The sequence below is a fragment of the Hibiscus syriacus genome, unplaced genomic scaffold (assembly GCF_006381635.1).
Source record: "Hibiscus syriacus cultivar Baekdansim isolate YM2019G1 unplaced genomic scaffold, ASM638163v2 tig00113272_pilon, whole genome shotgun sequence".
In the NCBI taxonomy this organism is placed as follows: Eukaryota; Viridiplantae; Streptophyta; class Magnoliopsida; order Malvales; family Malvaceae; genus Hibiscus; species Hibiscus syriacus.
This window is the reverse complement of record NW_024063449.1, coordinates 1-65,481: the sequence shown is the minus strand read 5'-3', so window position 1 is coordinate 65,481 and position 65,481 is coordinate 1. Positions and strand designations below refer to the sequence as shown.

The following is a 65,481-nucleotide window of genomic DNA, read 5'->3' as shown; positions in this document are numbered from 1 at the left end:
AAAAAAGCATACGTCTGACAATGGAGTTTGAATAAACCTCTGATCCATTAAGATGACCATTATTGATGCCTCTGAACCCACACTTGAGCATTGAACTCTTAAAAAACAAAGCAAGCCTAATCCATATTTTAAGGAGAGAAAAAACTAATTAGAAAAAAGGTAAAATTAATTAAGTGTAATAGGGCTGAAAGACCATCTCCTTTCCCCCCCCCCCCCTTCAAGGAACAAAAAATACTAACTGAATGGAGGATAAAACAGAATTTCGGGTTAACAGGACAATCAAATATAATTGAGGTATTTAAACATATTAGGCTAACCAAACCTAATTTATAATGCAAGATCTTGAAGTCATGATCCCTTCAAAGCCCACTCTAAATTAGAGTAAATACCATAACAGAATGTCACCTTAAAGAAGAAAACAGACATGATATAGGATAAGGTTGTGAGAATGTTCATACTGGACGTAAAGGAAGTCCCAATGGGCTGAGGATCAATTTGTTTGTGGCACAATCCTGTCTCTAGGATGAGATACCTACAAGATGATCCAAATTTACAGTTGCCTGTCCTCAATAGTATTGACATTCAGGTTCACCAGGTCTCTCTGGAAATGTAATTTCCTTCTGGTTACTGCTTGAAAAGCCAGTAGAAGAGGGGAATGAGGGATAAGACCTGCAAGCAAGGTGCTGAAGAAGATACTTGCGTTAGTCCATAGACAGAAGTGGCTCCAACAGCAGATTGTGCACCAGGAGAGAGAACTGGGCTTACAGGCGCCTGCACCAAGTAAGCCGAAAACATATTCAGGAATCTCATATAGCCTTGACATTTCTTTAAATGCAACTGTGCTGATCATCCTACCGAGTAGTGACTCCAACCCTGAATAGGAACCACTCCTGGGAAAAAAGTACAGGACCATAAGCCCTTGAACATATGAACCAGGTAAAGGTGGTGGCCTTGCCACTCTCACATTGGTGGATGCCCCACCATATTGTTCAGGTATCGGGACAGAAGGAGACTGCACAGGCTGATAAAATTGAGGTGCAGGTGATGAAATTGATGTGCCAGCTGGTTGAGGATGGTGGAATTTACAAGTAATACCAAATTTGCACTGCCCCGTTTTCAAATAGTAGGAGCATTCTTTCTCACCCTGTTAATGGATACACATCGAATTGATGTCTAGATTTTAAGAATCCTCAAAACAGACATTAAAATTGAGAAAAAAAACAAGAAAGTGGTCATCCAAACCGGTCGTAATGGGTGTCCATATATTCAATGAAACATGGCTTAAGGATCCACCTCCATGTTTTGGATGGTTGAACTTGCAGGATACACCGAATTTACAGGTTCCTTTTTTAAATAAAACTACATAGATGCAATAGAAAGGGAACAAGTTGAAAACAGAAGGAAAGGTATTCACAGCATTAATTAGCAAAGGAGTTGACCCATGATAAAACAACTGTGTATTTTTTCAATAAATTATACCTGACATACGGGTTCCCCTGGTCGTTCAGGGTACTCCCTGTGGCTCTTACAGCAGCCTCAACCTAAACGGCATGGCAACCAATAGAAAATAAGGGACTCAACTCTCAGAAAAGACTTAAAGCTGAAAATCAGATAAACCCTGCCTCAGTTTAAAACCACAGGCTAATAAGTAAACCAAAGTAAATTCTCTTATATAATCCAATTCTATCAAGAACTATCCTCCATTCATTTTAAAGAATAAAGAAGCAGGCAAATACCTTATTTGAATAATGTAATCTATATCCTGAGCAACAGATAAAGAAGACCTGAAGTTTAGTTTTAAGTTGAGGTAGGCCCAATGGAAGCACAATCCCATGGAATTCAGTCCTCTTTGCTCGCTTCACTTACTACAGACTAAACAAAATCTTTTGGTACAAATATACGAATAAACATCTACCAACATACACATGTATCTGATAGTTTGGTATGAAATATACGAATAAAACATCTACCAAACATTGCATACAAAACCAAATAAAGTAATGGGAAAAAACTCCATATATAATCAAAATGATAGAGAAATTTACGCAGCTCGGTTGCGGGATGATTGTAACGGCAGGTTTTACCGTATCCACAGAACCCAGTTCGCATGTATAAACACAGTCAGTTACCCCGGGCCGTTCCGGGTACGATTCGATGCCCCTCACCGACAATTGCCACATCGACTCTATATTACAAAACAGAAACAGAATGAAACCCTATCCACTCTCCACGCTATTAAAAACCCTAAAATACAGCTCAACCGAAGAAGCATTGTCAAGATGCGAGTAGGAAAACGGAAACTCTGTTCACATTGAAATGAACGAAAAATACCTTCCAAGCCGGTTTCCGCCCCAGCGGGGTTCCATTCGGATAGATAACCAGATTGAGACCCGTTATGAATCGGGTTCCGACCGTACAACTCCATCGGAACAGGGTTTTGTGTAGGTAGGGGGTACGGGTCTGTAGTACAGTGATACCTTACCGAGTTCACTTAAAAAAATGTAAGGCTCCACGAGAGATGCTTGAAATGTTCTAGAAAGATCACAAAGAGCTCAATCTATAGAGAAGTTTGCTAAGAAGAAGAGATCCTTCACTGTAAGCTTTTGTTCTCTCGCTCTCTCAAATACCGTACGATTTGGTTTTCGGAGGCATTTTCTTACACAGCATCTATGATTATATTGGATTAATTACACTTAATACTCAAAATGTCTTATATTCTAAATTAGTCCTAAAACATTTAATTAAAATCTCAAAATATTAGGATATTGTCATTTAGGTTCTTTTTGGAACTCTATTAATTAGATTAAGCATTAAATATTATTATATTTTCTATTGAAAAATAATTTATATTTTTTTATACATAAAATTTATACTAATATTTAATCCTAAATTGATTGTTCAGTACCTAATTAAAAATATTACTCTGCTACTTTTAAAACTAATTAAAAACGCATCTGCAAAATTGGTAAAACTATAGGACTTGTGAAGCAATTAGCTTAATACTCTATTATTTATTATGTACCGCCAAATAAAGCGCGCCTGCAAATTGGTACGGAGTTTGGACATTGAAAAGGAACAGGTAACCGACACTTATCGTAACCAAAACTACCGTTCTAACCCTCAGTGTTTGTTCAAGTGCTTTATGGTTGTCGGTGACGTCAGCACGCTTCTTCGCGTTTAATAATTTCTTACGTCGTTTAGATTAAATTCTTTTAATAGTTCTATTATTTGCAAGTTGTGGATCTTTTAATAGGCTTAATACAAAATTTAGTTTATAAAAAATATCTCGAAAAATGTTTTAACGTCAAAATTTTTTTGTTTTTGTTAAAAATAAGTATTTAAAGTTTTTTTCGTATTTTTAAGTGTCTACCGTTAAAAAATTTGTTAAGTGACACGTATCACGTCTATTTTTTTTAAATATAATATTATTCAATTATTTTTTTTAAAAACCGTCAATGACACATGTCACTTAACGAATTCTTTTAACGGTTGACATCTAAAAGTGTAGCGGATAAAATTTTATACACGTATTTTTAACGAAATTTCTTTAGGCACTAAAGTTTAATTTTAAGTATTAATTTATACAATATTTTATATTAAATCTTTTTAACAGTATGAAATGATTATAAAGTATTATTTATTTAGATGTTTTTAATCAATTAGTAGTGTATACGTAGCCTGTAAATAATTGCTCGATCCAAATATTTAGAAAAATATTTATTATTATTATTGAAGCCAGTGACGGATCCATAAATATTTTTTAGAGTGAGCGTACACATATTAATTATTGAAAATTTTAGTATGAGGTGTGTACAAATAAAATTTCGGAGTAGACACCAATACTAAAATGAATAATTAATAAAAAGAAATTTGAATTTCAAGATAAACACGTAACCACTCTGAATATGTTTTGTATCCCACTAACTGAGACCACTTAATAAATTCGGTCAATTCTAAATTTTATATTTTAGTTTGGTTATCGTAATTTTTATTATAAGGCGTGCCTTAATAATGTCATCGTTAAACACTTATAACTAAAAGTTGGATTTTATAATTGGTCATTAGCTACAAGTATACGGAAAATGTGATTAATTGGTCATTAACTAAAAAAACCAGTCCTCATACTTAATAAACTTATATAATGGGCAAGAATGCTGGAAATTCAGCCACGCATTCAATCATGGGTTTTGATGATGATATACGAATGGGTTCTGAAGATGGTACTCTTGATCGCTTTCTCAGATCGAGGTAAACGAGTTAATAGATGACTATTAAGAAGACCTATAAGATATACCGCACTGTCAGATAAAATTAAGACGCTATGGAATTCAAGTGGAGAAATGGTATTGATCAATCTATTTAGTTGACTTTATTTTAGCAGAGGATTGCTCTCGTGTCCCAACGGGAGCCCATGGTTGATACTGTAGAGCCGCTATTTCTCGGCCGAAGATCTCCCGGCGAAGATTGTTGTATGGATAAGAATCCCGGCTTACCGTATAGGTATTACTCTAAAAGTATGCTCCGGTTCATTGCCGGAATTGTGGGAAAGTCTTTCGGATTGATTACAATACAACTGAGGGGAAGTGAGGGAAGTCTGCTAGATTGACTGTGGTGTGATATGAATAAACAGTTTATCTCTGGATTCTTATCGACGGCATTCGATGGAAACTCGAATATGAAGGGGTTCCAACGATTTTTCTAGTCGTGTGAAAAGAATGGACATACTGTGAATGTGTGCAAACCAATATGGAACACTATCAACTGACCAATACCTTGAAAGCGTTGATATGCTAGTGGAGAAACCGGAAGAGACATTGACCATGGATGCAAGTTGAGAATAGGAAACATAGAAGAAATGCTAATGTAAGCTTTTGAGATCGGACCTGTTCATATGGATTCAACCATAAGGACACATGTTCTCGAGGAGAGAGCTTCTATTTGTAATAATATTTTAACCAGGTGACCTATTTATAACTTTCAAAGAAAGTGACGTATTTGTTACTAAATCCATTAATGACTTTGGATATAGTTACCCTAAAAAAAATAAAAGGCGGCTGCAACTTATACCAAAGCCAGAGAGAGTCGCTCTTCTTTCTCTCATTCTCCATTCTATGTGCCAATCCATTCCAGCTAAAGAGATCGCGTCGAAATAAATAAATAAACAAAAAATGAAACTTCTCTTAAAAACATTATAATTATTAATCTGGAGATGCTTGTGTTTAAATGCTTTATTCCTTTTGGAAATTGAACCGTTCTAAAATTTTGATTAGGTGTTTGGATTCGTGATCGAGTTTTGTTTTTCACCCCTTCCAATCAATGGGAATTAGGGTAAAAGAGCTCATTTCCTCATTGTGGGTTTTAGGGAGTGTTCAAATGGTCTGGAAAGGACTCGTGGGATTTGAATAATAGAAAATTATGTTTGACCATTTGATAATTAGGGTGAGATTTTTTGCTTTATCATCTTGTCGTTAAATGATTTCCTTAGGGTGTGATGAAAGAGAAATGGGAGAGTCTGAGCTTGAAGGAGAGGCGTGCACTTACAACGATGAACATGATACCACAACCGGCCCCGAGAATGACCTATCTTCTCTCTCTTACATTGTAAGCAAACTTGGGGTCTTTCTATTTCTTCTTAGCTGCAAAAAGCTGTCTCTCTTTTTATTTTACTTAATTAATGTTTAATTATGTTGTTTCGACTTGTTTTTGTTTTGGGTTGGGTTTTAGATCCAAATAAGTCAACACATGACTAATCTTACTGAAGAGTATATGACAGCAGCAAATAGAATTCTCAAGTACTTGAAGAAAACTCCAGGACACGGTTTAATGTTTAAAAAGACACAAGACATAACAGTTAAGATCTTTACAGATTCTAGTTGGGCTGGAGACGTTACTGAAAGGACCACTAGTGGTTACTGCACCTTTGTTTGGGGAAACCTTATAACTTGGAGAAGTAAGAAAACAATCTGTCGTTTCAAGAAGTAGTGCTGAAGCTGAATTCAAAGCATTAGCATTGGGAATATGCGAAGGAATTTGGCTACTTAAACTACTGAAAGAACTTGTCACTAATCAAGAGGATCACTTTGAAGTTTTGTGTGATAATCAATGCTATTCAAATTGCTAAGAACTCATTTCAACATGATCGGACAAAGCATGTTGAGATTGATAGGCATTTTATTGCTGACCAAGTTAACAAAAAGACAACCACACTTTCATACATTCCTTCAAAAGAACAAGTTGCAAACATTCTTACTAAAGCTTTGCTAAAACCTGTTTTCAAGAAATCCTATTCAAGCTGGGATTATACAATGTATATTCTCCAGTTTGAAGAGGAGTGTAGGAATTATAGAAATATATGATTATGTAAATATCCTTAATTAAGGGATTCTGTAAATATTTTATAATCCCTTATTTTAAGGGATCATATCTCCTAGGATTAGTATTTTTCCTTTCTTAGAGTTTCATACTTTAGAGAGATGATTTGTATATAAATATGTAATCTGTACTATTGAAAAGAATAAGAAATTACAGAGAAGTACTCTGTTTTCTTAATTCCCGCTTTTGCTTAATTCACACTCGGCTGTTGAGAAGGTAAAAGATAAGAGCATAGCAGGAAATAAAGATGTCCATTATGTAGCTATGGAAGAGTCAGTGGAGCTATACTTGCACAAAATATTCGCGGGGATAATCTAAGGCAAATTCAGACAAAAGGTTTTGAATGATAATTCAGGCTGTGCGAGAAAAGATGAGTATATTAAAGCAGAAAACACTTGTGATTTTGTCAAAGCCGAGTCTAATACTCTAAAAAGTAGCAAAGCTCTAGAGAGTGAATCAGTAGATCCTCTTAGGAAGAAGAGCAATCAGATAGCTACCTTGCATGAGCAAGAAATATGAAGTTGCCTCCTGCCAAGGATCATACCTCTTCTGGTGGAAAAAATAAATCAAAAGGCAATCATGGTGAAGGCAGTCTAGCCGCTGAGGTACCAAAAGAAAGCTTGAGGGTTGGTTCTTTGATGCCGAAAGTTAAGCAGACTGCTCATGTGAACAATAATACAAACAAAAGGGATTTAGGAGATCAGAAATTAGATATAGTTTTACAAAAGGCTGAAGATTGGTATAGAATTTTTTGGAGATGTTGGAGGAGTGGAACAGGAAGAGTACCTAACAAGGACATTAGAAATTCATTCTAAAGATCAGATGATGGAAGATGACAAGATTGGAAAAAAAATCATTAGCCATTAACAGTGCACATAATGACAGACAAGTGGTAACAAAATGAGGATTTTATGGTAAGCCAATCATACCCTGGAGCAACTGTGAATGGTGCTTCTGACTCTGGTAATGTGATTTCTGCTGGAGCTTGCCTTGGAACTGCAGCTCCTGTATTCATAAAAGAAAACTGGGTTTCTTGTGATCAGTGCATGAAGTGGCGCCTTCTTCCAATAAGCATAAAGCCTACTGATTTACCCGAGAAGTGGTCATGCAGCATGCTTAACTGGCTGTAAGTTTTTTTATCATCCTTCTGAAATTTCGTAACTGTAATTTATTGGTAAAGAGTTCAGACTCCTAAGTTTTTCATACATATTTATTGTTAAAATGGTGTTTAGAGTGAACATGAAATGGTTTAGGTGGTTAACTTTGTGATGGATTGCTGAGAAATACCTCTCTTCTCTGTCTCTAATATTGTTTGTCTTGTAAATATTTAGGCCTGCAATGAACCACGCAGCGTTGATGAGGAGGAAACTACAAAAGCTGCTTTTGCATTGTATCAAGTTCCTGCTGTAGCAAGTCAAAATAATCTTCAAAATAATCCTGGCAGTACTATGTCCAGATTACAATCAGCTGATACCCTGAAACCTGAAGAAAACCAACAATGTTTGGTTCCATGCCATGCCTCCTGGAAGAAAGAACAGGTTCAAAAGAAATATCAAATGCAATAGATAAAGGGGCCAGTTACTCTGAAGAACATGCAGGCGTCATGTCTCATCTGGGAGTTTAACTGATATAACTAAATCTGCTGTGATAAGTGAACTTGGTTGCATGATCCTAGAAAATGTGATTTTCCTGCCAAGAAACACAAAAGTAAGAAGAAAGAGAAGCATAAAGTGTCAGAACACATATCTGGTGAGGTACTCTTTTTAAACATGTATTTATCGTACATCTAGAGTTTCTTTTGAAATTATATAATATGTTGCTTTCATAAAACACATGCAATTAGGTGATTCCAAAACTTCAAAGATGAAAAGAAAAAGGACCTCTGATCAAGAATCTTTAAGGGTGTCCAAGAAAATTAAGTTTGAATTTTGCATCTTGCTGGTGAAGATCGTGTGTCTGAGCATGGTAAGGAGGTTCCTAGCACAATAATGATCTGCCAACCAATTATTAGAAAGGATCAACCTAAACACTGTGAGCGTTCTTCTGATAATGATCAAAAGTTGGATAAGAAGGACAACATCAGGACTCTGGTAAAAGGCCAAAGGAAAAAGTTCAGGTTTCCTTGGCTGATGGTCAGTCGATCTGGGAATTTTGATGGTGGGGAAGTTTCAAGAAAGAGGAAAGTTGATGATGACAGTGTGTTTGTGAAAGGAGAGTTCAGGAAAAATGACTACAAGCAGGAAAAGAAGGCCAGGGCATCTATGTCTGGGGGAAAGATTCCTCCTCTGCAAGTAAAAGTAGTAAGATGGAGAAAGAAAATATACATTCAAAGAATCACCGTAACTTGGGTGGTAAAGATTCACTGAAAAGGGATTTTGCATCTTCCCAACCTTCTTTGGCTGCAACCACAAGCTCATCTAATCTTTCTTATTCACATAAATCAAAGACTGGCTTCCATGAAACAAAGGACTCGCCTGAAAAATCAGTTTCTCATCTTTAGTGAGATTTGCTAATCCAGATAAGCTTCCATTGTCAACGAGGAATGATACAGGGAAAGATGAGTCTCATGATGCTGGTCTCTTTTGTTGCAGGTAGTCCGAGTGGGTATCAGATGGTGAAGATAAGGGTCAGATGTGAAAGTCTGGTATAAGGAAGGGAAAAACTTCTCTTGCAGCTCAACATTGGTCCCTTGACTCTTCTATACTTGATGTTCAGGATAAGGATGATGGTCAATCAGGTGGCGTAGAGCTAAGGCTTCGATTGAATCTTCTCCTAATATTAGAAAAGGTCAATTATGAATGATACTGTTGACCATTTAGGTCAAGAGGCTAAATCTTCCGGTGAATTAACAACAGTGGATAGACACCATGGTGAGAAAATCTGAATGAAAAACTGGGATGGCAATCTCTCTCAGCCAGAAAGTCGTTAAGGGTTCCTCACAGTCTAAGGATAGGGGTCATAAACTTAAATCTGATTCTGTTGATGAACTGGAAGATCGTGTGCTTTCACGCAACATAAAACCTAGGGATAAAAGAATAATTTCCAGGAGAGCTTGGAGTTCAGTCTAATGAAAGTGAGAATAGATTTGTTGATGATAATAAAGCATCTCAGGAAAACTGTCTGGTGAGAGTAAAAGAGAAAGCCAATCAAATGTTGGTTGTTCAAATGCTAAACGAGAAGCCATTGGAGGTCAAGATGTAATGTCTTCTTTGAAGCAAAATATTATGCAGGATGGCAATGCTAGCAAGTATTTGAAGAGATCACACTTTGACAAATCTGATCATGCTGATATTGCTGGGGGAGGGAACTCACTATCATTACCACCCTCTGGAGGAACTCCAAATGAGATGCTGATGATCATTGCCCCCGCCTACTGGGTCCCAAAAGGGAAATGGAGCTGATGGATCTCAAGGTGATGATGCATTGAAGAAGGTACAAATAAAAATAAAGAAGGCTGGTCATCAAAATGGGACTCAACATGGTAGTTCTAGACATGGTACATCAGGTGGACATAGGGTAAGGGACATTGATGCAAGCATATGGCTGATCGTGTCAAGGTTTTCACCTTTTGTTTTCTTATTGCAATTTTATTTTGGCCTAGCCTCTATCAAGCTTGATTTTATCCTTTTTCAATTTTTGAAAATTTCTATTAGAACTCTGGATCAATAAGGAGAGCACTGCACTTATTTCCAGTAAGCATTGAAGTTTCTACATAGTGCTTCTCTATAAATCGTGCAATAGTGAGGGTACTAAACAGGAGAGATTATTCAGTCTCTGCAAATATAGTAGCACTGCAAAACTCTGCGAGTAAGTTAAATATTAGTTGCTATAGTACTTTTTTAACACTTTGTTGGAATTAATCTGTACTAGCTAAATGATCTCTTGCAATATGGAATATTCTGTTACTGCATTTTGTTTTGTGATAGTTTTTTTTTCCACTTATTTTATTTTAATTTTGTGTCTGTGGCTACTAATTGATATTTCAGGTTTTGTGCTCATGAATACGAGAGATTTAAACAACATGGCTGCTGCTTCTTTGGCCTACAAGTGTGCAGAGGTGTCATATATGAGAGTCATCAATACCTCTCATGCCAATGCAAGTAGAGATCGACTTGAGTTGCAGACAGCTTTACAAATGGTTCCTCCTGGTAATTCAAGAACCTAGTGCTTTTTACTGGCTGTATTCATTGATGCTTGTTTGTCTAGCCCATAAACTTGTAATGTTGTCATCGGCTTTCTGCACTTAGTGATCAAGGAGGAGGAGCTCTCATATTATTATGTAATCTTGTTGCTTAATTTGTGAAGATACCTCTGCATGAGAAGGTTACATTTTAGAAGCATAACAGAAATTGATAGCTTTGCTTAAATGAGTAGTTTACTTCCTTACACACCATTAATATGTTTTTTGGGTTTCTTTGTTTTCCACTGATAGAGATACATATCCATTCATTTGTAGGAAGAGGAGATGAATTTAGTGTTGTAGTTGCTATTTAGCATTTAAGATTTTACAAATTTGCCTTTGGAATTAAGTTTAGGCTTACACGCATATGAAAAGATATTTTCAAGCCTGCTCGTCTTTCTTTCCACAGTCCCTATTATCACCCCCTTTTCCTTTCTTTTTTCTTTCTTGTGTGCTAGTATATGGCCATTAAAATATTTTTAATCTGCTGAATGAGAAGAATTGACAGCTTATTTAACTTCTTTTCTTGATATTGATGGATGTTTCCATATCAGGCGAATCTCCTTTTTCTTCTGCCTCTGATGTTGATAATTTAAACCACCCAATGACAGCAGACAAGATTGCTTTTCCAAAAGGTGTTAGCTCCCCAGGTTGCTGGAAATCATGTTATTCTGCTAGAAACCGCCCTAACTTTGTGCGGTTCCTCAATTTTGTAAGTGCAGTTCGGTGATTTTGAATGTGCAATTCATGTATTTTTAATGTTATGAGCGCTAAAGCATTACTGAACATTCCCCCATCCCCAACATCCAACCTTTTACACTGTAACAGTGATTTTTTGGGTCTAATGCCCAAAAGCTTTTCACGTTCTCACAAACCTTCTACCCTTATACCTACTGGTTTCTGTATGCTAAATTTTTTTTTTTTGGATAATTTTCTGTATGCTAAAATTGAGCATATGGTTTTGAAACTTTTTGCTTGTAAAGCACAAGAGGTTCTTAGTCTTGCTAATGAACCACGTCTTTTGGCTCTCTCTTATTCATAGATTATGTCATTTTATTCCCTATTGGCTTGTATATCCTATATAAGTTTAGTGATCCATGTCCATGATGACCAAAACAAAATGTGATACATTTTGCAGGCACAGGATGTAAATCATGCCATGGAAGCTTCAAGGAAATCACAAATTGCTTTTACACGTGCTAAATCAAGTTTGTCTGGGGATGATAATGGGGAAGTTATATATTCTTTGAAAAAGGCTCTTGATTTTAACTTCCTAGACATAGAGGGATTGCTACGTTTAATACGCGTTGCGATGGAAGCCATTGGCTATTAAGAAAAGAAGTAGCAGTTGATAAGCAGGATTTTATACTAGGAGGGATTTTTCCTTTTGATTGGTTAATCCATGGTTATGCAATTCTTAAGAAGAAAATGCAAGTGGATGGCCAGTTTTCTATGTTGCAATGCATAACAACTATATTGCAGAACTGACAAGTGCCTGCTTTCCGACACTCATTGTACATGTGTGTACAAGATAAATCTGGGATTTTCTGTATTTTCTTTCGTGAGCTTCAACTGTGTTCTGACATGTCCTTCTCAAGATGGTATTGAGGACATGCTATCTTAGGGTTTCTATTACAATTGTTCCAAGTCGTATAAATAGGTGATTACACCCCATAGAATTTGGTTGAAGAAATAGCTTTATAGAGAAATCCCACCATCGATCAAAGCACAGATTGGTAGAATTCTAACAGTAGAGTTCGCCAAATGATGTGGCATCACTGTTCCTCTGGGAGTTTTGGTTCACCTGACTAATTAGTTTGTTAGTACCGTTTTAGTTAGATATCTCTTTTAGGAAAATATTGGAATATGCAGCAGCAACTGCTTGTCCATTTGCCACAGTAACTGCTGTTTTATCAGTCAAGCACCTAGAAGCAGAGTACTATAGTTGGCAGTCTCAGGTTTTCTTAATTCTCTTGCCCTCCATGTTAGTTGAACTTGGTTGCGAGTGTCGGATATAAGTATTTTTCCTGCACGGATACGTTTATCTTTTTGAAACTTTCTCTATGTATTTGGAGTGTCATGTTCCTGTACCTATGTCTGAATATTCTTTACATGGTGATGGACATGGTTTCTTCAGAAAGGATGAAGAGTTGGAGGAACATAACTTGCACTTAACCGTTCTTGTTTAGTAATCATTCAGTTTGACATTTGTTATTTGTATTGGTGCAGGTCAGCCTCCGTAGTACCTGTCATGTATACACTTATGATTAATCAAGATGAGTTGAAAGAACATAGGAAAAAGATATTTGGTGCAAAATTCTATCGGTAGAGATACTAACAAGGTTGCTGAAATAAAGTTCTGTTTTTCCTTTTTTCCCCTCCAAAGGTTGGCACGCACTTCGTTGCCCATTTGATTGCTTCATTTTCTGCTCTGTGATACCTTGCCTCTAATGATTCTTCTTTTCTGTGGCAGTTGACTTTTATTTACCCTAAACATGTCTTTCTGCGTCTTTGTAAATTTCGGAAATTCGAAATGTGGCAATTGCTGTTGATTGTGGGAGAGATTCCTATCTTCAAGTCGGCCATCTTGATGCTGATAGGTAAAATCACTTTCACCGGCCATTGTTCTTTTATTGAATGACAATTTTCTTCCAAGTGCCTCTCCGGCTGTGGCCAAACAATGTAGTTGGACTTGGGAGAGCTTATAGTTTTAGTCATTCTTAGGGTGAGCATGTATTGGTTTAAATTGATTTAACCAACTGACCCGATTAAACTATCTGGGCTTGGTTTTGTCGGTTTTGAAAATCAGTGATTCGGTTATTTGGTTGTGTTGAGGCAATTTGATTTCAGGTTGAATAAGTCCTGAAGTTGCTTGAATTGGGGAGCTGCCTATGGATCGATTGGTACGTTGCTCGTAAATTTTCCGCATCTGGCACTCTTACCAAACAAATCCAGACATGTTGTCCCGAATTCTAGAGTCTTGGCCGGGACTTATAGATCGATCACTATGTCGCAAGTGGTCGTCTTCCCGGTATTCTGGTGGTGGTTAATCTCCAGGTGACATTTTACAGCACAAAATTGATTGTTTTAAATGTCAGTAGCGGCATAGGTGACATTTTCATCCAAGCGTCGAGTAAAATTGGAGTTTCATGTTTGATTGTTAAAAGGTGAAAACATTTTGATCATTTTCTTCAAGAGGGATCCGAGTGCGTGTATGTATTGCTGTTTTCTTAAAAAATATTATTATCTCTAAAATTTTTATTTAGTTATTATTACTTATTGATTAAAAATATAAAAAGTAATATTTTTAGTCATTACATTTATAATCTTTAAAAGCAAGTTAATAAAAATTACAAATATCTAAGACTATTTTTTCTACCTTTTTAAGGTGCCTATTTTACAATACAATGGCGTTCTTAGGGACATTTAATAAAAATTATGTATTCAGTTAATTTTTTTTTTTATCGAGATAAATTATGTATTAAATATCATATTAATAAAGAAATTTTATAAATACTTAAAATTCATTAAACTTAATAAAAGAAAATCCTTTAATAATAATATTGTTTAGAATAGTGTCTAGATTTTTATTTTTAGAGATAAACTTATGAACTTACATAATAAATATATATGAAATAAAATCATAAATATAAATTAAATTGAAAAATATCTAAAAAAATTATCTCCTACTAAAATGAAATTAAAAGTTAAATATTTGATAACTTGATTGAAGTCTTTTCCTCACAAAAAAGATGAATAACTCAATAAATAAAGAAATATTAGGCAAAAAGACACCCAAGGTCCCTGAACTTTCAGAAAAAAACCAATGTGGCCCTCATCCTATTTTTTGGATCAATGTGACCCTCCAACTCAAACCCCCCCAATTTAGCCCATTGACCAACATTTTCTATCATTGACCAACGGTTTTGTTAATTATGCTGTTATAAATTGGGTAAATTATACCATTTATCACTCAACTATTTTCTTTTCTTCTATTTTAGTCATTAAACTCTAAAAATTTTAAATTTTAAAACTCTAGAGACTTCAAGGACTAAGACTATATTTAACCCATTTTATTTAAACACAAAACCCACCTCCCTCCCCTGTGACTAAGAGAGACTAAAGTTCAAAAATCAATTTCCATGGCTGAAATTAGCAGCTTAAGAATCGATCCTAAAGATAGATTTTATTCTTCCAATTTTATTTTCTATAGCAAACGCACCGTAACACCTTTAATCCGTATATGAGTTAAAGATGTCACATAACATTTGCAAACATGCTATAGTTGAAAACCAGTACCAATTTGATTTTCTTTTTAAAAACTTATTTAATTTAACTCTTCGAATAGAAATATAATCACGTAAAATCATTTTATAATATTTAAATATCCAAATCAATATCAGTTTCAGACATAACTAGACAATTATATTGTTCCTATCATAAAGTAAATTGCCTAATAACTGTCTAATTCAAAACATTTATTTATTTTAATAAAATATAACTTTTATCTAAAACACATAACTTAGTTTCATATTTATATTCATAATAATATGTTGAGACATTTTTTATTCGTATATATATCTAGAATTTAAAAGAGTATGATGTCATTACTGATACATGTGATTATTCTTTGTTGATTGATGTCAACCTCCACTCCTTACTTCACTGCTTTTTTTAACCTAGTGTAAAAATCATCACACGCTAAGTATACACTTAGTGATGCATTAAAACAAACTAAGGTGATATCAAAATAAAACAACTTAATAATATTATAACAATTTAAAACATTAAACTTGAAGTCAAATAAAACCATTAAATATTCAAACCAACTTATTCAAAACCGTTTTTCCTCATCAGAAACTTAAAATCTCATGTCATGATTTTGTCAAAATCATGATAATTAATCAAACATAATAATCATGTCATATTATTTTTCATTCAGATATATTTATGAACATTTCATATTTTATTTTCATCTTTAACTTTCGTATGCATTTTCATATTTTTTTCTTTAAGATATTTGTCATAACTTTCACATTTACTTTCATAGCCCAATGTATATGTAAGAGAATGCAAGATACGTGAATAATACATAATTTGCGCACTAGGCACTTCACGATGCCAATCATAACTTATCATAATATGCACACCAATCGCAAATCATATCATATGCACCAACGATAACATACGTAACGTACACGAATATACCATAACTTAACTTGAACTTTACTCAACTTCCTGACACGCCAAGTGTACCAATGACTCTTCAAGCAACATACAAAGGGCTTATGTATCATATTATATTCATATATTAATCAACATTTACATATCAGAATCAATTTCAACTTATCATCGTAAAATTCATAACTTAGGCAGTTCATACCCGAAACATCCATAATTAAAATATAGATATCATGTAAAATACTTTGAGCAATTCATGCTCTAAAATAAATACAAATAATATTACTGAAATCGTTAAAGAAATATTTCATCACTTAAATTTAGATAGTTCTTTTATATTAAAAAAAATTCATTCGAATGTTTTTTCAGAAGATAAAAATGTATTAGGTAATCTCATATCCAAAAATCATTCTTAAATTTCTATATAAGCATTATGAAAAAAATACATATTATAATTAAATCATACTTAAATTTTCATACTTTAAAATAGTATATGAGGTTAACTTATCACAAATAAATAATTAAATATATTGTACTCACTTTGACACTTTATTTATAAGTTAAAATATAAGTCTCACTAAGCTTTAAAAGTAAATTAATAAAAATTACAAATATAGAAGACTATATTTTTTCTAACCTTTTTAAGGTGCCTATTTTATAATACAATGGCGTTCTTGGGGACATTTAAAATATTCAGTTAATTTTTTATTTATTTTTTTATCTATAAAGTATGTATTAAAATATTATATTAATAAAATAAAATTTTATAAATACTTAAAATTCATCTTTTCAAGAAAAAAACTTAAAGAAACAAAATACATTGATAATATAATGTTTAGAATTGTGTCTAAATTTTTTAGAGATAAAATTTATGAACTTACATAATAAATATATATATTTGAAATAAAAACATAAATGTAAATTAAATTAAAAAATATCTAAAAAAAATTATCCTAATGAAATGAAATTAAAAGTTAATATTTGATACTTGATTGAATTCCTTTCTACACAAAAAAGATGCACACCCAAGAAATAAAAACATTAGACAAAAAGACACTTGAGGTCCCTGAACTTTCCAAAAAAAAAAAAATTAATATGACCCTCATCCTATTTTATTTTTGATCAATATGACCCTCCAACTCGAAAAAAAAAATGTAATGTACCCTTTGACCAACATTTTCGGTCATTGACCAATAGTTCCATTAATATTGTGTTATAAATTGGGTAAATTGCAACATTCATCACTCTACTATTTTTCTTCTCTTCTATTTTGGTCACTAAATTTTAAAAAATTTAATTTCGAAAATTTTAGACTTCAGGGACTAAGGATGTATTTATCCCATTTTATTTTAAACGCAAAACCCACCTCCATCCTCTGTGACCAAGAGAGAAACTAAGCTCACAAATCAATTTCCATGGCTGAAATTACAGCTTAAGAATCGATCCTAGAAGCGGGTTTTATTCTTCCAATTTTGCTTTCTATGGCAAACGCACTCTCTTTTCGCTTCCAAACCAACCGCTCCCTTAACGTTACCACATTCATCTCCTCTTACCCTCACCAAGGCAGAAGGGTCCTCGTAGTAATGAAAAGTGGAGACAAAAATGGCCAGGACATGAACATGGTTAACACCAACACTGAATTGGTCCTGCAACATCTTTGCCCTTGATCACACAGACTACTCAAAATCTCCTTCCTCCTCACTTTGTTGTCGTTATCCCTGTTTTTGTTTCTCCATCGGCAAAGGAACAACAAAATCAAAATCTTAACTTTTTTCTCCATGTCTTGTTCTTCTTTCCAAGCAGGCAAGCACAAGCAATTTCAACAAATACCCATTTTTTATGCATCGTCGAAGCATTGTTAAAGTTACCATCATGTCATTTTTAGTTTTTATATCGTATTTTAATAATAATTTTCATTGGCCCTTTTTATAATAAAGGGTATCATGGTTACTAATGTTTTAGATTCTCGATGTAAGTTTTTATTGGTCTTCTTTTCGATCTTTTATTTTCTACTTAATACATGGTTGGTTGCTTTTCTAATACCCGATTCCTCTGTTCGTTGTATAAGATGGTTCGTTGATTATCGCATATATGTGTCGGATGAGATTGTTGTTAAAGGTAAATCGTTTTTTTCGTTTACCATTTTGGTTCTTCTTCAAGTTTCTCTCCATCATATTTTGATCCGTTGGTATGTTCAGTTTATGTACGTCGTTGCTCCACTTGTTAATGGTTTTGTTTATCGTGCTATCACTAAGCGATCATTGTTATTTTTATTTCGATAGTCTTGACTGTATTATTCAGTCTGTAATTGACAAGACGTTTGTTCATACGACTTTCTATAAATAAAATATCTGGTTATTTAAAAAATGGAATTTAAGAAGATGGGCAATTCTTAAAATTATAGGAACAAGAAGAATAACGCACGGATTGGGTTTTTTTGTTTTTATTTTTTTAAAAAAATATTAAAATTCTATAAATGTGACATGATTTCATAAATTTGATTTATTATTATTTAAAATCTTTATTAATAAAAATATAAAATATATATTTAAAAAAATTATCAAGTAGTTTTTAATATATATTTTATAAAATTTAATTATTTAAAATATTTAAATTAATTATAATTAAAATTTAAAAATTCAACTTTTAAAAATTTAATAAGACACAATTTTTATGGGACGAAGTAATAATAAGTGATAAATAAAAGAAATGAGTAATAATATAAGGAAACGTTAATTTTCAATTATTTATCTCTCATGAAGTTTACAAAGTCATTATTTATAGCTCTAAATTCTATAGATAAAAGGAGTGATATAGGGAGGTGAAGATAGAGGATCTAAAAAATGAATATGAAAGGACATATACATTTAATAGAATTTATAATACTTCCCTAACATGTCAAAAAATATTAATAATTAATTGGTTTAGTGGGATGAGACATTAGATCCCTTAAGTAATGTTAGAGTTTGAATCATGTCGTTTACGAATGAAACAAACCAGGTTGGGAAGGTCGCCCTCGTCCCTGTAATACCCGTCTGAATTAGTCAATCAGTAGATCAGATACCAGTATTTAATTAAAAAAATCAATGGGACAAAGCATAGATATAAAAAAAAAAGCAATTTGCATTTATTCTCCCATGAATGTATCACTCAAAATCTTCAAAATAAAATATCTAATATTAAAGACTATTCTTTTTAAATGTAATAAAAAGGAAGCAGGAAAGAAATAAGATCAAAAATACTTCTTTAAGATGAAGTACAAATGTAACATTCCATTCTCTTAATTTCTACGGTGATAAAATCAGTTCTAACACTCAAATAATGATTTTTATCAAAGTTCTCTTTAATTTCGTAAGCAATAATAATTTTTTTTTGAAGTTATAGATACAATTATAATTATAAAAAAAACATAAACAAATTAATAAACAAAATATATTATGATAAAGCTCACATAAAATTTAAAACAAAACAAAATTTCAAATAAAAACTCATAAATATTTATATAGTCAAACTTTTTTTTATAGAAATTGATATTAAAAATATAAAATATCTAAATTATAATAAAGGTTTATATAACCACAATCGTAAAGTAAATACAAAAAAGATAATTTCTAAATACAAGAAAATTAGTCACTTATGATCAAAAGGACCATATAAGAAAATGTAAAAAAAAAATTAACTAAATAAACTCGAATAAAAAAGTAGATATGAAAAAAATCTGACTGCATCAATAAACAAACCACAAAAGGGGATGAAGTAATTGAAAGGCTACTGATAAATCATAAATCAAAATTGAGTGAATGAAAATATTATCCACGAACATAAATCGCATATCCAAATCCAATCTGAGGGTCCAAAACAGGAAATATCAACATGATAACAAATAAAACATCATCTTGATCAATCATGACGATATCAAATCCAACCTTGAAAAAAATGATAAACGAAAATTACAGCCAAACGACCGAAAACGTGTCATAAAAGCAAAGAAGAACGTTTCATAAAAATAAAATTATTAAAAATAAAAAACAAGAAAAAAATAAAGATATGCCCTAATAAAACAAAGGGAAAACAGTGAATATTGATAGTCGGTAAATAACACTAAAACTAATATTGTGGTCGATCATAAATATAAAGAAGAAAAGAAATTAACGAGTGACTAAGAAAAAAGAAAAAAAATTATATATAGTAAAACTTAAACTTGAAACATTAAAGTTTCTGAAATTTCAAACTTTCATATTAAGCCAATACCCCGTTACAGTTTTTCTTTTTCCTATAATCTACTAGATACGTGTTTATCTATTTTTTTATATAAACTTATTTTTTAAATGTTTTTTTGAATAATTTAATAAAGGAAGGTGAAACATGATTGCTGATTGATAGGAAACAACGTGTATTTTCAAAACAATCTAAAATAGTATTTTATTACAATAATATCGTCTTTAATATTTAAATTCATATATAATTTTTCCTCCGTCTTTCTGTATATATATATATCTAGTGGTCCTTCCATGCATGTAGGGAAACGAAATCAAGCGACGATTAGCTTAGAAATGGCTACTCCTTCACGGTACTCTGCTATAATTCTCTTCCTACTTCCGTTACAACTCATCGCCGTCCCTTCGTGTCCTGGAGATTGTGAACCGATCGACGCCACCGACAGGGACTGGCCTCAATTCGCCATGAACTTGGAATTCCTAGAGACTGAGTGGTTCCTGTGTGCTGCACACGGAAGAGGTCTCGACGCCATTGAACCGGAATACGCAAAAGGCGGACCGCCTCCGATCGGTTGCAAGAAGGCCAACCTCGACCGTGTCACTCGTCAAGTCGTCGAGGAGTTCGGTTATCAAGAAGTTGGTCATCTAAGGTAAGCTTTTATACATACGAGTGATATTGATTTCAGGCAATGACATGTTTTTGTTCACCTTTGAAGGGCCATTTTGAAAACAGTTGGTGGAATCCAAAGGCCTCAAATAGATATAAGATCCGAAAATATTGCCAAAATATTTGATGAGGCCATGGGGTGTTGTTTGGATCCTCCATTCGATCCCTATGAAGATAGCATCAAGTATCTATTGGCATCATATGTTATCCCCTATGTCGGACTCAACGGATACGTCGGTATGATCCCGTGCCTTCAAAAATTTGAGACGAAAAAGGTAAATCCGATACTAAATCACATCCCACATCGGTTAGATCTTGAATCCGTTACTCTTTTTTCTAATAGTTGGTGGCCGGATTGTTGGGGGTGGAGTCCGGGCAAGACGCGACCATTCGAGCATGGCTGTATGAGAAAGCGAATGAAAATGTGGAGCCTTACAACATAACGGTGACCGAGTTCACAACGAAGATCTCGAAGCTAAGAAACAAGCTAGGCCATTGCGGTATCAAAGATGAAGGCATAATGGTACCTCCTGAGCTAGGAGCCGAGAACCGGACCTCCAGCAACGTCCTGTCGGCCGACTACGATTCACTCTCCTACCCGAGAACACCGGCAGAGATAGCAAGGATCACGTATGGCACCGGCGACGAACATAGGCCCGGCGGGTTCTTTCCCGAGGGTGCCAATGGGAGAATTGCGAGAGAATACCTCTATAATGATAAGCTTAAAGTGCTTTGATTAATATTAATTGGAAAGCTTTAAGACAAGCACTAGTAATATTTTGATCTGAATAATGTGCTAGAGTCTCCGGGGGAGGCCTAATGTATTGCTCGAATCAAACTAGAAGATATGGGTGATTTGCATTTTATCTTAAAATCTATTGCTTGTATGCATGATTTGTTCTTTCTTTCTTTTACATATATATAATATGAAATTTTAGATGATATAATACATCGTTCATATTTAAGGACGGACTCAACCTTTTATATTAAAAATACGCATTTAGGACGATATATTGAAAATTTAAGGATGCGAAATTATAAATTTTTTTGGGTGTGAAATACATGAGAATTTAATATTTTTAGATATACGATCCCACCTCTAGCACCCCTAGGTCCATCTTTGTTTATATCATAATATTATATAATATATAATGCATCGTTCATATTTTTTTCAATTTTAAAATTTTAATCTTGATCTAAACAACATTTTTTAGATTTATGAAGTCAATTTTTTCTAGTAGTCTTTATATAATATATAAATTGTAGATCTAGTCATTTAAATATATACTTACTTATAGTACAGGGACTAGTAAGAGAATTTACCATAAACGGTTCATATAGATCCAAAGAAGGTTGATAGTTGAAAAGCAAACCAAGAACGGGTAAGGTTAGGTATATAGTTAGATAGCATCATATATTATATGAAATGCAATTATAATATGATACATAAAATTAACAAACACAATTAAACGTAATTCCTTTATGGTTTATCATTATTTCTTCTAATAACATTGTTTTCGGAATTTGAATATTTAGGGGTACATTTATATTTTATTATTACTCGTTGATTGTGCGTATATGCTATGTAACACATCGACATGGAATCTTTTCAACTTGTTTGTTACATTGGTGGGTTACTTTAACAGTGGAGTGATTTGGACAGGCAAAGTAGTTAAGGTTGTTGGGTTTAAGTAGGTTTTGTGAAACCACTCGGAGAATATTAGATTTGTTTCCTTTGTGTGCTTGGATATTCAATCATCGTTTCTCCAACTCTCTTTCCACACTTACCAGAGGGAAATTTGTCCGAAGATTTTACATTTCCACTTTTTAACATTGTTTGTTATTTGTTGATTAAGTTTTAATTCGATTGATATTTTTATTTTGAAGATCATGAATTCGAATGCGTTTATGCAGGATTTTATCCGGCTTCGGGGTTTAAAGATTATAGGTAGTTTAAGTATTATATTAAGAGTTAATTGCATCACGCGTCGCTAAACTGTTGCTCTTATTTTAAACTAGTCCTTAAACTTCTAAATTTTTCAATTTCATCACCAAATTCTTACTTTCGTTCTAAATTAGTCGTTAAACTTTTGAACATTCTGATTTTTCCCTAAACTATGAACCTCTTTCTAAATTAGTCCCTAAACTTAAATATTCCAATTCCATCCCTAAATTCATCCAAATATGTAATTAGTTTCGGCCATGATTTAACTTAAATTTTGTTTTCTTCTTCTTCAAGTGCACGATAATATGACTAGGCCTAATGATTTTATTAACCATGGATGTGATTAGTATATAGATATAGTTTGGGGTGAAATTGGAATGTTCAAAAAGTTTGGGGACCAATTTAGAATGAAAGTCATAGTTTGAGGATGACATTGAGCTGTTCAAAAGTTTAAGGATTAATTTAGAATTATAGTCATAGTTTAGGGATGAACTTGGAACATTTTAAAGTTTATGGACTAATTTAAAATGAGCATCGTAATTTGGGGACATATGATGCAATTAACTCTTATATTAAAAATGATTTAATTAAAAGATAAGCTTTTAATTTTTTTAAGCGTATAATTTTTTTTGTCAAAATAAATATCTAACGCTTCATTCAGTAACCAGACCATTCTTTAAAAAATTGTAGGATGGCGATGATGACAATGAAGGTGAGAACATAGAACGACAAAGATGAGAAAGAGACGGAAGATTGTGACCTTGAAGTGACGTAAAGTTCCTGAATCTTCCTAGATCTTTGAGCACCCAAACAATCTAATATCATCTTTCGGTTCGTTGATCAACCCGATTGTTGCTTCAGTGCCCAACAATGCCCAAATTGGAGAATATAGAAGTTTGTTTTCTTTTCGGGATGAAAATGATGATATAAATCATTTTTTCAATAAAATTTTCAAATCTTCTTAAAAGAATAGTATACCTTGACTTTCGAATACAACTCATTTTAATAGATATTACGAATAACAATCAAGTTAAGCAAGATTAATTTTACGAGTTTAAATAAATTTGGATCCTTGAAACTCCATGTCATGAATAGATGTTGCGAATAACTTAGATCTCCCCTTGTGACTGTCTAATTTTGAAGTATGTTGTTTATCTCTTTAAAATAATAATCTCATTGTTCCAATTTTTAAACAAAGGTATGAATCCATCGAATATGAGATAAACCCTAACTCTTAAAATGATAATTTTTTATTTAATTATGTGAATCTTAAATAAGTCTTCAGAAAATTTAAATATAGAAACTGATAGAAGATCAAGACAAATTTATTGATATGTAGGACAACTAATTTTTAAATATAGAAAGTGAAAAATTTCTCGCAATGACTAAGTTTAGATTAAAATTCTAATTTTTGATGAATAACGTGACAAAATAAAATAAAAAAACAATGTTTTTTACTTCGACATCAACACAACTTAGTATTATTATGTTATCATTAAAATTTAATGATCTAGATCTAGTAATGTAACCTTTCATATAATTTAATGTTATCGTAATGTTAATTTATAATTTATAGCAAATTCGATAGAAATTATAAGGGTAAACTATAAATTTATTCACTGAATTTTATTTTCTCTCATATTTCACTCATTATACTTTTAATCTTTTTAATTTAGTCGTTGAATTTTATACATTGAATTTTTTTTGGCCACCCATCCGTTAACTTGCTAATAATGCTACGGCTGGGTAATCAAAACTAAAACGACATAGTTTTGGATCTTACAAAAAAAATTAAATTTAAACCAAAACGACATAGTTTTGATATAAATAAAAGAAATATTTTTCTTTCATTTTACGTTATTTTCTTCTTTCTTCTTCCTCTCCTTCTCTCTCCTCTCTTCTTAATCTCGATGAATCCCAGTTCATTTGCGACACCACCAAGAAGTAAAACCATCATTGTATTACAGCTTCATGGGAACGAAAGTTGTAAATTCCTCTGTCGTTTTATCCCTTAAGGACAATGATGGAAGGTTTTTAGATGCTTCCTTATCTCCTTCAACTTCCGTCGACACTTTTTCTAGTGACAGTCATGCCCATCCAATAACAAATGTATAATATGGTCCTTCATAAGATCTTAAAATTTAAATACTCCACAAATAAATGTCATTTAGGTCCGTCTATATATAATATTTGTGCCCTAACAATATTTAGGTTTGAAGAAAAAAAATAAACTTTTCATTTAATTCTCGTGAAAATGATAGAGAAAATTGTAAAGGAAGATTTTAACAATATCTTTAAATGTTTTTTATAATGAATATTGGGAAAATAAATACCTCGTAGATCCCTTATAATTTTAAATCTAACAAATTAATTTTTATTATAAAATATTTTAAAAATCTCGTTTAAAAAAATAGCATATAACCCCATATCATTTGAGACGGGCCTGATGACAGTTGTGGAACTGGTCGTTTTCCACCGCTGATCTGGGATCTGGTTCATTTCTCCCTCTTTCCCTTAAAGAAATCTGATCTAATGAGACTTGAGTTGGTGCTTATATTTTTTTAAGGGATATGCTCTTCTGACAGTACAAGCACACTTGAATCAATATAGTTTACGCTGGTCTATACCTTGTTGGATTTTTTTTTTGAGGTTTTCATTTAATTTTAAGTAGAGGTTGTTTGTTTACTTCAGAATGATTAAGCGTTGAATGATTCAAATACTAAATGATTCAGAGGCTCTGTATGAATTAGCTTTAAATGTGACATGTTGTTTGATAATGGCTCTGAATAATTCAGAATGTACTTTGATGCTGAATCAGTCAGCACTGAATCATTTAGTGATGCGAAACAAATGCGCTGAATATTGAACGGTTCAGCATTCAACGTTGAATGATTCCATTCAGAGCCAAACAAACATCCTCTTAATCTATTTTATCCGCCTCCTCCATACACTATCTTCTGCTGCACGACTAAACTATCACTTTTAACTCTCACCAAAACATCAAATCTATCAATTTCATTATAAAAAAATCAATCGAAGAAGGAAAAAGGAGAAGGAGAAAGAGAAAGTGAAGAAAACCACAGTCAAGGAATGTGCATACTGCATGAGAATTGCTTTGTCGATGAAAACTATAGCCGTAGAAGCAATCCCATATGATAAGTGTAACACCCCCAACCCGTATCCGACCCTGATACGAGTCCGAAGTGTCACATTGACTTTTCAAACCTTGACTCTTAAGAAAAATCCCGGGAAATTTAAAACTTTATTTAAAACAAAATACAGACTTTATCAGAGTGCTCGTACTTAATGACTTATTACATGCCAACACTTTATACATAACCAAAAACATACTTTATCAAATATTTCTGATCTGATCTTTTGGTAAGGAAAACTGACCTGTCTTGCTCCGCATCACTCCTTACTCTTCTCGAAACCTACGTGTGAAACAATCACACGCTAAGTCGAAGACTTAGTGAGGCATAACCACTTATAATGCACTTTAAAACATATATTGATACATGCATATTCTGTTCTATCATGTTATAGCAATTCCAGGCATTTTTCATATCGTATAGAATCATATCAGATTAATCGCAGTAAATTCATACATACACATAATTCATCATTCACATGTTATCATATAATCACATACTTTTTCAATCAAACACTATACACACAACATCATATAATTTCTATAGCATTTATCATACCACTAACTTATATTTGTTCATATCTCTGGATTAGCCCATGTATATATGTGAGAACTATCGATATGTGAGTCTATAGAGGTTGTGCACTATGCTGTCACCACAGCTCGTATAAATGCACCGAAGTGCCCCGTAGAATTGCACCGAAGTGCCCGTAGAATTGCACCGTAGTGCCCGTAGAATGATGTCCATAAGGACCACGTAGAATTCCTTAAGAATCATATACATATACTATGGATCAAGTATGTGTCTTTCAAGACTTCACACAGGTTCCAAAGGATATACATATGTCCTAAAGAACCGAATAAACCCTCGACTCTTGGCATGCCAACTATACCCCTAGCTCTCATGACACATAACATGGGCGTTATCATTTATTTCATTTCAAATATACACATAAACTTGTAATTCACTTTCACATATCACGTATCACATAGCTTCTTTTCATATGATCACATAGTCACGTAGTTCACTTACCCGTAGATCATTTCCATATAATTCACATGTCACATATGTCATGTTTTCATATAATTTTTATCATTTCTCACCCAATCACCTTTATTCATATAAACATACTTATCATATCTTGTTCACATAAGATCATATACTTCATATAATATATCGAAACACCTAGAACACTTTCACGTAGCTTATAGTCATAAGTTTTGTCTCGTATCATATACTTGTTTTCACATATATATTTCCTATCAATTCTTATACCATCACATAATTCCTTTAACATACATAACATATCATGTAACATTATAATAGAAATACTTATAAGTCATATCACTTAAAGCACATATACTTATAGTCACATTGCTTATATCTTAATCGTATGCCTTCTCTTAAACATATATATTCACATGTTCAGGTAATTCACCATTTCATCACATAATTGGGTATTCATATAACTCATTTCATTTCATTTCATATCTATCTATATATATATATATCCTCAAGATTATCCTAATATAAATCATATAGCACTCTTATATTTCGTATTCATCTAGGGCAGACTTATAAACATATCTCACTTCTATTATTTCTATATATAATCTAATCTGTTACTTAATTCAATTTCTTATAGCTCTTATAATCTTCTCATATAACTTCACAAATTTCTATCATTCAACCCATGTGTTATAGCTTTATTTAAACCTATGAATCTTTCCCATCTAGCTTATCTTATACGTTCATCTATCATTTATGTTCAAATCCCCTAGTTGGTGTACTATTTTCACTTCATCCTATAGATCAATATTATCCAGTTTATTTCACTTATCATATAAAAATATAATTATATTTTACTATGATCACATAGTTTATATCTCATACTTTGCTTTCTCATGTTCACCTATATCATGTCATATGGCTCATATCTTTCTCATGCAGTCACATAGTTCAGTTTCACATATGTATATATATACCTTATATAGCACATACTTCTCATAACATTACATTCAAAAGCATGTCAACACATATATTCATGCATACATACAATTCATGTCATTCATATACGTATAATCATATATTCATGCATTCTAACATAGGAAATAGACTTGTCGCAAGTCTTGTTTCCATTTAGCACCATAAACTAACTAATATGCACTCACCTGGCCTCACTAGCCAAATCCAATCTCTTATCTTTCCCTTGATCGATCTTACTTGCTAAACGTTCCGGAATTGCTTTATGCGTAGAATCTACATAAATGTACATTTCGAGACCATCATTAGATACCTACACCTTGTAATTGGATACTATCAATTTAAACGAACTTATTAAATCCATATCCCCAATTTTCCTTTAGGGGGAATCGGTTCCCCCCCCATGGGGGTATCGGTTCCCCTATGACATACTGGAAATTCTTGTTCGTTTGAAGGGGTATCGGTTCCCCTTGAATGGGTACCGATTCCCCTTGCCCAGAAATCATATTTTCAACCCGAAAATTACTTCATTTCCTCTCAAACACTTCATATATCATCCCCTTTTCATCCTTAACTCTAGTACACATACTTAAACCAATCTATATTCATTTATTTCATCTTAAACCTCAAAATTCTATCTTCCATATAAGATTCAAAAATCATACCAAATTTCCAATGTGTTCTAATTCCAATTCTAACACTTCCTACCTCTTAATTTAATCCTTGACAAGTCAAATTCAACTTCACAATCTATTAACTCCTTCCATATCAAAAATTCACTTAAAAACTCATTTTTCTTAATTTCTCATAACTTGTTAATCTTTGAGGTTTAAGCCCCTAAAGCTTTCCTTAATCTTTCTTAATATCCCAAGAATCAAACAAGCTTTAAAACGAAAGAATTAACCAATAAAGACTCACTTACCTTATACCAAGCTTCACGGTGGAGAGGAGGAAGAAGAAGACTGAAGAATGCTCTGGACTCTTCTTCATACGTGCTTATTACCCTTAAAAAAAATTATAAAAATCTTTCTGGTCAAATGACCATAATACCCTTAATTTCCTTTAATAATTACCAAATAACCTTCATATATATATTCAAATAATCATTGAATTCTTTCATTCTTCTACTTTAGTCACCAAATTCTGAAACTTTACAATTTGGTCACTAACCCGGTATTGCGGATGTTACAAATCTCCCCTCCTTTAAAAAAAAAATTCGTCCTCGAATTTTTCACTAAACAACTTAGTAAGAACATATCTTCTAATGTTCTTATGTTACTTCTTTTACTTAATCCTTCTTTCTCTTAGTTCTTCAACTACCTTTTTCCTTTATACATCCTTATCCTGTTACTTATCATATAACCAATAGCATCAGTTCTTATCACTCAAAATCCTTAATCAATCAAATTCTTTATCAATCTTTAATTACCTTATAACCATACCAAACTTGTATTTCGTCATCATTTGACCAAAACTCAAATTTAAATCTTCTTCAATGTGATTAAACATATACTTTAAGGAGTCAAACAATATTTTCACATCACCTTGCACACTGGTCTTATTTCCATATCAAAAATTGTCCTCTGTACTTCCATATTTATCGTATATGATCCTTTAAATCAATCCCTTTCATTTCTTTATTCCTTATTCCTTATACATTAATCATATATTTCCTTTCATGTTCACATACTCTTGTCTTATTACTTATACTCATCTTTATGTACCAATCTTCATTGCATCCTCATTACTTTAATAACCCATTTCTTATACATAACTTCATTCTTTATCATTCTTATACTTGTATTTTTCTTCCTGAAGATTCCATGCAAACACTTATCTCAGTTTCTACATCATATCTATCTGCTCAGAATATACAACCATATTCAAATTCACATCATAATCAATTAACTCAACTTTATCTTTTCCTTCAATCCTATTATTCTATCCCTTTTACTCTGACAGCTAGTCAATAATATATGTTCAATCTAGGGTACAAACCCTAATCAACCAAACACATACATCCTGTCAAATCGAAATTATCTTAAAAATTCACTTACTCAACTTATCAATTTCACCTCTATTCTCATACATCCTGAAATTTCTTTTGCTCAAACTCAACATTCTGACTTCCTGTGTCTTATAATCTGATCATCGATATACACATTCTCAAACTCTTCTTATTAATCCTCAGCTTTATTTAAAGATACCAATTCTTACTTCCTTTTCCTTTACTATACCTCATTATTATGATCCAAATATGCAACTGTATCCAGATCCATTGCAGATCTGGTTATCATATCCTGACAATATTTTATATCTTATAATTCCAGTACATTTCCATCGCATATTCTTGTTAGCTAACGCTAACTTTTCCGTCTTAACTGCAAATCCTTATCATATAAACGCTCTGGCTTATACACAATGTTATTCCTTCATTTCGAACTCATAAGCTCTGACATATACATCTTATACACTTGTCACTGATGCACTTATCCTTGAGTTCTTCTATACGTAATCATCACGTCATTAGATCTTTTTAACATTCTTATGGTGACACCCGTTCACCATATTCTATCTTATTCACATAATAGCAAAACTACTCTACATCGTTTTTCCGATTCCAAACGATGAAAATTTTCTATCATTATTCAGATATGATTTCAGCTTTCTGAAATCAACTTTTGATCTTACTAGGCATTTCCTGAGGTGTCCGCTCTTCATCCTGCCTGGCCAGGGCAAGTGAATAGCTATCACAATCAGGAATATCACCTTTCACTTACTTCGAAATTATCACGATCGGATTTCTACTGTGTTAAACTATTCTTATTTTATTAGCAAGACAACGTATTCCTTACACTATCAGATCAGAAATTTTCAATCTATGTTGGCATGTACACCTTTTATGACCTTTTGGACTTCGGTTTATGCCGAGAATCGGCTAAACCATAGCTCTGATACCATTAAATGTAACACCCCCAACCCGTATCCGACCCTGATACGAGTCCGAAGTGTCACATTGACTTTTCAAACCTTGACTCTTAAGAAAAATCCCGGGAAATTTAAAACTTTATTTAAAACAAAATACAGACTTTATCAGAGTGCTCGTACTTAATGACTTATTACATGCCAACACTTTATACATAACCAAAAACATACTTTATCAAATATTTCTGATCTGATCTTTTGGTAAGGAAAACTGACCTGTCTTGCTCCGCATCACTCCTTACTCTTCTCGAAACCTACGTGTGAAACAATCACACGCTAAGTCGAAGACTTAGTGAGGCATAACCACTTATAATGCACTTTAAAACATATATTGATACATGCATATTCTGTTCTATCATGTTATAGCAATTCCAGGCATTTTTCATATCGTATAGAATCATATCAGATTAATCGCAGTAAATTCATACATACACATAATTCATCATTCACATGTTATCATATAATCACATACTTTTTCAATCAAACACTATACACACAACATCATATAATTTCTATAGCATTTATCATACCACTAACTTATATTTGTTCATATCTCTGGATTAGCCCATGTATATATGTGAGAACTATCGATATGTGAGTCTATAGAGGTTGTGCACTATGCTGTCACCACAGCTCGTATAAATGCACCGAAGTGCCCCGTAGAATTGCACCGAAGTGCCCGTAGAATTGCACCGTAGTGCCCGTAGAATGATGTCCATAAGGACCACGTAGAATTCCTTAAGAATCATATACATATACTATGGATCAAGTATGTGTCTTTCAAGACTTCACACAGGTTCCAAAGGATATACATATGTCCTAAAGAACCGAATAAACCCTCGACTCTTGGCATGCCAACTATACCCCTAGCTCTCATGACACATAACATGGGCGTTATCATTTATTTCATTTCAAATATACACATAAACTTGTAATTCACTTTCACATATCACGTATCACATAGCTTCTTTTCATATGATCACATAGTCACGTAGTTCACTTACCCGTAGATCATTTCCATATAATTCACATGTCACATATGTCATGTTTTCATATAATTTTTATCATTTCTCACCCAATCACCTTTATTCATATAAACATACTTATCATATCTTGTTCACATAAGATCATATACTTCATATAATATATCGAAACACCTAGAACACTTTCACGTAGCTTATAGTCATAAGTTTTGTCTCGTATCATATACTTGTTTTCACATATATTTCCTATCAATTCTTATACCATCACATAATTCCTTTAACATACATAACATATCATGTAACATTATAATAGAAATACTTATAAGTCATATCACTTAAAGCACATATACTTATAGTCACATTGCTTATATCTTAATCGTATGCCTTCTCTTAAACATATATTCACATGTTCAGGTAATTCACCATTTCATCACATAATTGGGTATTCATATAACTCATTTCATTTCATTTCATATCTATCTATATATATATATATATCCTCAAGATTATCCTAATATAAATCATATAGCACTCTTATATTTCGTATTCATCTAGGGCAGACTTATAAACATATCTCACTTCTATTATTTCTATATATAATCTAATCTGTTACTTAATTCAATTTCTTATAGCTCTTATAATCTTCTCATATAACTTCACAAATTTCTATCATTCAACCCATGTGTTATAGCTTTATTTAAACCTATGAATCTTTCCCATCTAGCTTATCTTATACGTTCATCTTATCATTTATGTTCAAATCCCCTAGTTGGTGTACTATTTTCACTTCATCCTATAGATCAATATTATCCAGTTTATTTCACTTATCATATAAAAATATAATTATATTTTACTATGATCACATAGTTTATATCTCATACTTTGCTTTCTCATGTTCACCTATATCATGTCATATGGCTCATATCTTTCTCATGCAGTCACATAGTTCAGTTTCACATATGTATATATATACCTTATATAGCACATACTTCTCATAACATTACATTCAAAAGCATGTCAACACATATATTCATGCATACATACAATTCATGTCATTCATATACGTATAATCATATATTCATGCATTCTAACATAGGAAATAGACTTGTCGCAAGTCTTGTTTCCATTTAGCACCATAAACTAACTAATATGCACTCACCTGGCCTCACTAGCCAAATCCAATCTCTTATCTTTCCCTTGATCGATCTTACTTGCTAAACGTTCCGGAATTGCTTTATGCGTAGAATCTACATAAATGTACATTTCGAGACCATCATTAGATACCTACACCTTGTAATTGGATACTATCAATTTAAACGAACTTATTAAATCCATATCCCCAATTTTCCTTTAGGGGGAATCGGTTCCCCCCCCATGGGGGTATCGGTTCCCTATGACATACTGGAAATTCTTGTTCGTTTGAAGGGGTATCGGTTCCCCTTGAATGGGTACCGATTCCCCTTGCCCAGAAATCATATTTTCAACCCGAAAATTACTTCATTTCCTCTCAAACACTTCATATATCATCCCCTTTTCATCCTTAACTCTAGTACACATACTTAAACCAATCTATATTCATTTATTTCATCTTAAACCTCAAAATTCTATCTTCCATATAAGATTCAAAAATCATACCAAATTTCCAATGTGTTCTAATTCCAATTCTAACACTTCCTACCTCTTAATTTAATCCTTGACAAGTCAAATTCAACTTCACAATCTATTAACTCCTTCCATATCAAAAATTCACTTAAAAACTCATTTTTCTTAATTTCTCATAACTTGTTAATCTTTGAGGTTTAAGCCCCCTAAAGCTTTCCTTAATCTTTCTTAATATCCCAAGAATCAAAACAAGCTTTAAAACGAAAGAATTAACCAAATAAAGACTCACTTACCTTATACCAAGCTTCACGGTGGAGAGGAGGAAGAAGAAGACTGAAGAATGCTCTGGACTCTTCTTCATACGTGCTTATTACCCTTAAAAAAAATTATAAAAAATCTTTCTGGTCAAATGACCATAATACCCTTAATTTCCTTTAATAATTACCAAATAACCTTCAATATATATATTCAAATAATCATTGAATTCTTTCATTCTTCTACTTTAGTCACCAAATTCTGAAACTTTACAATTTGGTCACTAACCCGGTATTGCGGATGTTACAATAAGGCTGCAAACAAATTACAGGGCAAACAAATCTTCAACTTTACTGCCTTTGATACGCCATGCTTGTTTATTTTATTTTTTTGGCTTAATATTATGCGTTAAAAACGTTTTAGTATCTAAAGAAATTTTTTTACTAAAAATAGGTGTCTAATATTTTTTAATTATACTTTTAAGTGTCTAAACTTTATTTTTTAATAATAAAAATATTATTTTTAATTAAAAAGGAAAAAATTAATTTATTTACAAAAAAACCCATTTTTTTACTGAAATTATAAAAAAAACCCTAAAAACTAAAATCTATAATTTCAAAAAAAAATAGGGAATCACATGTTTAATTTAGTATAAAAATATTACATTTATTTAAAAAATAAATTTATTTTTTAAATTAGGGAATCACATTAATTGAAAAATAGTATAAAAATTACATTTATTTAAAAAAATACAGGGCATCTGATGCCTTCTTTCATTTCTATTTCGTTTTTCATATTTAATTTAGGGTTTTAAGCCGATTGATTATATTTCTTTTCCCTTTTTTTTCCCTACCGCTACCAGAACCCTTTCCCCCCTGAAAAACCGTAAGTGCTGTACTATTCTCTGATCGTGCTTAGGGTTTAGACGTAAAGCGTGATTGTTCAATTTCAATGTTCTATAAATCTTCTCTCTTTATCATACCCTCTTTGATATGGTCATTGATTTTTTATTTCCTTCTGTTTTCCCCTTTTCTTCCTGCAGGTATCTTGTTCTTCGTTAGGTTTCTGCTTCATTCAAAGAAAAAGGGAAAAAGATGGTATGTTAATCTATTTAGCTTACCTTGTTTGTCCCTTTGGTTGCTTATATCCTATGAAATTTGAGAAATCCAAAGCAAGAAAACAGAACTTGTCATATGCCATCAAAGGATTTTTGGGTTAATTTTTGTATTTTAACATGTTTTTGAATAATTCATCTTCTTTGCTGGCTAATCGGTTTTATCTATGTGTAAAACGTGGGCAGCTTCCACTTTCCCTACTAAAAACTGCACAGGGTCATCCCATGGTAAGATCATTCACACTTCCTTGTTTCCTGTTCTTTACCGTTTTGAAAATTGTGTCTGCTTAAGAAATTGATTGTTTTGAAACAATTGTGTGCTTGATTTGTCTTTGCTTTTTATATTGTTTGCTCATAGCTGGTGGAACTGAAAAATGGGGAGACGTATAACGGACATTTGGTCAATTGCGACACTTGGATGAACATCCATCTTCGTGAAGTTATCTGCACTTCAAAGGTACAAATATGGATTCATTCAATGTTTCTTGTTTGATTGATTTTATTTCTTCCTAGGAATGATAGTAAGGGTATTGTTGTTAATTATGGTCAGGGTTTGATTGTAAATATAATGTAGGATGGAGACAGGTTTTGGCGAATGCCCGAATGCTATATCCGTGGAAATACAATCAAGTATCTTCGAGTTCCTGATGAGGTACCTTTTTGAAGCATATGTTGTTCTTTCATTTGCTTAACTTTTACAGATAAGAGTAGTCATCGTCTTTGGTTTCATTCACTGTGTTGGATTTTATAAATGGTTGATTCTTAGTTGTTTTCATGAAAGGATAGAGTGGAAATTTTTCTTTTGTTGTTGTTGTTGGTGGTGAAATAGCTTTCTTTTATCCATGGCTTCTGTAAATTGTTGTTTTGTTTTGTTGTAGTTTTCTTCGTGTACCAATCGTTGTAACTTTACCATTTCGATTTCAGGTAATTGATAAAGTTCAGGAAGAATCAAAGAGTCGTGCAGGTATGATTTATTTCTCTTGCTAGCTATGAGATCGGATCTATCATTATCTTAGTATTTGATTTTAAGTAGAAACATTTGGGGTACAGATAGTACTTCTACATATGAAAACCAGAATCTTTAACATGGCCTTTTGACTTTGCCGACTTATCCAGATAGGAAGCCTCCTGGTGTGGGCCGTGGCAGAGGCAGAGGAGGTCGAGAAGATGGTCCTGGTGCAAGGCAATCGAAAGGACCTGGGCGTGGGCTAGATGACGGTGCTAAGAGTGCTGGTGGAGGCCGAGGCAGGAGTGGTCGAGGTAAATTTGCTGAAACACGGTTTTGTAGCTCGGATGATTGAATAATCTATTATGACTGGCTTAACATTTGATGAAGTCAGGCAAGGGCTGTAAACGAGTTGAGTTTAAGTATTGCTGAGCTCGATTCGACTCGGAAAGTGTAAAATTGAGCTCGACTCGACTCGAAAACTCACGAACTTAAAATTGTCAAGCTTGACTCTAACTTGAAATAAATAATTGAAGCTCGACTCGACTCGAAATCTCGCGAGCTTAAAATTTTCAAACTTGACTCAAAATCAAAAATTGAAGTTGGAGCTCAAAAAAATTTGAACTTGAAATATTTTCAAACTTAACTCGATTGAAGTTCAAACTCGAGCTTGAATCTGAGCCTTAAGTGCATGAAAACCTTATATTGTATTTTTCAAAAGACATGTAAATGTTAATATTATTGATAATTTAATTCAAAAAAATCTAAAAAATTAATATATTATTTTTCGAGTTGCTCGTGAGCTTTTCGTGTTGGGTATAAAGTAGCTTATTCCGACTCGTTAAGAATTCAAGTTGAGTTCGAGCTAGTTTAGTTCATTCAATTTGAAAATTGATCGAGCTTTGATCAAATCGATTTCGAATAACTTACGACCTGTTTTATCTCGTTTACAGTCATAATTCAGGCTGATGGGTTGCTTTTTTTCCCCTTACTGTGACAGGTAGTGGCCGAGGTCGAGGTTGATTCGATGCCTGCTTTAATTTGGGGGTAACATGCTGGACTCGAGTTGGCGGTTAATTTGATCAAAATGGTTTGCCTTAAGTGCCAAATATTATGTACATTGCGTATTTCGGTTAAGGAACTTTGTATGTATTTTGGTTTGTCTATTAACTTTATGCTCTTTCTCTGACAGAGGTAATAGCTTGTAAAGACAAATTGTTGTTAAATTTATGGATTGAAAAGATTTTCGAACACATTTTCTCATTAACTATTTGTTTAACATTACTTATAGCTTCATAAGTGTTTTTGACGCACGATAATATATACGAACATGAACTGAAATAGTTCGCAGGATGATATCCAAGTAGTTCATTTCTAATTTATCACCATCAATCTTCTGATTATGCAAATATTAGCTCAGTCAGTCATATAAACAGCAACACTTTGATCCCACCATCAAAGACACCACCAACAAAGAGAACTACAAGGTTTACCAGAATTTGACATTTATGTCCAACTAGCGTCCCATCACGTGCTTGCATTGGCTTCCTTCTTTTCCAAAGCTCCGACACCGTACTCCTCCGGCTTTGCATTTCCGTCAACCTTGTTTGTGATGTCAAATTAGAATATATGAATTTAAGATTTAAAATTGAGGGATTAGGTTTAAATTTTGAAGTTAAGCATTAAGATGAGCATGATTATATAAGCTATAATTTTATTGTCGATGGCTAATTTTTTTAGCAAATTGGGATTAGTTTGGGATGAGATTCCAGCTAATCTTTTATTCAATTCATAAATAGAATAATACAAATAGTCGGCATGCGACACAATGACAGAATTTCAAAGGCAAAGACACACTTACATTTCTCATGGCTTTATTATAGTAGTAATGCGATGCACATCACATTTGTATTATTTGATTTGGACAGCCAGAGTTTTTATTAGGAAGCAACGTGGCTTTCAATTCGCCTCTTTAAAGAGCCCCATAATATATGCATAGATAGTTATCGAGGAGGAAGAGGTATGCTCGTCCGGCTTCGTAATCATGCTTGATTATTTCATATTTGGGTTTTTTTGTGCCTCAAGCTCCGGTTCGATAGCACCCCAATCGACAGTACCATTGATATCGGTAAAGACCTGCATACACACACACATTTCAATGGTTTAATGTAGTGCATGAAACAAAATTACATTTTAAGAAAAGAATATGGCAATACCTGGCCAATATATTCAGCCGGGATGTTCCAGGCAAGAGCCTAATCTTCGGCATCGTCACCCACTAATCGGTATGCAAGAACAACGGCTGAAGGACTGAGCTTAAACTCAGCATCACCGAGATACGCAATTTCTTTCGGGATATCCGAAGGCTGAGGTCCGGACCAAACAACGCTGCTGTCGAGGGATAAAGTATAATCGGAACCGTTACTGAACTTCACCAACACATCTGTGACTTCAGCCATTGTTATGGTTTGGTTTTGGTTAATTGGTTGTGCTTTTTTTAATGTGAATCCATACCTATTTATATACTGCTTGCTTCCATGTTTATATATTAAAATAATAAATACAAACCATAACAACCATTCTTTTTCTTTTTTTAATTTCCCTTCCTAGGCTTCACACTAACTAATCTAGACCGGCCCAGGTCGCATACCTAGTTTTGGTGAGTGAATCTTCCAACGGAGATTTTCTACAAACACAATCTCAAATCTGAGACCTTATTTAAGCTATATGAATCTACTTACCACTTAAATCAATCCGTTGATGTAACAACTATTCTTTTGTTGTTATTTTAATTTGTTATTATCATGAATGTGGTAAATACGCAATTCGGGTCTAATCAACTACTAAGAACCTCTCACAACTTTTATTTTGTTGTTATTTGGATTTGGGAGTGTATACCACAATAAGAGTATCGGTGTTAATGGATATCCAATGAAAGAGTTTCGGATGATGCGTGAGCTTTGATAAAAAGACCCACTCTCATTGTTCTTATTCAGAGTCCGTTTGTTTTACTGAAAATGTTTTTTGGAAAAATATTTTCGTAAAATTAATTATATTTATTGAATAACATTTTATGAAAAACGTTTTACGATATTTGGAAGATATTGTTTAAACCATTTTTCCACTAGTTGATGAATTTTTTAAAAATTATTTATTACAAATATTAAATACAATAAATGATATTATTTATCATAAAACTTAATATTATTTTTTTAATATTAAATAATTTATTTATTAATAAAATATTGTTTTTTTATAATTTTATTAATAAAATATTAATATTAATATTATTTTATTTTATTGAAATAAAATATTATAAATTATATTAATTATTTATTAAAGTAATAGTGTTATATTATATTTTAAAAATATTAATTATTATATTTTAAATATTTTTATTAAAATATTATTATATTATAATATTAATATTAAATATATAAATAATATTATTCATTATTAATAATATAATAATATTATTTGTATGAAATTAATAAATAATATAACTTTTATTAATAATTTATTATATATTATAAAATAAAAATACAATATCTTATATTATTATAATATAAATGATTATTTTATTATAATATTAAAAATATAATATTATATTATTAAAAATATTAATAAATATTTTAATAATTAATATTTAGATTAAAATGTTATTAAAATATTTTATTAATTTTAAAATCATAAAATAAAATTATTTTGAGTATTTATTCTTTGAAGTGAAAAGTTCGAAAAATAACTTACGGAAAATTAGACTATAAGTCATTTTCCAGAAACACAAAGTAAATTATGTTGATCAGAAAAATGTTTTACGTTGACCAACCAGTTTTCCTCCAACCAAACACTGTAAAATAAAGAAAACATTTTCCGAAAAACGTTTTACGTGAAACAAACGGACCCTTAGTCACAGAAGCTTTATATGTGTTATTTAATCAAGCTTAGAAATGTGGCGACAGTCTAGTGTGATTACAAGATAATATTTGTTTTTTAATTTTTTTTAATTATTGATAAAGCACATGTACCCGTAGACGTATCTGCTTAAACCATGACTTTTAAGGAAAACAACACTCTCTTCAACCACTAAAATCATTTAATGGGTTCCGTTTATTGAAGATCCATAGAATCATACATTGTGAGGGCATCCTTTAGGTTGAATGTTCATCTTTTAATCGAATTCTGGTGCCTTATATATGACTTTTATACGAAGGTATGCAAACTGCAAAGTTGCTAATTTTGGGCTGGTTGAATCTTATGTTTTTGCCAGGCTCCTGATATAGGAGGATGCTATTCCACAGATGTTTCTGAATTCATACTACTTGGGAAACTCTTCAGATCAAGCTTGCTTCATGTCGGTTGTAAAAGATGGCAATTTTGTAGTTCATCATCTTTCTCTTCAGTTGCCTCTAATGAGGTCTCTCCTGAAGGTTTGTGGGAGGTAAAATTGACTGTTTCTGTCCTCCTATGAGTCCTGTCTATAAACAATATCAATTATTGTGTAAACAAGGTTGTCACTATGATGTCTTCAAACTTAATACTGATTGTTTTTATAATCGAATTAGGATCTGAAGCCTTCTATATCATACCTTTCACTTAATGAGCTGGAGTTGGTCCATAATGCCCTCAAGGTAAGGCCTTCAGTTTGCAAAAGTTTTTACCACGCACTTTCTGAAAACATCTCTTTGACGTTGTTAGAAGTTGGTTTTTGTTCTATACAGCTAGCTTTTGAGGCACATGATGGTCAAAAGAGACCGAGTGGAGAACCATTCATCATTCATCCAGTTGAAGTTGCACGTATTCTCGGAGAACTTGTGAGTTAATAGAAGTATGCTTCCATTGAAAGATGTATTCTGCGTAGGGCTCTGAAGTATAACTAACCTTAACTATTGTTCTAGGAATTGGATTGGGAGTCGATTGCAGCGGGATTGCTTCATGATACTGTGGAAGATACAAATGTTGTTAAATTCCAAAGAATAGAGGAGTTTGGCCTTACCGTACGTCGCATTGTAGGAGAGACCAGGGTACTTTGTTTAAATAAGCGTCATTATTGTTTAGCTTTATGCCATGTCAGACAACCCTAGATAGTTTTGGCTCAATTTGGCCTCTTTTTATCTTTTTCCTAACCAGGTATCAGAATTAGGAAAGTTGAAGTATAAGAATGAACATAATTCAGTACAAGATGTGAAAGCTGATGACCTTCGGCAGATGTTTCTGGCCATGACAGAGGAGGTGTTTTTTTTCTTTAAAAAAAATGGTTTGATGATGTTTTTATGGAACATTATGTGCTAACCAACTGTTTTCCTTTCTAGGTCCGTGTCATCATTGTCAAGTTAGCTGACCGATTGCATAATATGCGCTCTCTTTCACACATGCCTCCAGGGAAGAAGTTGTGAGGATGCCTTTGCAAAAAAATGGAAGTATTTGGTCCCCCAAGGTCAATGGGAAACATAACAAAGAAGTACAAGGTGACCACTAATGTTTAAAAGTGATCAAACATACCACCAAACTATTTAAATGGTTCAATCAAGCCATTGGTCGTTAATTTTTAACAGAGGCGATGACGTGACCGTTAATAAAATTGACATAATTATATATTTGATCCTTAATATTTACACATTGTATTAATTTAGTCAATATTTTATTTCAATTAATTAAATTTAGTCCTCCAATCCGGAGGTGCCACATGTCACTATATATTTGGAGGATGAATTTAATTAATTTTAATATGTTAATTAAAAATAAATTTTCCCACCAATCAGGTGGTGACACCTAAATGAAAAACATATTAGAATAGAAGTGCATTTGGGTGGTTTCAAACCAGGGACCTTGGGCAAGCTTTTGCAACTGGGATAAAGCCATATATTTGATAGTAAAGTGCATAATATTTTATATATTGTGTTTGAGATTATTTCACACAAACACATATATATTTATATATAATTAAAAAAATCTAATAACAAAATTATATTTCACATAGATATTAAATTATAGTCAATGTAAGACTTAAAAATAAAATAAACATGTGGGAGTTAAGTTAAAAATCTAAATATAATGTTTCTTTATTTTTTAAATTTTCAAAACAATTTTAATAAAAATATTGAAACATTTGTTTTAATTTTCAAAACAATTATAATAAAAATACTGAAACATTTTTTATATGTTTTCATATTTTCACTTATTTTTATTTTCTAATTTTACAACCAAGCACACATTTTCTTCAACGTTTTTTTATTTTTTAAGAAAATAAAAATGAAAAAAGTCGATATTCTTTAGAACCAAACGGACCCAATATTTTTTATTTATTTATTTCAAACGACAAGACAATTCTGATTATCAATTTTTTTTTTTCAATAAAGTATCAGTATACATTTAATACTTTTGAAAGGGGTAAGGCTATTTATTTCTAGTTCTAAAGGGTAAAAAATCATTACTAATATTTTAATTATAAAATCATTCTTAAAACGGTAAATTAATCTATGGATAAGTATGTGAATAGTAAAGGGTTCGACATATTAATTGCATGTAACTTCATCTCTCATATGTCGAAAAGAACAAAACGATAATATAAAATTGGATTCTAATCTTATGCCGACCTAAGCACGCTTTCTTAAAACCCAAGTTTGACCATGGATAGAGTAGAGTATTTTAATCATGCCAATAGATAATATTATAGTTTTATTATATATATATTTTTTTGCTGATTTCAAGTTTTAGAGTTTCGTTTTGATTAATTTGAATCGACTCGGGTTGCACATTTAGTTTTAATGGGTGAGTCTCTCAACAGAGATTTTCTGCGTACACAAAGACTCAAACCTAAGACATTACTTAAGTGATGTCAAATTATTTACCACTTAAACCAACCAATATTGATTTTTAATACATATTTAAAAGTAACATTAGTTTTATATTTTAATATTTGTAATCTATTCAAAATTTAATATAATCGGGAATAAAAGAAAACAATCGAACTAGATAAATTTAAATTCTATAAAAAAAAGTATCATATTAACTAAGGTTTTTTTTATTAAAAAAATTTAGGTCAAAGGTGGCTCTTCTTGTCTACAACTAGACATACATAAATACAATTGAGATTTACATAAAATTTACAGATTATTCATCAAGAATAACGGTGGTATGAATTTACACTGAATTAGATAAATTTAATATCATCTATAATATAAAAATTGATTGAAGAATGGATGGGTTGACGACAAAATCTATATTAAAGTCTTCGATCGACATTAATTAAGCTGATTTCGATATCAGAAACTATGTCCCTTTCTCTAATGAAGTTATTATAACTACAAATTTTTCATCATCTAGTCAATTTATAAACATAATGGCCCACATTCGGCGTGTCGTTCATCGGCTGTTGCCAGTTCTCGTCCACCTTTTGTAATGGAATTAATGAACAGTAATTTCCTTAAATTATTGTAAAAATGTAAATACTCGGATTTGTTTCGAATTAAATCGAAATTAGGGATCAGTACAAGTCCTGATTATATCTTTTATCGATTCAAATTCGACTCAAATATTATACACATTTATTTGTCATCTAACTTGATTTGAATTAAGGGAGGGTCCACTGATTAAATTTTAATAGAAAAATATGTGATTAATACAAACATAAGGTATAAACTTTACCTTAAAAAAAATTTGGTGTATGAAGAAATTTTCGCTAAAAATCGGTGTTTAATGTTTTTTCATTTACAATTTTAGATGCTCGTCGTTATATTTTATTATTTTTAAATTATTTTAATAATAAAAATATTATTTTTAATGAAAAAAACAATTTATTTATAAAAAACACAAACTTTTAATGGAATTATAAAAAACTTTAAAAAATTAAAATCTCTCATTTCAACCCCGTTACCAGCCATCGCTGGCCACCATCGTCATCGTCGAACGGTCACCCACCCGTCACCGTTCACCCATTGATCAATTGTCGCTCTTACCGTTACCCAAATCCCCTAAATCTCTAAAATCCCCAATATTCAAATCCCTAAACCTTTAAAATCTTAATCTCCATTGAGTAAAATTGCACGGTGTTTCGAATGGTGGTGGTGGTACAGCTTTATGGGAGTTGGAATCATTCAAAATCGACGAAAAACAACGATGATGACTTAAAATCCAACGAACATTTAAACGCTTCTTCACGACAAACAGTGGTAGCTTATGACGAAATGTCAAAGGGGATTTGATTGGGGTCAACGTTGGTATTAATGAAGGTGGCGATAACCGACACGGCTGGTCGACCGATGACCATAGAAGGGGAAAAGAGGAAGGGAGAAGGGGAGTTGAGCACGCAGGTTTTTGGGTTTTTTAATATTTTTTTTTATTTTTTAATAAAATTTTAAAATTATCAGGGCTCGATATGTGTCATTAAATGATTAAATTTAACTGCCACTAGAGTCCAGACACCTAAAAGTGCTTTGATAAAAATATTAGGCACTTAATTCTAACGAAAAAAATCTTTATACACTAAAATATTTTTCGAGACAAAATTTAAATACTTATTTTTATATTAAATTTATTTTTTATAAAATTAAATTGAATCAAAATCCATCAAATTTGAGTCTAGAATATATTTATAATAAGAGCCGTAATTTGTTTAGGTGGGGTAAAAGGGCGAGGAAAGTTCCATACCCCAACTTGTCTTGGCTGTTTTCTATTTGCCTCTCCCTACTTGTTTTTTTTTTTTTGGAAACCTGCATCTCCCTATTTAAACCCCCATCATGGTCTTTCTCTTCCTCATCCCTTAAACCCTTCTAAATTTCCTTTTTCTTATCATCTCCATTAAGCTTTTCCAATATCCAAATTACTTCCTCTGCTTTCAAAGAAAATGTGTGGTGGTGCTATCATCTCTGAATTCATCACTCGGAACGGCGGCGGCCACCGTGTCAATGCTTCCGATTTCTGGCCCAACTTTACTTTGGCTAACATCGATGGCTTTAGCTCTGATCAGAGTCAATCCTACAGTGATGACTCGGTCTGTCTCTTTAAAAGACCCCGGCCCCAATCCTCCTCGGGTACTAGTTGTTTCATTTTCAGAAGTTTATTCGGCCATCTTGTTTCTGATTTTTGTTTTATTGAACATTTTTACGAGCAGGTGGTGCACGAGTGGAGACGAAGGTGAAACGGCAGAGAAAGAACCTGTACCGAGGCATACGACAGCGTCCATGGGGCAAATGGGCGGCGGAGATTCGCGACCCCAGAAAAGGGGTTCGTGTTTGGCTCGGCACTTTCAACACCGCCGAGGAAGCAGCCCGCGCCTACGACAGAGAAGCTCGTAAAATCCGCGGCAAGAAAGCCAAAGTCAATTTCCCCAACGAAGACGACGCTTTCTCCACCCAATATAACAACTCAAACACTGCCTGGAATCCCGCCCAAAGCAATAATCTCGGCGACAATGGATTCTATTGTGACTGGAACGAACCTGGCGGGTTCTGTACTGACCCGATCGTCATACCTGAAGAGGAAAATTCAGGGTATAGCGATCAAAACACGATGAATCCACGTCACCTTCCGGTAAAGGCCGAACAAGAAGAGGCAGTGAATAAGGCCGTGTTCGGGGTTGAAGAAGACAGCCAAGTGCAGAAACTATCGGAGGAACTAATGGCGTACGAGAATTACATGAAATTGTATGAGATCCCATATCTGGGAGGAGAACCGTCGACCCAAAATGCCATGGCTCAGCCGGAGAGTGTTTTCGGTGACCTTTGGAGCTTTGTTGATGAAGATGATAGCAGTGCCGTCGCTTTTCCTCCGGCGTCGCTGACAATGTGACGGCACGGCTTTGGTTTTACTCTTTCTTTGTATGCTTTCCTTGTTTTCTTTACTGTCGCAACTTCTTTTTAATTGTTACATTCGTTTGATTTGTCTTTGAATTTGTGAAATGCAAAAAATATCGCAATTAATTTTAATTAATTACTTTTTTCACCTCATCGATATTGTTCCAAACTTTTTGGATGGTGTAAATTGTAAAAATCATCCCTAACTCAATTATGTTTGTGATATCAAAAATTATTTAAATATTCTTTTATGTAATTAATATTTATTTAATTAAATTATTATGTTTTATGCTATATTCATTTAAATCATATTAGTCAGATTTCAAGTAATTTACTGATTATAAATATATTGAATTAGTTCAAAATTAAAAGATATACTTATTTTAAGAATTCATTAAATATATTCAATAATGAAATAAAATATTGTTTATTTTGGAATATTCAAATTTAAACAACTATATAGAATGCGCATAAATGATTAATACTTAAAAAATATTACTTAAAAAATATTTTAAATAAATATTATTTTATAATCAATGTATACTATTTAAAAGAATTATATTTCTTAATCTTTGTTAAAAATTATTAACTTGGGATAAATATAAGATAATATTTATTTATAGATGATTCTTCACCATTTGATATTGAACACTTATATTCTTGATGTTCTTTGTATTCGAACTCGATATCTCAAAAAATAATAACTCATTTACCATCGAGATCACTTAATTCACGTTTATTTTTATAAAACTATATAAACGAAGAACTGGGAAGAATTTTACTTGTAAAGAACGCCGGTAATGGAGTGGGTCCCAAAGCGGGTGAGTTGGGCGGGAAGTTCTGCTGTGCGGGTCAAGATGTCGGTAAAGTGAGAGCTTTACAATCATTAAATATAATCTAAGTTGGGGAAGCTGCGGCGCCGCCGGTGGTTTTGCGGTTACGGTTTTGATCGTATGATCTCTGTCTTGTCCGAAGAATCTCATTTCTTGTCACAGAACCTTGGTAGGTGGAACTGACACGTCACCTCCAATGTTTGTTAGGTGAAACTGGCGCCCATAGATTTCGTGCTGTTATTTATGGAGTATTTGCCCGCTCTTACCTCCTTTGAAGCATTCAAGTACAATTCCCAATTTCCTTAAAAAAAAATGTACAATTCCCAACTCTTTTAACACTTTAATTTAATTAATTTCCTACTTTAACTAAATTTAATTAAAATATTTGTACTACCACCTAAATTCGTAACGAAAATTTGTACTGCTACCAGCGGTACGCAGGCATCAATAAGGTTAAAATAAAGAGAAAATCGCCTCAGTGACCAAAAAAAAGTTATAATATACGATTTTAACCAACTTTTTTTGGATTTGCCAAAATGACCAACAAAATCGCAACGCGAAATAAAAATCGCAACGCGATCCCCAGAATCGCAAATCAGTTTCCAGAATCGCAAATCAGTTTCCAAAATCGCAACGCGATTCTTGAAAATCGCGATGCGATAGTACAAATTCGCATTGCGATTTTCCAAAATCGCAACGCGAATATGAAAATCGCAACGCGAACACATAAATCGCAACGCGTATCCGTAAATCGCAACGTGTATCCGTAAATCGCAACGCGTATGGGTAAATCGCAATGCGTATCCGTATATCGCAACGCGTATCCGTAAATCGCAACGATAAATACATAAAATCGCAACGCGTATCCGTAAATCGCAACGCGATATTTAAAGCGCCATTATAATCGCTACGCGTATTTTATTTTCAAATTACAAAAAGAATATTAAGACAAAATCCCGTAATCGCAACTCATAACCTAAAACCTAAAATCACAACTCAGTCCCATCTCCATCTCTCACTCTCTACGGCGAAGAAATCCGTCCCCATCTCCGAAGATTTCCGTCCCCATCTCCGGCGAAATCCCTCACAACCATTCACGGTCAGAAATCCCTCACAATATTCAGAAATGGAAAATCAACCTCCGAGGGTTAGTTTTTTTAATTATTTTTATTTTGAAATGTTTGCATTATTGTAGGTTTTTCATATTGAAACTGATGATAAGTTTACTGGTCATTTCAATAATAGATTAACCATTTCACTTAGATTTCATTTCGCGTTACGATTCTGTCGTTGCGATTTTCATTTCGCGTTGCTATTCTCTCGTTGCGATTTTCAAGTTAGTATTTGTCTTTGTCTTTGTTCTGTCTTTTGGTTGAAGTAATGCAATCCATTCAAGTTTCAATTTGCAGAAGAGTCGCAACGAGATAAATGAAAATCGCAACGAGAGAATGACTGTCGCAACGAGAGAATCGCAACGCGAAATGAAAATCGCAACGAGAGAATCGCAACGCGAAACCAAAATCGCATTGCGATTTTCATTTCGCGTTGCGATTCTCTCGTTGCGATTTTCATTTCGCGTTGCGATTCTCTCGTTGCGATTGTCATCTCGCGTTGCGATTCTCTCGTTGCGATTTTCATTTCAACCAAAAGACAAAACAGTGTTGCAAATTTTAGTTTAAAGAATAAACTACTACTTTTTGTTTATTGTTTTTGGTATATCTTCACAGTGTAGTTTTTGGTATATCTAACTTGGTATGTTTATTGTTTTTGTAGAAATTTTTTTCGGCTCAATTGACCTTGAGAAATAAAGTCAGCCTGGCCACTACAATTGCAAAGAAGCTTTCACCTGCTCAAAGACAATTGTTTGAGGAAACCTGCTTCGGGCCATGGCTGAGAGTACAGCATCCGGGTGGAGATGCTAATTTGACCCATTTGTGGCTTCAGACCATGACATCAAATCTACCCGACAGTATACAACGTGGTGAGGAGAGATATGGTTTCATTTTCCACCAGCGTATACTTGCTTTGGGCGGAAGGAGTTCTGCTTAATCACTGGTCTACGATTCGGACACGATGATGTAGGCCGGTACACTCGTCATATCGCCCGCCCATCATGGTTATCCCGGGTTTTTCCGGATGAGTCAATGGAGAAGCCGAACCTACATGTCGACGACCTGAAGAAATTATTTAATAAGAAAGCTGGTTTCACTCGGATGGAAGACGTCGATGTTGTCCGAGTATGCCTTCTACTACTTGTGTATGCCGGCTTTTTAGGCAGAGAGGCCAGACAACCTATTCATCGGGAGCTAATAATATTGGTAGAGGACCTGAATGCATGGAATCTGTTTCCGTGGGGTTCGTATATATGGAAAGCTACCTGGACTAAGTTGTCGTCTGCCTTTGATGACCGCAAAAGTTTGCGGGGCGATGGTCCAAATACACTTTGTCAGGCTTTGTTTGGGCCTTTAAGGTAAGAATTTCTATATAATGTTTCTAAAATTATAATTAATTATTTAACAATTACTAATTTTGTTATTATATTGTTTGTAGATTTGGATATTCGAGGCTTTCCCCAGCATGCGTACATATGCAATAAAAACGTCAAATGATATTCCCAGGGCTATTTCCTGGAAGAGGAAAACTCTGTTGGATTGGGAAGACTTAATACCATATGCCACAATAATAATGTAAGTTAACACAAATACTTTCATATAATATATAAACAAGTTATTAATAGTAGACGTTTAACTTTGTTTGAGTTTTTATATTTTAGGAGGCCAACATTCCATTACAAAGACTGTCACCCACGGAGGAAGAGCTTGCCACTGATTGGTGGCAAGCTAGTCAGAGTTTTTTTGATGGCACGGATGATGAGCAGCATCCACTTCCTCCAATTCGAGAGCCATCACCTCACCTAGAGCCATCACCCGATCGTGACGACTATACACCTCTAGAACGAGAGCCATCACCTATCCCGTCACATCATCGAGCCTCTTCTCCACCATCACTCATGATAGGCGACCGGCAAAGATGCCACGACTCCTATCTCCCTGTTCTCCACCTCCACCTCAACGGGATGAGTCAAGGGAGTTACGTGATGAGGTCAATGCCTTGCGTGAGGAGATCGGTACTCTACGCGATAACGATGGTGCATGGCGTGTGGAGGTGTCAACTTTACGTGGTGAGGTTGCCGCTCTACGTGAGATGATAGTATCGTTGCAGAATGAGGTTCATACTCTACGCAACGAGGTAAGTTTAAGATTTTCCATATTTAACTTAATGATAAATTTACTCGTAATTTCACTTAGATTAGCCATTTCACTTAGATTGCTTAGTAAATTTATTCGGTTGCTGCCAATTCTGCTAAACTGTGTATTCTTTAACACTGTGAAATAGTATTTGTCTTTGTTTTGTCTTTTGGTTGAAAGTAAATTTGTTCGGTTGCTGCCAATTCTGCTAAACTGTGTATTCTTTAACACTGTGAAATATTTGTCTTTGTTTTGTCTTTTGGTTGAAAGTAAATTTGTTCGGTTGCTGCCAATTCTGCTAAACTGTGTATTCTTTAACACTGTGAAATAGTATTTGTCTTTGTTTTGTCTTTTGGTTGAAAGTAAATTTGTTCGGTTGCTGCCAATTCTGCTAAACTGTGTATTCTTTAACACTGTGAAATAGTATTTGTCTTTGTTTTGTCTTTTGGTTGAAAGTAAATTTATCCATTCAAGTTTCAATTGGCAGAAGAATTTATAGTTTACTTTCGCAACACGAAACTTAAAATCGCAACGCGAAACCAAAATCGCAACGCGAAATGAAAATCGCAACGACAGAATCGCAACGCGAAACCAAAATCGCAACGACAAGATCGCAACGCGAAACCAAAATCGCATTGCGATTTTCATTTCGCGTTGCGATTCTTTCGTTGCGATTTTCATTTCGCGTTGCGATTCTGTCGTTGCGATTTTCATTTCGCGTTGCGATTTTGGTTTCGCGTTGCGATTTTAAGTTTCGTGTTGCGAAAGTAAACTATTTCTTCTTCTGCAAATTGAACTTGAATGGATTGCATTACTTCAACCAATAGACAAATCAAAGACAAATACTAACTTCAGGGTATTAGTTTGAAACATATTTTTCTTTGTTATCTGATGCATTTTGTGAACTATGATAGAATAATGACTTGGGTGAATACAATGCAAGTTTGAAACATATTTGTCTTTGTTTTCACTGTTTAAATATTATGTCTGTTTATTTACTGATTTTTGTATTTAATTATTTAGCGGCCCGATAGAGTGGATGCTTTACGTCGGGTTATGCTTGCACGACGGAGTTCACGCATCAGACAGCGTGCACGTGCTATTAAGTCTCCGTACACCCCAATAGTGCGAAGACACCGCAAGAAGAAGCCCGACTCGCCTGTCATCCCTCAAGAGTCCACTCCTATCGTTGAAGAGGCCCCCATATCATTCCTCGAGAGTCCCCTCCCACCGTTCAAGAGGCAACTGTCATCGTTGAAGAGGTCCCTCCCACCATTCCAGAGCCCGATTCACATGGGTAATATATCGAAGTATTGAGAAACCCCCACCGGTTCCGGACATGATGGATGAGAGTTGGCTCTCGTATGAGTTACCGGCCAGTACCATACCGGTATCTGAAGAGGAGAGGGAACAACTACCGGACACAATTTTGGATAACACCCTTTGGGCTAAGACCGCAGTTGATTTTTATCTACATGAGCGGAGCAAGGGGTGTTTCACTGACATATGCAAGCTCACCGATGATATCTTTTTGTTGCTTGAACGGCCTTGGTGGGGCGTATTATTAGGGGTCGAAGACAATGGCTATTTCGATGGGGGGGTAAGTCTTATATTTTTCTTATATTTCAATTTGATTAATTTTTTTTTAAATTTATGTAAGTCACTAATATGTCTTTTTTTGTAAAACAGCATATCGATGCGTGGGTGACACGTCTTCTAATAATAAGAAAACTTAAGAAAAATAAAAATTTACGATATACAATAATGCCGACGTCTTTTCACGCCGTTCACTTGAAGAATGCACGAGATGAATCATTTGATTTGGGCAATGGACAAGCTAAACTTTATCCTGCATGGTGGGAGGTCGATAAGGTTAGTATTTATTTTAGATTGAGTTTAAAGGTTTTATGAAATAAGTGCGCAAATGAATGAATTATTACTTATGATTGCAGGTGTTTATCCCTGTTTTGGAACGTAAACATTGGATTCTCGTCGAGCTTCAGCTCCCATCCCTTAAGACAATAGTGTATGACAGCATGATAAATTACATATCATTGGCTGATTTAAGAGATGTTATTAAGGGATGGAGCTCTCATTTGGCTAAATTCTTGGATGCGATCAATTATTGGACTCGTTCTGGAAACAAGAAGCCAAAGAAGCTCAATATTACAGTTATTAGAGACGAGACCGCGCCACACAAACGAGCGGAGCCAGAGGAGATTGTGGTCCTCTCGTATGCTTGGCGTTGGAGCGTTTGACGACGGGAAGCATCAAGTATCTACCTCCCACCGATAGAGATAAAGCTGCAGTAGGCTTGTGGTTTCGGCATTATATGGCTAAATCGATATATACGAGACGCTGCCTACCTGCATCCGCGTTATAAAAATGTCCATAAACAATTGGTAAGTTTATATACTTATAAATGAAAATGTTTGGTTAAGTAATTAGAATTCAATAATTTGCGTAGAAAGTGTTGTTTGAACAAATGTTTGGTTTCTGCAGGTTAATCTCAGAAGTGAACTGCGTGAAAATGATGTCGAGCTGCAAAAGTTGATTCAATAGTTTAATTGATTGTTTTTTGATTGTTAATTGATTTGTAAAGTTGATTCAATTTTTGATTGTTTAATTGATTTGTAAAAGATGATTTGTAAAAGTTGATTTGTGTAATTGATGCGAACATAATTCTTATTTGTGCTTGTTTAATTGATTGAAATGTAATGGTTGATTTTGTTGATTTCAATCTGCATTATGTTGAAGGCAAAAAATGACTATCGCAATGCGAAATGAAAATCGCAATGCGAAATGAAAATCGCAACGAGAGAATCGCAATGCGAAATGAAAATCGCAATGCGGAAATGAAAATCGCAATGCGTTTATAATTTCGCATTGCGATTTTCATTTCGCATTGCGATTCTCGCGTTGCGATTTTCATTTCGCATTGCGATTTTCATTTCGCATTGCGATTCTCTCGTTGCGATTTTCATTTCGCATTGCGATTTTCATTTCGCATTGCGATTTTCATTTCGTATTGCGATTTTAATTTCGCATTGCGATTTTCATTTCGCATTGCGATTCTCGCGTTGCGATTTTCATTTCGCATTGCGATTTTTTCATTTCGCATTGCGATTCTCTCGTTGCGATTTTCATTTCGCATTGCGATTTTCATTTCGCATTGCGATTCTCTCGTTGCGATTTTCATTTCCGCATTGCGATTTTCATGTTGGGATTTTCATTTCGCGTTGCGATTGTATTTTCCGTGTTGCGATAGTCAAATGCATGCCTAATAGTGATAACAACTGAATAACAAGAGTTGGTTAAGTCAAAATGGTTGGCCTGAGTCATTAATTCAACTGAAAATGTTAAAAGTTCACACATAAAATCCACATAATACAACGTTTGCATATGAGCTTTTGATGGCAACGTTTACATAATACACATAAAATGTTAAATGTTAAAACGTTTACATAATACAACTGAATAACAACGTTTACATAATACAAAGTTCACACCATATGAGCTTTGGATTTTGATGAGGATCCATATTTTGGTAGAGGAAAAGATGATTTTGATGGCACTGGTGATCCACATGTCAACCTTGTATGACCACTTTCCTTGCACCGACTACATGTCGATCTCTTCTTCTCTTCACCCTTAGACGGTATACGATCGTGACTTTTTGGTCGGCCAGGTAGCCTTCTGTCCATGGCTGGTGGCAAAACTGTTTGTAAGTCATCTGGTATGTCCACTCAGAAGGATGTGGAATAGGGTAGACAATCTCGGCATAAGTCTGTCGATAAACTTCTGTAGTGTAGCAATCCATAGCGTATGCGCTTGAATCATCTTGGTTTAAATGAAGAGCAACTTTTATAACATGGCCACACGGATAACCAGATGTTTGCCATTTCATACAACTACACGTCTTTGCATTTAGATCGACTAGCCCATTTAAGTTATTATCCAGTACTTGAAACAAAGTGTTTGAACATGGTTCAACTCTCCATGACGTTGACTTCACAACACGTTTCGTTATCTTTTTTCAGTCCATGGTGTAACACGATGTTCCAATGTTCCTGTAAATTTAAATAAACAATACTTAGTAAAATATATAAATATGATAAGTTACGAATTCAAAGAATAATACCTGCATGGTTTCTTTTCTTGTAGTACCACTGTTGAATAGAGGCTCGAAAAAAACTCCATTAACATAGTAATGGGTAATTTCCGGGAATGACGACTTAGAGCGTTGATTGATTCTGCACTATTAGACGTCATGAAACCATATCTTGCTCCAAGTTGATGTACTCTTGACCATCTTTCAAACCCGACATCTTCTAGTGTTTGAGCACACTGAGGCAAAACACGTCTTAAACAATTATATGCTTATTGAAATCCACTTCCCGATAAGCTTTTACAGCCTTCCAGTATGTCCATTTGTGCTTTTTTATACCAGCAGACCTTGATTTTAGATTTCTATACAAATGAACACCACAAAGTCCATGAAAAGCATCTGGGAAACACCTTCTAACAGCGTTGTCAATTGAGTTTGCCCTATCGGATATGATTGTCAGATTGCTAATAGGACCTATGCAATCCCTAAGATGCCCCATAAACCATGTCCATGAATCAGAGGTTTCAGATTTGCCAACCCCGTAAGCTATTGGCAATATCCCATTGTTAGCATCCATGGCTACTGCTAATAAGTTTACTCCAAGGTATCGACCTTTCAAATGTGCTCCGTCAACTATAATAACTGGGCGCATGCAAGTAATAAACGAACGAATCTACAAAATAATATACACAAGAAATATAATCATTTAAATGTGAAATGCATGTAACTAACAAAATGAGTCAACAAAATTATATTGATTTACTAACCGTAGCACCAATGGCGATAAACAGCAACTCAAAGCGTCCATCTCTATCTGTTTTGATATGAGTTACCGACCCAGGATTTTTCAGCTTTAAATTGTGACAATAAGCCGGCAGTTGGGCAAACGATGCTTCTGGCGACCCCCTCAACAATTCCAAGGCATAACATTTGGCTCTCCAAGCTTGAGAATATGATATACTAATCTTGAACCGAGCATTCATGTCAGTCATAATTTCATGTCCCCGATATACCCTGCCATTCAAAAACATTAACTCAGCCAGAAAACCACCCAACACCTTTTGTTTGCCTGTCTATGGTGAGGAAAACTTGGGTTCTTGAACATGTATGTTTATCAATAAAAGTCCTAACTTGAAACATTTTGCAATCTTTTATTCTCTTTGCAATCATACGCCACGTACAGTTTTGTCAATCATACACCTTGTTTCGAAACGATCTTTGCTTGATTTGTTAACTTTTAGTTGATAGCCATCTTCCACACATTTCGTATATAAAGCTATCTTCAAGTCTTCCTTTGTATCAAAACAATCATCTTTCTTGATACGAATAACTTTGTGTAACAATCAACTGCTTTCTTTATCAACTCTTCTTCCGGTATCTGAAGTAATTCTGGCATATTCCAGTTATACGCCCGTGGCATTTCTTTTCTTCGGGGACTTTTTCTTCTTCTTTTTCTTCTTCAGGATTATATGAATTACAGAATGGATGTTCAACATGTTCATTCACAGTCGTAACTTCCTCCTCATTATCATCAACATTACATTCTTCGGCAACGGCTGTTTCATCATCAAAATTCGGGTATTGACCAATATCAATATCATTACACGCATGGTCTGTTTCTTCTTCTGAAACATCATCAAAATCCGTGTATTGACCAATATCAAAGTCCGGATATTGACCAAGACCAAATTTCGAATACTGACTAGTACTCACAATTTTTTCTGTTGGCTCATCATCGTCTAACTGGTCAATACGAAAACCGGAATTTGGTGCTGAAAGTTGATTGGGATTTGGATTAGAGAAAGGTTGTGGGTTTTGAGAAAAACTTAGTTGATTACTACCCGCTACTGACCCAACATACTACTTCTAGGTTCAACAACATACAATGTAACATCATCTTGTGAAACACTAATGTAAGCAATGAATCGTTCAACATCTTCATTGTCGGTTAACAAATAAACTTTACCATTTCTCTGATAAGATAGCCTAAATCCACTTAGGGGCTCTAAATTCAATTTATTTGAACACGTAGCATTAGAGTTTCATAAGTTAACTTTTGTAAAGACAATTTTAGTTGAAGATTTATGGGTAAAGGCATATATTGTAAAACACCATTAACATTATCCCATGACCCTCCAAAACACAAATCTATCCAAACATGATCAACATTAGATGATTTCATGGTTGTAACTAAACAAACGAGATGCGAAACTAAGACCTGTTGCCGGATGGGGAAGGATGTCGTTGGATATAGGAACGGATGTCGCCGGAGAGAGTGATAGATGGAGATGGAATGAGTTGCGATTTAGGGATTTAGTTTATGATTTCAGTGTATATACCCAAAATTTCAGTGTTGTGATTTACAGATTCTCGTTGCGATTTTCGGATTATCGTTGCGATTTACAGATTCTCGTTGCGATTTACGGATTATCGTTGCGATTTACGGATACGCGTTGCGATTTACGGATTATCGTTGCGATTTACGGATACGCGTTGCGATTTACGGATACGCATTGCGATTTACGGATACGCGTTGCGATTTACGGATACACGTTGCGGTTTACGGATACGCGTTGCGATTTACGGATACGCGTTGCGATATACGGATACGCATTGCGATTTACCCATACGCGTTGCGATTTACGGATACACGTTGCGATTTACGGATACGCGTTGCGATTTATGTGTTCGCGTTGCGATTTTCATATTCGCGTTGCGATTATGGAAAATCGCAATGCGAATTTGTACTATCGCATCGCGATTTTCAAGAATCGCGTTGCGATTCTGGAAACTGATTTGCGATTCTGGGGATCGCGTTGCGATTTTTATTTCGCGTTGCGATTTTGTTGGTCATTTTGGCAAATCCAAAAAAAGTTGGTTAAAATCGTATATTATAACTTTTTTTTGGTCACTGAGGCGATTTTCTCTAAAATAAATGTTTAACATTTTATTTTATAATTATTTTTAGTTATCATTAAAAATTTATTTAATATTACTAACGGGTTGGTTTAAGTAGTAAGCAGTTTGATATCTCTTAAATAAGTCTCAAGTTCGGGTCCTTGTGCATGCAGAAAATCCACGTTGGGAGACTTACATATCAAAATCAAGTGTACGATCCGGGTCAATCCGAATTAATCAAGGTGAAGACTTATGAAGTGGGTGGGCAAAAAAAATTATCAAATATTCTCATTAAGTTATGAGTTTTAGATTTATTAGCAACATTTTCCTTCCTTTTCCTAGATTTTTTCTTTCCCTTCGCTCTAAGTAGGATTAAGATTATATTTAAAATTTGTAAAATAAATCTTAAAAAATTTGTGATGTTTAGCATTCGATTATTTATTTCATTTTCCTTTTCCTCCCTTCAATTGTTTTAGAGAAACGAACAAAAGAAATTAAAAAAATAATTCATTTTAGGGTAAAGTATAGTAATGGTTACTGAACTTTTTTAAAGCTTTCATTTAGATCCCTCAACTTTTAAAACTTGCAATACAGTCCCACAACATTTAGTCCGTTTGCAATATGGTCCCCGACGTAACCGGTCGTTTGACGCCGTTACACTACCGTTAGTACGTTTGCAATATGGTCACTGAACTTTTCATGCGCTTGCATTTAGGTCCCCCAACTTTTAAAACTTGCAACACAATCCTCAATTTCATTCTAAACCCCAAATTCATTTTCGATCTAGATATTCACTCTATTTAAATTTTATTTACAAACTATAAAAATATTTAAATTTGAATTTCAATCTAAACCCCAAACCCCAAATTTGACAACAATGATCTGAATATTCAGTGTTAATTTTGAATCAAAACCATTTAATTTTATTTCTTTCTTTTTAATCAAAACTTTTAGTACTCCTTATGAAAGATATTCAGTCCATCAGAATAGAAGTGAAATAGGGTCCTAGGCTAAATTTTTTGATCTTATTATTTGATTTTTCTTTAAATCAAAGAATTGGTTGTGAGTATCGACATAGTTAAATCGTCATGCTCAATCCGAGAGACTGCTGGTACTAGTTTACTGGGAATTGTACTGATCCGACCTGTGGTTTTCGGCGTCCTGTGAGCTCGTATTATTTTTAATAAGTTCATGTTGATTATGGGACTAATATATCATTAACGAATTTTGCATGCACGCAACTCGAAAGGCATCATGACAGGGTAGTATATTTGGAGCAGCTACTTGACCCTGTCATGATGCCTTTCGAGTTACAAAAGAGACTGAGAGGTGAATGTGTTATTTGAGATTTCATTATATTTGATAATTTGTTGGAAAATCTTTAACCAGAATGATTAAACGAAGAAATTATTATATGTCATTTATACAAAATAATTTCAGCTTTGTTGGTGACTTTCAACAATGATACTTAGTTCATCTTAGTAGTATTTGTCAATTTTGCATTTATAACCCCATTTGTTTCTCACAAGTATTTCATCGAACATCTATGTTTCACATGAGATGACATGTATCTAACATTACACCTTGAATCGTTGATGGTCCCGATAGTCCATTGGTCGGGTCTTCTCTCAATGGACCCTTATTCAAGTCAACACCTCCACATAATTCAAAGTTAGATTAGAATTTCCCATGCATCCCCGACTGAAAAGTTATGCTGGAAATGAGAAGAGAGAAGCGAAAAAGGAAATTCGAGATCGAAAAGGAATTTGGAGTTTAGAATGAAATTGAGGGATGTGTTGCAAATTTTAAAAGTTGGGGGACCTAAATGCAAGTGCCTGAAAAGTTTAGTGACCATATTAGCAAACGTACTAACGACAGTATAACGGCGTCAAACTACAGGTTACGTCGGGGACCATATTGCAAACAGACTAAATGTTGGGACTGTATTGCAAGTTTTAAAAGCCGGGGGACCTAAATTACAGCTTTTTACTATACTTTACTCTCTATTTTAAAAGAATAGAATAATTTAAGTCGAAATACTTTTATTTTAAGAATTGATCTATTCATAGTGAATCAATTCTAGTACAAGTGTCTTTGTTTTCATTTTAAAAAAATAAAAACTCTAAATTATTGGGACTTCGATTGCAAGAAGTATATGTGAGAGTAGAAACAAGACCTCAATCCTAAAAAAAAGTCTCAAAATACTTCTATTGTGAAAATTCATCTATGCGAAAGTAAAATCAAGGTGAGTAAAAAAAAGTTTAGGAGAGCTTTAATAACACTTCAATGAAGGATAACCATTTTTACGGGTAATTTAGTATTAATTATAAATTTAAATCTTAAATATTTATTTTGACAAAATAATATTTAAATAACTAAAATAAGTAATGTATAATTTAAATACTTAATTTTCAATTAAGTCTAATAAATATAAGGGAAGAAGTTGTATGACTAAAGTCCTAAAGATTTTTTTTTTTTGGATTATCTGAACATCACGTATACAATAAATAATAATTTATATATTATTTATTAGGATTAACTACACGATTGATCATTTAGTTTGTGTTTTGTCTATTTTTCTTTAATGATTTCAAAAAACATAATATATATTCATTTTTTATTTAATTAAAATATAATTATTTTCATTAATTAAGATATGATCATCGCGGGTTAACTGTCGTTAACAGTTAACATATTAGGTGACAGAGTATTTTGGTATAATTACATATTTGGTCTCTGTTATTTACACATCCTTTCAATTTGGACATACATTTAGTAAATTAAAATAAATTTAATCCTCCAATCGAATGATACCACGTGTCACTATTCGGTTGAAAGACTAAATTTTTTAAAACTTATTTTAATTTATTATATTTAATTTATTAAATTAAAGTTAACCCTATGTTAAAATAAAAATATTTTAAAATAAATTAAAATAAAATAAAGTTAGTCCTCCAATCGAACGATGACATGCGGTACTAGTGACATGTGGCATCATTTGATTGGAGGATTAAACTTATTTTAATTTATTAAGAGTATTACTAAATTAAGAGAATATGTAAATAATAGAGACCAAATGTGTGATTATAGCAAAATATTTAACGACAAATAACTCGTGGTGACAACATCTTAATTAAACAAAAACGAAAGTGGTCATATCTTAGTTTTTTAAATCAGTGAGGAAAAGTGAACAAAACACAAATATAAGTGATCGATCATGTAGTTAATCCTATTTATTAGACTTCAACTTATTGAATGATCTCGATGATAAAAAATGTTGTTATTCTCGAAGGAATCCAATTTGAGCATCTTTGTTTGTAAGGTGTGTGTGATTGTCAATGATTAAAAAAAATCGATCAAATATTATTTTATAATCATTTGAGATTATTAAATCCCAAATATTTGAAGTAACCGAAAAATATTTTGTCGATATCTACCATTATTATATGTGTCAAATATGTGTAAATACTTAAATAATTAATTTTTAATTGACCATAGATTAATTAAAAATTAAGATTAATGTAGAAAATTATTCATTAGTATTATGGTCCCAATTCCCAAATTACATATGACCTAACTTTCCCGACATCCTATCCTCGTAAAGAAGAACGGTCGTCTCTACAATACTTGTAGGTTAATTTAAAAGATCAAAATTATACAATTTAAGATTTCAATATCAAAATTGAATACTTTCAAGTTATCTCATCATCAACCTCAAATTTAACGTACTTTTGTGAGTATAAACCGCGTATTTGGACTCGTAAGATTTTTTTTACGAAGCAAGAAATTTAATTAATTAATAAATAAAAGCAAAACATAATAATATATACTTGGTGCTACTGTCAGGTTAGGGTTATAATGTCTACTCGTATGTTGATAGGACTGATGAATATGAACGCTTGATAATGAATTTTAATCTGACATTTATGTGGATCTGTAGAGATCATATCAAAGAATTTATTACTATCCGGAGGACATGAATTATTAGAGACTTCCAAGTAATTCGGGAGGATATGAAATTTTGAAGATTTTGACGAACTTCGAATTCCTCGACCCTTGATAGATGGAAGAAATAACAAGGAGGTCCAAACAGAACATATTCAAAGTGCAAACATTCATGATTAAGACAATGAAACAAAGATGGAGACTTATAGGGTTCAAGGATGTCACAATCATTAGAGACTGCAAATTGTCACAAGCCGACAACACATGATCATGGTTAGCTTCGGAAATCAAAATCGATCGAATTATAAAAAAATTTAGGGACGACGATAAGTCGAACATGAAGAGATTACAGACCTCGTGCAGTAATTTCGAAATCCTTTCCTTATTAGCTTGGATTCCCTTCACACAGTTCTTCTCAAAGGAAGCAGCTGCATCCCCCAGCAACCGTATCGACTGATACCAAGGAAAAAAAGAAAACAAGAGTTACATCCGAATTCTGGCGATCGACGGAAATGCGTGTCAGATAAGTGAAAAATGCAAGAAAAGAACAAATTACACACATGTAAGAGGTGCATTAGCCATCAATGGCTTCAACACATTGAGTTCAAAGTGACCATTTGATCCACCCATTGCGATAGCCACATGGTTGCCCATAACCTGGGCACAGACCATAGTAAGAGCCTCACATTGTGCAGGATTCACCTTCCCTAAAAAAAATATTAAATTTCATGAATTATTTTATTCGTATCGTATCGTATCGTATCATATCCATATTCATATTAATAAACCGATAGATAAAGATGAGAATTTTACAGGCATAATACTGCTGCCAGGCTCATTGTCAGGAAGAATAAGTTCACCGAGGCCACATCGAGAACCACTGGATAAGAAAACGCGTTGAAATCATCATAACAGTATTTCTAAACAACAAAAAAGAAAATTAAAATAAGGAGAAAAAAATATATGAAACCTTCCCCTTGACATGGAGTCCTCGACACTATATTAGAAAGAAACACAAAAGCACACAATGTTCTCTAATATTTTTCAATGGGGATCCCCAAATATTAAATTTCTCAAACAATCAATGAGGATTTGGGACCATTATAATATGACTATATAAATTAAATTAAAACTAATTAAACAATAATCGTGCATGAACCAACTTACTTCAGTTGTTAAAAAAATTGTTGTTGTTCTTAAAGGTCATGGGTTCAAACACCAATGATTGCGGTAAGGTGATTGAGCATTCATTGTCAAATTATTGATAATGTTTAGAACATATACTCCTTTATAATTACTTTAGCTTAATAAAAGAAATTAGAGAATAATTGTAGTCATTGTTTGATAGAATTCAAACAAATTAAAATAAGCAGAATCCTAGTGGGTTTTCACCTTTGTGCATTAATGTACATTCAGCTAGTCTAGTCACCTCAGAAACACACAAAAGAAAGAAATCAAGGCAGAATTTCACAGATTAAGAAACATAAAAAAGGAACATCTAAAAGCGAAACGACTCATGTTACCTCCTCCAGTATTCACAAACTCAGTAAGGGCTTCAGCAGTTGGGTGTCCTTCATACCTAGAGAAAACAGTTTTGATGCGGTAAGAGCAATGTTCTAAATAAAATGTTAAAACCAATTACAAAAGCACAAAAAAAAAGATCAAAACTCTCCAATTTCTACTTCCACAAGTTAAATTAGACTCACCTTTTAGGTTCCAGAGAGCCTTTAGGGAACCATTGAACAGTTGGGTAGCCTTCAACACCATATTTGATACATCGACTCTTATGCTCATCAAAGTCCAACTATACCAAATCAACAAAATCTTTCAATATAGTATAATTTTCACAGTTCACATTCGAAACGAAATTCACTGATCAATGATTCATATTCGAACAACAAAATATGTTTAATTATTAACTGCTAAACTTTCCAATCAATAGAAATAGAAAGAAAACTTCATCATATTCATGTAATCATAGATTAATAACCTTTCCAATCAAAACGGATTTAGCCTTCATAAAATTCTGCGCAAGCTTCTCATATTCGGGAGCTATCTTCTGACAGTGTCCACACCTGTGATACGAGAAAACGATTACGTTGAGAATTGCGATCTAATGTCTTTCTAAATTCAAATCATTCTTTCTAAATAGACTTACAGAAGATTCAAAATCAGAGGCAGGAGAATTCAAAAGGAAAACGATAAGAGAAAATCGAACACATTTTCATTTCAATTGCTGAGTGTAAGATCTAACGAGAAAACGAGAGAGGAAGAGAGGCGATAGAAAATCGTTACCAAGGTGCATAGAACTCGACGAGAGCTCCTCTGTCTTGACCGACTTCCTTGTGGAAGTTTTCTTCGGTTAGTTCGACGACTTCGGCCGCCATTGTTGATGTCAATAAGAAGGACAACATGGGTCCAAAGGCTAACCATATCTGAGATTTCTCCATTTTCGTTGCGTTAGTTTTCCTCTTTAGGTATCAATGATGCTTCATCTTCGATTATACTCTGGTTTTCGATATTTATTCCTAGTTCATGGCTTGCCAAACAAAAAATACTATTTACAAGGCCGATTTTAACTGTATTTGTTAGTGTAAATTGTAGGGAAAACTACACCAATGATCACTAATATTTGAGTTAGTTTTAGTTCTTCTCAACGTTTCAAAAGTAACAAATTAATCATTGATATCATCGATTTATAACAAAATCATCATTCCACCGTCATCTGCTTAAACCGATGATGCGACAACTTTAAAAAAATGGTTAATATATGGTTTTACCCCTAAACTACTGCTTAAACATCATATAGGTCTTTGAACGAGCTTTCTAATGTCTATTTTTTTCTAAACATTCCACCACCTCCCTTACAAAACGACAGCCAAATAATTAAAGTTAGAGAAAATTTGATTCTGTTAAAGACATTGAAGTATCGACATTTGAGGTTTATTTTTCCTTATTACCTTGTGCCTAAAATATCTTCTTATAAAGTTTGAATTTAGGTCTTCTGTAGAATTTTCATTCCTGTTGCTTTCTAATTTCTCTTCTACCATACTATTGCATTAGTGTCGTTACAAAACTTTACAATAGAAACTCTATTTTATCACCAGCGCTCTGGTTTTGACAAGTGATGCTTTAAAAAGATTAGATGAAAGACGAGTAGCGATACGATTTGTGATTGATCCAAGGTATTCTATAGTCATCAATGTTCGATATCAAATTTTCTCCAGCTTTCATTATTTGGGTATCGTTTTGCAACGGAGGTAGTTCAAATATAGCGGAGGCGATGGGGTATTTGGAAAAAAATGAAAATTACAAAATTTTGAGGTAAATTAGATATAAAATCATTGTTAAAGGACCTATTTGATGTTTTAGTAGTGGTTTAGGGATAAAATTAAATATTAACCATTTTTAACATTGCCACATCATCAATTTAGTAAAGATAACGGTGGAGTGATCGTTTTGTTACAAATCGATAACGTTAGTGACTAATTTATTATTTTTGAAACTCCAATAAGAAAAAGGAAAAAATATTCAAACATTAGTGACCATTGACGTAGTTTACCCTAAATTATATTCATTTTCATTGCACCTTTAGAATATTTACATTTTAGTCACTAAAATCGAAAAAATAGCTTAGGTCGATTTTTCTTATATACCTAAATTTGATTTTTATCACTTTTGATACTTAAATTATCATTTCGTCCAAATATGAATAAAAATTTAACAATATTAAAAAAGTTGACAATTTCATCCAATGATAGAGCACCACGTATCTATTCATCCGTGTTATGAAAGAGTTCTTTGTCACGTTAAACATTCTTATTATCGAATATTGTATCGACGTTAACTTAGATACCAATAGATTTGGTTTGTGGGCTAAATTGATTTTTCTTGATTACAATGGGTGAATTGAGTATTTAACCCTTAAAATTAATATAACTTTTACACGTGGTTATGATATGGAAGCTAATTGACAAAACGACAGTACTATAGATTTGCTGCCACAAGTAGATTTTACAGATCCAAACCAGAATACATCAAACTTTTTTTTTTCTGAAACAGAATACATCAAACTTACAAACCCACCAAGGGACTGGTTCAAACACTTTGATGAATTTTTCCCCAAGTCCGGCGTGATGAGATGGAATCGGAGCTCGGGACATCCGAGCACGTCTCTTGGATCGTTACCTTACTTGATATACTGAGACATCCATTTGAAGCCATCGCCGTATCCCATTTTGCGGACAATGCTGCACATAAACACCTCTAGAGGACGGACATTTGAGTCGGCTAGGTTTACTTTGCCCTTCCCGGTGGTAAAGTTTGTGAGACCGAGATGGTATCGTAACTCGTCCTCTGAGGCGGCATACGGTATATCGATCTTGTTTCCTAGAATAAGAAACGGCACATTGGCGAGGGACTCATCTGAAAGAAGTGCGTCTAGTTCCTTCTTTGATTCTGCAAACCTTTCTTTATCATAGGCATCTACCAGGTACACCACAGCATCCACCTGAACCCAGAAAATACAGTTCACAGTATTCAGTCAAGACCGGACAGCCCATTGCATATAACGAGCAACAATAATGACAAACACACGGTATATAACAAATCAAAGTGAAAAGGTAGCATCAAATGGATGTAGTAAAAACACCATTTGAACCTAGTTGTATCCGGAGAATGTTGCTTGAAAGCATTGATCATACTGATAGCAAACCACCTACAAACACTTAACGATACAACCTTGGCATTCCAACCAGCAATTATAGACCGCATCATTCAAAAACCAGGCAGTACCGGAAAATGTAGGATTGGGAATAGGAAAAGAAAACCATCCCATGCTTCACAGAGACTTGATCATTTCTGTGTTTTTCGTACTATCTGATTTCGAAAAATCAGCACAATATCAACCAAAAGCTAGCTACAAAGTCGAAGAATGCTACAGCGGCACAGAGAACACTTGACCATCTTTCCAAAATGAAGTACATTGAAGATCTAGTTTAAGAATGAAAAAAAGAGCAACTATTTACAGCAGATTGATACATTTTTGGTTATGTATTCAATTAGATGATCATC

General features: G+C 33.5%; 4 protein-coding genes, 2 long non-coding RNA genes and 1 pseudogene across 6 annotated transcripts; 4 read left to right on the top strand and 3 right to left on the bottom strand.

Annotated features, from left to right (window-relative positions):
• Positions 1-452: 452 nt before the first annotated feature.
• On the bottom strand, positions 453-2,559 carry LOC120186085 (annotated as a pseudogene).
• Positions 2,560-20,254: 17,695 nt separating this feature from the next.
• On the top strand, positions 20,255-21,491 carry LOC120186083 (desiccation-related protein PCC13-62-like). Its single transcript, XM_039190121.1, has 3 exons — positions 20,255-20,600; positions 20,667-20,892; positions 20,961-21,491. The coding sequence occupies exons 1-3, from the start codon at positions 20,287-20,289 to the stop codon at positions 21,351-21,353; spliced, it is 933 nt and encodes a 310-aa protein (XP_039046052.1). The 5' UTR covers positions 20,255-20,286; the 3' UTR covers positions 21,354-21,491.
• A 12,829-nt stretch (positions 21,492-34,320) lies between these two features.
• Positions 34,321-36,845, top strand: LOC120186080 (probable U6 snRNA-associated Sm-like protein LSm4). Its single transcript, XM_039190120.1, has 8 exons — positions 34,321-34,407; positions 34,565-34,619; positions 34,823-34,864; positions 34,995-35,093; positions 35,211-35,288; positions 35,561-35,600; positions 35,753-35,896; positions 36,583-36,845. Exons 2-8 carry the CDS (start codon positions 34,617-34,619, stop codon positions 36,603-36,605), a joined length of 429 nt encoding a protein of 142 aa, XP_039046051.1. The 5' UTR covers positions 34,321-34,407; positions 34,565-34,616; the 3' UTR covers positions 36,606-36,845.
• LOC120186082 lies at positions 34,993-55,015 on the bottom strand. The gene is made up of 3 exons (XR_005522177.1): positions 55,003-55,015; positions 54,200-54,207; positions 34,993-35,120 (listed from the first exon to the last, which is right to left on the bottom strand). It is a non-coding gene; the product is annotated as an uncharacterized LOC120186082 (long non-coding RNA).
• On the top strand, positions 39,852-40,572 carry LOC120186081. The gene is made up of 4 exons (XR_005522176.1): positions 39,852-40,023; positions 40,148-40,213; positions 40,304-40,396; positions 40,481-40,572. It is a non-coding gene; the product is annotated as an uncharacterized LOC120186081 (long non-coding RNA).
• On the top strand, positions 44,360-45,529 carry LOC120186078 (ethylene-responsive transcription factor ERF073-like). Its single transcript, XM_039190119.1, has 2 exons — positions 44,360-44,614; positions 44,695-45,529. Exons 1-2 carry the CDS (start codon positions 44,428-44,430, stop codon positions 45,369-45,371), a joined length of 864 nt encoding a protein of 287 aa, XP_039046050.1. The 5' UTR covers positions 44,360-44,427; the 3' UTR covers positions 45,372-45,529.
• Positions 55,016-64,378: 9,363 nt separating the features above from the next.
• On the bottom strand, positions 64,379-65,181 carry LOC120186084 (GTP-binding protein SAR1A-like). Its single transcript, XM_039190123.1, has 2 exons — positions 65,149-65,181; positions 64,379-64,918 (listed from the first exon to the last, which is right to left on the bottom strand). The coding sequence occupies exons 1-2, from the start codon at positions 65,179-65,181 to the stop codon at positions 64,598-64,600; spliced, it is 354 nt and encodes a 117-aa protein (XP_039046054.1). The 3' UTR covers positions 64,379-64,597.
• Between the last annotated feature and the right edge of the window lie 300 nt (positions 65,182-65,481).

What these genes read in the sequence shown, in the direction of transcription:
- LOC120186083 (XM_039190121.1), top strand. Translation starts at nt 20,287, where the DNA reads ATGGCTACTCCTTCACGGTACTCTGCTATAATTCTCTTCCTACTTCCG. An exon ending in CAAGAAGTTGGTCATCTAAG is followed by an intron (nt 20,601 to 20,666) that starts GTAAGCTTTTAT and finishes TCACCTTTGAAG; the next exon opens with GGCCATTTTGAAAACAGTTG. An exon ending in AAAAATTTGAGACGAAAAAG is followed by an intron (nt 20,893 to 20,960) that starts GTAAATCCGATA and finishes TTTTTCTAATAG; the next exon opens with TTGGTGGCCGGATTGTTGGG.
- LOC120186080 (XM_039190120.1), top strand. An exon ending in CTGCACAGGGTCATCCCATG is followed by an intron (nt 34,865 to 34,994) that starts GTAAGATCATTC and finishes GTTTGCTCATAG; the next exon opens with CTGGTGGAACTGAAAAATGG. An exon ending in AGAATCAAAGAGTCGTGCAG is followed by an intron (nt 35,601 to 35,752) that starts GTATGATTTATT and finishes CGACTTATCCAG; the next exon opens with ATAGGAAGCCTCCTGGTGTG.
- LOC120186078 (XM_039190119.1), top strand. Translation starts at nt 44,428, where the DNA reads ATGTGTGGTGGTGCTATCATCTCTGAATTCATCACTCGGAACGGCGGC. An exon ending in CCGGCCCCAATCCTCCTCGG is followed by an intron (nt 44,615 to 44,694) that starts GTACTAGTTGTT and finishes TTTTACGAGCAG; the next exon opens with GTGGTGCACGAGTGGAGACG.
- LOC120186084 (XM_039190123.1), bottom strand. Translation starts at nt 65,181, where the DNA reads ATGCGGTCTATAATTGCTGGTTGGAATGCCAAG. An exon ending in TTGCTGGTTGGAATGCCAAG is followed by an intron (nt 64,919 to 65,148) that starts GTTGTATCGTTA and finishes TTCTGGGTTCAG; the next exon opens with GTGGATGCTGTGGTGTACCT.